We start from the raw sequence: 71,101 nt of genomic DNA, 5'->3' as shown, positions 1-71,101 counted from the left end.
CTCAGTACTGGGCTCAAAAGATGCAGCCCTGATGTCTCTCATGATAGCAGGTGGTTAAGTAGAAATTCGCTGCTCTGCTGATGCAGCAGGAGCAAACGTATGCCAAAAATGTATGCAGAAACAAGCTTTTCAGTGAAGAGCAGCCAGGCACATTTTAGCAAGTTTCACTTGTAAGTGGGGTTGGAAATGCTTTTCAGGCTCAAAAGATGCAGCCCTGATGTCTCTCATGATGCAGGTGGTTAAGTAGAAATTTGCTGCTCGGCTGACCCAGCAGGAGCAAACGTATGCCAAAAATATATGCAGAAACAAGCTTTTCAGTGAAGAGCAGCTAGGCACATTTTAGCAAGTTTCACTTGTAAGTGGGGTTGGAAATGCTTTTCAGGCTCAGTACTGGGCTCAAAAGATGCAGCCCTGATGTCTCTCATGATAGTAGGTGGTTAAAGAAATTCGCTGCTCGGCTGACCCAGCAGGAGCAAACTATGCTAAAAATGTATGCAGAACCAAGCTTTTCAGTGAAGAGCAGCCAGGCACATTTTAGCAAGTTTCACTTGTAAGTGGGGTTGGAAACGCTTTTCAGGCTCAGTACTGGGCTCAAAAGATGCAGCCCTGATGTCTCTCATGATAGCAGGTGGTTAAGTAGAAATTCGCTGCTCGGCTGGCCCAGCAGGAGCAAACATATGCTAAAAATGTATGCAGAACCAAGCTTTTCAGTGAAGAGCAGCCAGGCACATTTTAGCAAGTTTCACTGTAAGTGAGGTTGGAAAAGCTTTTCAGGTGCAGTACTGGGCTCAAAAGATGCAGCCCTGATGTCTCTCATGATAGCAGGTGGTTAAGAAGAAATGTGCTGCTCGGCAGACCCAGCAGGAGCAAACGTATGCTAAAAATGTATGCAGAACCAAACTTTTCAGTGAAGAGCAGCCAGGCACATTTTAGCAAGTTTCACTTGTAAGTGGGGTTGGAAACGCTTTTCAGGCTCAGTACTGGGCTCAAAAGATGCAGCCCTGATGTCTCTCATGATAGCAGGTGGTTAAGTAGAAATTTGCTGCTCGGCTGACCCAGCAGGAGCAAACGTATGCTAAAAATGTGTGCAGAACCAAGCTTTTCAGTGAAGAGCAGCCAGGCACATTTTAGCAAGTTTCACTTGTAAGTGGGGTTGGAAACGCTTTTCAGGCTCAGTACTGGGCTCAAAAGATGCAGCCCTGATGTCTCATGATAGCAGGTGGTTAAGTAGAAATTTGCTGCTCTGCTGATGCAGCAGGAGCAAACGTATGCCAAAAATGTATGCAGAAACAAGCTTTTCAGTGAAGAGCAGCCAGGCACATTTTAGCAAGTTTCACTTGTAAGTGGGGTTGGAAATGCTTTTCAGGCTCAAAAGATGCAGCCCTGATGTCTCTCATGATGCAAGTGGTTAAGTAGAAATTCGCTGCTCGGCTGACCCAGCAGGAGCAAACGTATGCCAAAAATGTATGCAGAAACAAGCTTTTCAGTGAAGAGCAGCTAGGCACATTTTAGCAAGTTTCACTTGTAAGTGGGGTTGGAAATGCTTTTCAGGCTCAGTACTGGGCTCAAAAGATGCAGCCCTGATGTCTCTCATGATAGTAGGTGGTTAAAGAAATTCGCTGCTCGGCTGACCCAGCAGGAGCAAACGTATGCCAAAAATGTATACAGAAACAAGCTTTTCAGTGAAGAGCAGCCAGGCACATTTTAGCAAGTTTCACTTGTAAGTGGGGTTGGAAATGCTTTTCAGGCTCAGTACTGGGCTCAAAAGATGCAGCCCTGATCTCTCTCATGATCGCAGGTGGTTAAGTAGAAATTTGCTGCTCGGCTGACCCAGCAGGAGCAAACGTATGCCAAAAATGTATGCGGAAACAAGCTTTTCAGTGAAGAGCAGCTAGGCACATTTTAGCAAGTTTCACTTGTAAGTGGGGTTGGAAATGCTTTTCAGGCTCAGTACTGGCATCAGAAGATGCAGCCCTGATGTCTCTCATGATAGCAGGTGGTTAAGTAGAAATGTGCTGCTCGGCTGACCCAGCAGGAGCAAACGTATGCTAAAAATGTGTGCAAAACCAAGCTTTTCAGTTAAGAGCAGCCAGGCACATTTTAGCAAGTTTCACTTGTAAGTGGGGTTGGAAACGCTTTTCAGGCTCAGTACTGGGCTCAAAAGATGCAGCCCTGATGTCTCTCATGATAGCAGGTGGTTAAGTAGAAATTCGCTGCTCGGCTGGCCCAGCAGGAGCAAACATATGCTAAAAATGTATGCAGAACCAAGCTTTTCAGTGAAGAGCAGCCAGGCACATTTTAGCAAGTTTCACTGTAAGTGGGGTTGGAAAAGCTTTTCAGGCGCAGTACTGGGCTCAAAAGATGCAGCCCTGATGTCTCTCATGATAGCAGGTGGTTAAGAAGAAATGTGCTGCTCGGCAGACCCAGCAGGAGCAAACGTATGCTAAAAATGTATGCAGAACCAAACTTTTCAGTGAAGAGCAGCCAGGCATATTTTATCAAGTTTCACTTGTAAGTGGGGTTGGAAATGCTTTTCAGGCTCAGTACTGGGCTCAAAAGATGCAGCCCTGATGTCTCTCATGATAGCAGGTGGTTAAGTAGAAATTCGCTGCTCTGCTGACGCAGCAGGAGCCAAACGTATGCCAATATTTTTTTGCAGAAACAAGCTTTTCAGTGAAGAGCAGCCAGGCACATTTTAGCAAGTTTCACTTGTAAGTGGGGTTGGAAATGCTTTTCAGGCTCAGTACTGGGCTCAAAAGATGCAGCCCTGATGTCTCTCATGATAGCAGGTGGTTAAGTAGAAATTCGCTGCTCGGCTGACCCAGCAGGAGCAAACGTATGCTAAAAATGTATGCAGAACCAAGCTTTTCAGTGAAGAGCAGCCAGGCACATTTTAGCAAGTTTCACTTGTAAATGGGGTTGGAAATGCTTTTCAGGCTCAGTACTGGGCTCAAAAGATGCAGCCATGATGTCTCTCATGATAGCAGGTGGTTAAGTACAAATTCGCTGCTCCGCTGACCCAGCAGGAGCAAACGTATGCTAAAAATGTATGCAGAACCAAGCTTTTCAGTGAAGAGCAGCCAGGCACATTTTAGCAAGTTTCACTTGTAAGTGGGGTTAGAAATGCTTTTCAGGCTCAGTACTGGGCTCAAAAGATGCAGCCCTGATGTCTCTCATGATAGCAGGTGGTTGTAGAAATGTGCTGCTCGGCTGACCCAGCAGGAGCAAACGTATGCTAAAAATGTGTGCAGAACCAAGCTTTTCAGTGAAGAGCAGCCAGGCACATTTTAGCAAGTTTCACTTGTAAGTGGGGTTGGAAATGCTTTTCAGGCTCAGTACTGGGCTCAAAAGATGCAGCCCTGATCTCTCTCATGATCGCAGGTGGTTAAGTAGAAATTTGCTGCTCGGCTGACCCAGCAGGAGCAAACGTATGCCAAAAATGTATGCGGAAACAAGCTTTTCAGTGAAGAGCAGCTAGGCACATTTTAGCAAGTTTCACTTGTAAGTGGGGTTGGAAATCCTTTTCAGGCTCAGTACTGGCATCAGAAGATGCAGCCCTGATGTCTCTCATGATAGCAGGTGGTTAAGTAGAAATGTGCTGCTCGGCTGACCCAGCAGGAGCAAACGTATGCTAAAAATGTGTGCAAAACCAAGCTTTTCAGTTAAGAGCAGCCAGGCACATTTTAGCAAGTTTCACTTGTAAGTGGGGTTGGAAACGCTTTTCAGGCTCAGTACTGGGCTCAAAAGATGCAGCCCTGATGTCTCTCATGATAGCAGGTGGTTAAGTAGAAATTCGCTGCTCGGCTGGCCCAGCAGGAGCAAACATATGCTAAAAATGTATGCAGAACCAAGCTTTTCAGTGAAGAGCAGCCAGGCACATTTTAGCAAGTTTCACTGTAAGTGGGGTTGGAAAAGCTTTTCAGGCGCAGTACTGGGCTCAAAAGATGCAGCCCTGATGTCTCTCATGATAGCAGGTGGTTAAGAAGAAATGTGCTGCTCGGCAGACCCAGCAGGAGCAAACGTATGCTAAAAATGTATGCAGAACCAAACTTTTCAGTGGAGAGCAGCCAGGCATATTTTATCAAGTTTCACTTGTAAGTGGGGTTGGAAATGCTTTTCAGGCTCAGTACTGGGCTCAAAAGATGCAGCCCTGATGTCTCTCATGATAGCAGGTGGTTAAGTAGAAATTCGCTGCTCTGCTGACGCAGCAGGAGCCAAACGTATGCCAATTTTTTTTTGCAGAAACAAGCTTTTCAGTGAAGAGCAGCCAGGCACATTTTAGCAAGTTTCACTTGTAAGTGGGGTTGGAAATGCTTTTCAGGCTCAGTACTGGGCTCAAAAGATGCAGCCCTGATGTCTCTCATGATAGCAGGTGGTTAAGTAGAAATTCGCTGCTCGGCTGACCCAGCAGGAGCAAACGTATGCTAAAAATGTATGCAGAACCAAGCTTTTCAGTGAAGAGCAGCCAGGCACATTTTAGCAAGTTTCACTTGTAAATGGGGTTGGAAATGCTTTTCAGGCTCAGTACTGGGCTCAAAAGATGCAGCCATGATGTCTCTCATGATAGCAGGTGGTTAAGTAGAAATTCGCTGCTCCGCTGACCCAGCAGGAGCAAACGTATGCTAAAAATGTATGCAGAACCAAGCTTTTCAGTGAAGAGCAGCCAGGCACATTTTAGCAAGTTTCACTTGTAAGTGGGGTTAGAAATGCTTTTCAGGCTCAGTACTGGGCTCAAAAGATGCAGCCCTGATGTCTCTCATGATAGCAGGTGGTTGTAGAAATGTGCTGCTCGGCTGACCCAGCAGGAGCAAACGTATGCTAAAAATGTGTGCAGAACCAAGCTTTTCAGTGAAGAGCAGCCAGGCATATTTTAGCAAGTTTCACTTGTAAGTGGGGTTGGAAATGCTTTTCAGGCTCAGTACTGGGCTCAAAAGATGCAGCCCTGATGTCTCTCATGATAGCAGGTGGTTAAGTAGAAATTTGCTGCTCGGCTGACCCAGCAGGAGCAAACGTATGCTAAAAATGTACGCAGAACCAAGCTTTTCAGTGAAGAGCAGAGAGGCACATTTTAGCAACTTTCACTTGTAAGTGGGGTTGGAAATGCTTTTCAGGCTCAGTACTGGGCTCAAAAGATGCAGCCCTGATGTCTCTCATGATAGCAGGTGGTTAAGTAGAAATTCGCTGCTCTGCTGATGCAGCAGGAGCAAACGTATGCCAAAAATGTATGCAGAAACAAGCTTTTCAGTGAAGAGCAGCCAGGCACATTTTAGCAAGTTTCACTTGTAAGTGGGGTTGGAAATGCTTTTCAGGCTCAAAAGATGCAGCCCTGATGTCTCTCATGATGCAGGTGGTTAAGTAGAAATTCGCTGCTCGGCTGACCCAGCAGGAGCAAACGTATGCCAAAAATGTATGCAGAAACAAGCTTTTCAGTGAAGAGCAGCTAGGCACATTTTAGCAAGTTTCACTTGTAAGTGGGGTTGGAAATGCTTTTCAGGCTCAGTACTGGGCTCAAAAGATGCAGCCCTGATGTCTCTCATGATAGTAGGTGGTTAAAGAAATTCGCTGCTCGGCTGACCCAGCAGGAGCAAACTATGCTAAAAATGTATGCAGAACCAAGCTTTTCAGTGAAGAGCAGCCAGGCACATTTTAGCAAGTTTCACTTGTAAGTGGGGTTGGAAACGCTTTTCAGGCTCAGTACTGGGCTCAAAAGATGCAGCCCTGATGTCTCTCATGATAGCAGGTGGTTAAGTAGAAATTCGCTGCTCGGCTGGCCCAGCAGGAGCAAACATATGCTAAAAATGTATGCAGAACCAAGCTTTTCAGTGAAGGGCAGCCAGGCACATTTTAGCAAGTTTCACTGTAAGTGGGGTTGGAAAAGCTTTTCAGGTGCAGTACTGGGCTCAAAAGATGCAGCCCTGATGTCTCTCATGATAGCAGGTGGTTAAGAAGAAATGTGCTGCTCGGCAGACCCAGCAGGAGCAAACGTATGCTAAAAATGTATGCAGAACCAAACTTTTCAGTGAAGAGCAGCCAGGCACATTTTAGCAAGTTTCACTTGTAAGTGGGGTTGGAAACGCTTTTCAGGCTCAGTACTGGGCTCAAAAGATGCAGCCCTGATGTCTCTCATGATAGCAGGTGGTTAAGTAGAAATTTGCTGCTCGGCTGACCCAGCAGGAGCAAACGTATGCTAAAAATGTGTGCAGAACCAAGCTTTTCAGTGAAGAGCAGCCAGGCACATTTTAGCAAGTTTCACTTGTAAGTGGGGTTGGAAACGCTTTTCAGGCTCAGTACTGGGCTCAAAAGATGCAGCCCTGATGTCTCATGATAGCAGGTGGTTAAGTAGAAATTTGCTGCTCTGCTGATGCAGCAGGAGCAAACGTATGCCAAAAATGTATGCAGAAACAAGCTTTTCAGTGAAGAGCAGCCAGGCACATTTTAGCAAGTTTCACTTGTAAGTGGGGTTGGAAATGCTTTTCAGGCTCAAAAGATGCAGCCCTGATGTCTCTCATGATGCAGGTGGTTAAGTAGAAATTCGCTGCTCGGCTGACCCAGCAGGAGCAAACGTATGCCAAAAATGTATGCAGAAACAAGCTTTTCAGTGAAGAGCAGCTAGGCACATTTTAGCAAGTTTCACTTGTAAGTGGGGTTGGAAATGCTTTTCAGACTCAGTACTGGGCTCAAAAGATGCAGCCCTGATGTCTCTCATGATAGTAGGTGGTTAAAGAAATTCGCTGCTCGGCTGACCCAGCAGGAGCAAACGTATGCCAAAAATGTATACAGAAACAAGCTTTTCAGTGAAGAGCAGCCAGGCACATTTTAGCAAGTTTCACTTGTAAGTGGGGTTGGAAATGCTTTTCAGGCTCAGTACTGGGCTCAAAAGATGCAGCCCTGATCTCTCTCATGATCGCAGGTGGTTAAGTAGAAATTTGTTGCTCGGCTGACCCAGCAGGAGCAAACGTATGCCAAAAATGTATGCGGAAACAAGCTTTTCAGTGAAGAGCAGCTAGGCACATTTTAGCAAGTTTCACTTGTAAGTCGGGTTGGAAATCCTTTTCAGGCTCAGTACTGGCATCAGAAGATGCAGCCCTGATGTCTCTCATGATAGCAGGTGGTTAAGTAGAAATGTGCTGCTCGGCTGACCCAGCAGGAGCAAACGTATGCTAAAAATGTGTGCAAAACCAAGCTTTTCAGTTAAGAGCAGCCAGGCACATTTTAGCAAGTTTTACTTGTAAGTGGGGTTGGAAAGGCTTTTCAGGCTCAGTACTGGGCTCAAACGATGCAGCCCTGATGATCTCTCTCATGATAGCAGGTGGTTAAGTAGAAATTTGCTGCTCGGCTGACCCAGCAGGAGCAAACGTATGCTAAAAATGTATGCAGAACCAAGCTTTTTAGTGAAGAGCAGCCAGGCACATTTGAGCAAGTTTCACTTGTAAGTGGGGTTGGAAACGCTTTTCAGGCTCAGTACTGGGCTCAAAAGATGCAGCCCTGATGTCTCTCATGATAGCAGGTGGTTAAGTAGAAATTCGCTGCTCGGCTGGCCCAGCAGGAGCAAACATATGCTAAAAATGTATGCAGAACCAAGCTTTTCAGTGAAGAGCAGCCAGGCACATTTTAGCAAGTTTCACTGTAAGTGGGGTTGGAAAAGCTTTTCAGGCGCAGTACTGGGCTCAAAAGATGCAGCCCTGATGTCTCTCATGATAGCAGGTGGTTAAGAAGAAATGTGCTGCTCGGCAGACCCAGCAGGAGCAAACGTATGCTAAAAATGTATGCAGAACCAAACTTTTCAGTGAAGAGCAGCCAGGCATATTTTATCAAGTTTCACTTGTAAGTGGGGTTGGAAATGCTTTTCAGGCTCAGTACTGGGCTCAAAAGATGCAGCCCTGATGTCTCTCATGATAGCAGGTGGTTAAGTAGAAATTCGCTGCTCTGCTGACGCAGCAGGAGCCAAACGTATGCCAATTTTTTTTTGCAGAAACAAGCTTTTCAGTGAAGAGCAGCCAGGCACATTTTAGCAAGTTTCACTTGTAAGTGGGGTTGGAAATGCTTTTCAGGCTCAGTACTGGGCTCAAAAGATGCAGCCCTGATGTCTCTCATGATAGCAGGTGGTTAAGTAGAAATTCGCTGCTCGGCTGACCCAGCAGGAGCAAACGTATGCTAAAAATGTATGCAGAACCAAGCTTTTCAGTGAAGAGCAGCCAGGCACATTTTAGCAAGTTTCACTTGTAAATGGGGTTGGAAATGCTTTTCAGGCTCAGTACTGGGCTCAAAAGATGCAGCCATGATGTCTCTCATGATAGCAGGTGGTTAAGTAGAAATTCGCTGCTCCGCTGACCCAGCAGGAGCAAACGTATGCTAAAAATGTATGCAGAACCAAGCTTTTCAGTGAAGAGCAGCCAGGCACATTTTAGCAAGTTTCACTTGTAAGTGGGGTTAGAAATGCTTTTCAGGCTCAGTACTGGGCTCAAAAGATGCAGCCCTGATGTCTCTCATGATAGCAGGTGGTTGTAGAAATTTGCTGCTCGGCTGACCCAGCAGGAGCAAACGTATGCTAAAAATGTGTGCAGAACCAAGCTTTTCAGTGAAGAGCAGCCAGGCATATTTTAGCAAGTTTCACTTGTAAGTGGGGTTGGAAATGCTTTTCAGGCTCAGTACTGGGCTCAAAAGATGCAGCCCTGATGTCTCTCATGATAGCAGGTGGTTAAGTAGAAATTTGCTGCTCGGCTGACCCAGCAGGAGCAAACGTATGCTAAAAATGTACGCAGAACCAAGCTTTTCAGTGAAGAGCAGAGAGGCACATTTTAGCAAGTTTCACTTGTAAGTGGGGTTGGAAATGCTTTTCAGGCTCAGTACTGTGCTCAAAAGATGCAGCCCTGATGTCTCTCATGATAGCAGGTGGTTAAGTAGAAATTCGCTGCTCTGCTGATGCAGCAGGAGCAAACGTATGCCAAAAATGTATGCAGAAACAAGCTTTTCAGTGAAGAGCAGCCAGGCACATTTTAGCAAGTTTCACTTGTAAGTGGGGTTGGAAATGCTTTTCAGGCTCAAAAGATGCAGCCCTGATGTCTCTCATGATGCAGGTGGTTAAGTAGAAATTCGCTGCTCGGCTGACCCAGCAGGAGCAAACGTATGCCAAAAATGTATGCAGAAACAAGCTTTTCAGTGAAGAGCAGCTAGGCACATTTTAGCAAGTTTCACTTGTAAGTGGGGTTGGAAATGCTTTTCAGGCTCAGTACTGGGCTCAAAAGATGCAGCCCTGATGTCTCTCATGATAGTAGGTGGTTAAAGAAATTCGCTGCTCGGCTGACCCAGCAGGAGCAAACTATGCTAAAAATGTATGCAGAACCAAGCTTTTCAGTGAAGAGCAGCCAGGCACATTTTAGCAAGTTTCACTTGTAAGTGGGGTTGGAAACGCTTTTCAGGCTCAGTACTGGGCTCAAAAGATGCAGCCCTGATGTCTCTCATGATAGCAGGTGGTTAAGTAGAAATTCGCTGCTCGGCTGGCCCAGCAGGAGCAAACATATGCTAAAAATGTATGCAGAACCAAGCTTTTCAGTGAAGAGCAGCCAGGCACATTTTAGCAAGTTTCACTGTAAGTGGGGTTGGAAAAGCTTTTCAGGCGCAGTACTGGGCTCAAAAGATGCAGCCCTGATGTCTCTCATGATAGCAGGTGGTTAAGAAGAAATGTGCTGCTCGGCAGACCCAGCAGGAGCAAACGTATGCTAAAAATGTATGCAGAACCAAACTTTTCAGTGAAGAGCAGCCAGGCATATTTTATCAAGTTTCACTTGTAAGTGGGGTTGGAAATGCTTTTCAGGCTCAGTACTGGGCTCAAAAGATGCAGACCTGATGTCTCTCATGATAGCAGGTGGTTAAGTAGAAATTCGCTGCTCTGCTGACGCAGCAGGAGCCAAACGTATGCCAAATTTTTTTTGCAGAAACAAGCTTTTCAGTGAAGAGCAGCCAGGCACATTTTAGCAAGTTTCACTTGTAAGTGGGGTTGGAAATGCTTTTCAGGCTCAGTACTGGGCTCAAAAGATGCAGCCCTGATGTCTCTCATGATAGCAGGTGGTTAAGTAGAAATTCGCTGCTCGGCTGACCCAGCAGGAGCAAACGTATGCTAAAAATGTATGCAGAACCAAGCTTTTCAGTGAAGAGCAGCCAGGCACATTTTAGCAAGTTTCACTTGTAAATGGGGTTGGAAATGCTTTTCAGGCTCAGTACTGGGCTCAAAAGATGCAGCCCTGATGTCTCTCATGATAGCAGGTGGTTAAGTAGAAATTCGCTGCTCCGCTGACCCAGCAGGAGCAAACGTATGCTAAAAATGTATGCAGAACCAAGCTTTTCAGTGAAGAGCAGCCAGGCACATTTTAGCAAGTTTCACTTGTAAGTGGGGTTAGAAATGCTTTTCAGGCTCAGTACTGGGCTCAAAAGATGCAGCCCTGATGTCTCTCATGATAGCAGGTGGTTGTAGAAATTTGCTGCTCGGCTGACCCAGCAGGAGCAAACGTATGCTAAAAATGTGTGCAGAACCAAGCTTTTCAGTGAAGAGCAGCCAGGCATATTTTAGCAAGTTTCACTTGTAAGTGGGGTTGGAAATGCTTTTCAGGCTCAGTACTGGGCTCAAAAGATGCAGCCCTGATGTCTCTCATGATAGCAGGTGATTAAGTAGAAATTTGCTGCTCGGCTGACCCAGCAGGAGCAAACGTATGCTAAAAATGTACGCAGAACCCAGCTTTTCAGTGAAGAGCAGAGAGGCACATTTTAGCAAGTTTCACTTGTAAGTGGGGTTGGAAATGCTTTTCAGGCTCAGTACTGGGCTCAAAAGATGCAGCCCTGATGTCTCTCATGATAGCAGGTGGTTAAGTAGAAATTCGCTGCTCGGCTCACCCAGCAGGAGCAAACGTATGCCAAAAATGTATGCAGAAACAAGCTTTTCAGTGAAGAGCAGCTAGGCACATTTTAGCAAGTTTCACTTGTAAGTGGGGTTGGAAATGCTTTTCAGGCTCAGTACTGGGCTCAAAAGATGCAGCCCTGATGTCTCTCATGATAGTAGGTGGTTAAAGAAATTCGCTGCTCGGCTGACCCAGCAGGAGCAAACGTATGCCAAAAATGTATGCAGAAACAAGCTTTTCAGTGAAGAGCAGCCAGGCACATTTTAGCAAGTTTCACTTGTAAGTGGGGTTGGAAATGCTTTTCAGGCTCAGTACTGGGCTCAAAAGATGCAGCCCTGATCTCTCTCATGATCGCAGGTGGTTAAGTAGAAATTTGCTGCTCGGCTGACCCAGCAGGAGCAAACGTATGCCAAAAATGTATGCAGAAACAAGCTTTTCAGTGAAGAGCAGCTAGGCACATTCTAGCAAGTTTCACTTGTAAGTGGGGTTGGAAATGCTTTTCAGGCTCAGTACTGGCATCAAAAGATGCAGCCCTGATGTCTCTTATGATAGCAGGTGGTTAAGTAGAAATTTGCTGCTCGGCTGACCCAGCAGGAGCAAACGTATGCCAAAAATGTATGCGGAAACAAGCTTTTCAGTGAAGAGCAGCTAGGCACATTTTAGCAAGTTTCACTTGTAAGTGGGGTTGGAAATCCTTTTCAGGCTCAGTACTGGCATCAGAAGATGCAGCCCTGTTGTCTCTCATGATAGCAGGTGGTTAAGTAGAAATGTGCTGCTCGGCTGACCCAGCAGGAGCAAACATATGCTAAAAATGTGTGCAGAACCAAGCTTTTCAGTGAAGAGCAGCCAGGCACATTTTAGCAAGTTTCACTTGTAAGTGGGGTTGGAAAGGCTTTTCAGGCTCAGTACTGGGCTCAAAAGATGCATGCCTGATGATCTCTCTCATGATAGCAGGTGGTTCAGTAGAAATTTGCTGCTCGGCTGACCCAGCAGGAGCAAACGTATGCTAAAAATGTATGCATAACCAAGCTTTTCAGTGAAGATCAGCCAGGCACATTTGAGCAAGTTTCACTTGTAAGTGGGGTTGGAAACGCTTTTCAGGCTCAGTACTGGGCTCAAAAGATGCAGCCCTGATGTCTCTCATGATAGCAGGTGGTTGAGTAGAAATGTGCTGCTCGGCTGACCCAGCAGGAGCAAACTATGCTAAAAATGTATGCAGAACCAAGCTTTTCAGTGAAGAGCAGCCAGGCACATTTTAGCAAGTTTCACTTGTAAGTGGGGTTGGAAACGCTTTTCAGGCTCAGTACTGGGCTCAAAAGATGCAGCCCTGATGTCTCTCATGATAGCAGGTGGTTAAGTAGAAATTCGCTGCTCGGCTGGCCCAGCAGGAGCAAACATATGCTAAAAATGTATGCAGAACCAAGCTTTTCAGTGAAGACCAGCCAGGCACATTTTAGCAAGTTTCACTTGTAAGTGGGGTTGGAAATGCTTTTCAGGCTCAGTACTGGGCTCAAAAGATGCAGCCCTGATGTCTCTCATGATAGCAGGTGGTTAAGTAGAAATTCGCTGCTCGGTTGACCCAGCAGGAGCAAACGTATGCTAAAAATGTATGCAGAACCAAGCTTTTCAGTGAAGAGCAGCCAGGCACATTTTAGCAAGTTTCACTTGTAAGTGGGGTTAGAAATGCTTTTCAGGCTCAGTACTGGGCTCAAAAGATGCAGCCCTGATGTCTCTCATGATAGCAGGTGGTTAAGTAGAAATTTGCTGCTCGGCTGACCCAACAGGAGCAAACGTATGCTAAAAATGTGTGCAGAACCAAGCTTTTCAGTGAAGAGCAGCCAGGCATATTTTAGCAAGTTTCACTTGTAAGTGGGGTTGGAAATGCTTTTCAGGCTCAGTACTGGGCTCAAAAGATGCAGCCCTGATGTCTCTCATGATAGCAGGTGGTTAAGTAGAAATTTGCTGCTCGGCTGACCCAGCAGGAGCAAACGTATGCTAAAAATGTACGCAGAACCAAGCTTTTCAGTGAAGAGCAGAGAGGCACATTTTAGCAAGTTTCACTTGTAAGTGGGGTTGGAAATGCTTTTCAGGCTCAGTACTGGGCTCAAAAGATGCAGCCCTGATGTCTCTCATGATAGCAGGTGGTTAAGTAGAAATTCGCTGCTTTGCTGATGCAGCAGGAGCAAACGTATGCCAAAAATGTAAGCAGAAACAAGCTTTTCAGTGAAGAGCAGCCAGGCACATTTTAGCAAGTTTCACTTGTAAGTGGGGTTGGAAATGCTTTTCAGGCTCAAAAGATGCAGCCCTGGTGTCTCTCATGATGCAGGTGGTTAAGTAGAAATTCGCTGCTCGGCTGACCCAGCAGGAGCAAACGTATGCCAAAAATTTATGCAGAAACAAGCTTTTCAGTGAAGAGCAGCTAGGCACATTTTAGCAAGTTTCACTTGTAAGTGGGGTTGGAAATGCTTTTCAGGCCCAGTACTGGGCTCAAAAGATGCAGCCCTGATGTCTCTCATGATAGCAGGTGGTTAAGTAGAAATTCGCTGCTCGGCTGACCCAGCAGGAGCAAACGTATGCCAAAAATGTATGCAGAAACAAGCTTTTCAGTGAAGAGCAGCCAGGCACATTTTAGCAAGTTTCACTTGTAAGTGGGGTTGGAAATGCTTTTCAGGCTCAGTACTGGGCTCAAAAGATGCAGCCCTGATCTCTCTCATGATCGCAGGTGGTTAAGTAGAAATTTGCTGCTCGGCTGACCCAGCAGGAGCAAACGTATGCCAAAAATGTATGCAGAAACAAGCTTTTCAGTGAAGAGCAGCTAGGCACATTTTAGCAAGTTTCACTTGTAAGTGGGGTTGGAAATGCTTTTCAGGCTCAGTACTGGCATCAAAAGATGCAGCCCTGATGTCTCTCATGATAGCAGGTGGTTAAGTAGAAATTCGCTGCTCGGTTGACCCAGCAGGAGCAAACGTATGCTAAAAATGTATGCAGAACCAAGCTTTTCAGTGAAGAGCAGCCAGGCACATTTTAGCAAGTTTCACTTGTAAGTGGGGTTAGAAATGCTTTTCAGGCTCAGTACTGGGCTCAAAAGATGCAGCCCTGATGTCTCTCATGATAGCAGGTGGTTAAGTAGAAATTTGCTGCTCGGCTGACCCAACAGGAGCAAACGTATGCTAAAAATGTGTGCAGAACCAAGCTTTTCAGTGAAGAGCAGCCAGGCATATTTTAGCAAGTTTCACTTGTAAGTGGGGTTGGAAATGCTTTTCAGGCTCAGTACTGGGCTCAAAAGATGCAGCCCTAATGTCTCTCATGATAGCAGGTGGTTAAGTAGAAATTTGCTGCTCGGCTGACCCAGCAGGAGCAAACGTATGCTAAAAATGTACGCAGAACCAAGCTTTTCACTGAAGAGCAGAGAGGCACATTTTAGCAAGTTTCACTTGTAAGTGGGGTTGGAAATGCTTTTCAGGCTCAGTACTGGGCTCAAAAGATGCAGCCCTGATGTCTCTCATGATAGCAGGTGGTTAAGTAGAAATTCGCTGCTCTGCTGATGCAGCAGGAGCAAACGTATGCCAAAAATGTATGCAGAAACAAGCTTTTCAGTGAAGAGCAGCCAGGCACATTTTAGCAAGTTTCACTTGTAAGTGGGGTTGGAAATGCTTTTCAGGCTCAAAAGATGCAGCCCTGGTGTCTCTCATGATGCAGGTGGTTAAGTAGAAATTCGCTGCTCGGCTGACCCAGCAGGAGCAAACGTATGCCAAAAATGTATGCAGAAACAAGCTTTTCAGTGAAGAGCAGCTAGGCACATTTTAGCAAGTTTCACTTGTAAGTGGGGTTGGAAATGCTTTTCAGGCCCAGTACTGGGCTCAAAAGATGCAGCCCTGATGTCTCTCATGATAGCAGGTGGTTAAGTAGAAATTCGCTGCTCGGCTGACCCAGCAGGAGCAAACGTATGCCAAAAATGTATGCAGAAACAAGCTTTTCAGTGAAGAGCGGCCAGGCACATTTTAGCAAGTTTCACTTGTAAGTGGGGTTGGAAATGCTTTTCAGGCTCAGTACTGGGCTCAAAAGATGCAGCCCTGATCTCTCTCATGATCGCAGGTGGTTAAGTAGAAATTTGCTGCTCGGCTGACCCAGCAGGAGCAAACGTATGCCAAAAATGTATGCAGAAACAAGCTTTTCAGTGAAGAGCAGCTAGGCACATTTTAGCAAGTTTCACTTGTAAGTGGGGTTGGAAATGCTTTTCAGGCTCAGTACTGGCATCAAAAGATGCAGCCCTGATGTCTCTCATGATAGCAGGTGGTTAAGTAGAAATTTGCTGCTCGGCTGACCCAGCAGGAGCAAACGTATGCCAAAAATGTATGCAGAAACAAGCTTTTCAGTGAAGAGCAGCTAGGCACATTTTAGCAAGTTTCACTTGTAAGTGGGGTTGGAAATGCTTTTCAGGCTCAGTACTGGCATCAGAAGATGCAGCCCTGATGTCTCTCATGATAGCAGGTGGTTAAGTAGAAATGTGCTGCTCGGCTGACCCAGCAGGAGCAAACGTATGCTAAAATTGTGTGCAGAACCAAGCTTTTCAGTGAAGAGCAGCCAGGCACATTTTAGCAAGTTTCACTTGTAAATGGGGTTGGAAAGGCTTTTCAGGCTCAGTACTGGGCTCAAAAGATGCAGCCCTGATGATCTCTCTCATGATAGCAGGTGGTTAAGTAGAAATTTGCTGCTCGGCTGACCCAGCAGGAGCAAACGTATGCTAAAAATGTATGCAGAACCAAGCTTTTCAGTGAAGAGCAGCCAGGCACATTTGAGCAAGTTTCACTCGTAAGTGGGGTTGGAAACGCTTTTCAGGCTCAGTACTGGGCTCAAAAGATGCAGCCCTGATGTCTCTCATGATAGCAGGTGGTTAAGTAGAAATGTGCTGCTCGGCTGACCCAGCAGGAGCAAACTATGCTAAAAATGAATGCAGAACCAAGCTTTTCAGTGAAGAGCAGCCAGGCACATTTTAGCACGTTTCACTTGTAAGTGGGGTTGGAAACGCTTTTCAGGCTCAGTACTGGGCTCAAAAGATGCAGCCCTGATGTCTCTCATGATAGCAGGTGATTAAGTAGAAATTCGCTGCTCGGCTGACCCAGCAGGAGCAAACGTATGCCAAAAATGTATGCAGAAACAGGCTTTTCAGTGAAGAGCAGGTAGGCACATTTTAGCAAGTTTCACTTGTAAGTGGGGTTGGAAATGCTTTTCAGGCTCAGTACTGGGCTCAAAAGATGCAGCCCTGATGTCTCTCATGATAGCAGGTAGTTAAGTAGAAATTTGCTGCTCGGCTGACCCAGCAGGAGCAAACCTATGCCAAAAATGTACGCAGAATCAGCTTTTCAGTGAAGAGCAGAGAGGCACATTTTAGCAAGTTTCCCTTGTAAGTGGGGTTGGAAACGCTTTTCAGGTTCAGTACTGGGCTCAAAACATGCAGCCCTGATGTCTCTCATGATAGCAGGTAGTTAGGTAGAAATTTGCTGCCCGGCTGATCCAGCAGGAGCAAACGTATGCAAAAAATGTGTGCAGAACCAAGCTTTTCAGTGAAGAGCAGCCAGGCATATTTTAGCAAGTTTCACTTGTAAGTGGGGTTGGAAATACTTTTCAGGCTCAGTACAGGGCTCAAAAGAAGCAGCCCTGATGTCTCTCATGATAGCAGGTGGTTAAGTAGAAATTTGCTGCTCGGCTGACCCAGCAGGAGCAAACGTATGCTAAAAATGTACGCAGAACCAAGCTTTTCAGTGAAGAGCAGAGAGGCACATTTTAGCAAGTTTCACTTGTAAGTGGGGTTGGAAATGCTTTTCAGGCTCAGTACTGGGCTCAAAAGATGCAGCCCTGATGTCTCTCATGATAGCAGGTGGTTAAGTAGAAATTCGCTGCTCTGCTGATGCAGCAGGAGCAAACGTATGCCAAAAATGTATGCAGAAACAAGCTTTTCAGTGAAGAGCAGCCAGGCACATTTTAGCAAGTTTCACTTGTAAGTGGGGTTGGAAATGCTTTTCAGGCTCAAAAGATGCAGCCCTGATGTCTCTCATGATGCAGGGGGTTAAGTAGAAATTCGCTGCTCGGCTGACCCAGCAGGAGCAAACGTATGCCAAAAATGTATGCAGAAACAAGCTTTTCAGTGAAGAGCAGCTAGGCACATTTTAGCAAGTTTCACTTGCAAGTGGGGTTGGAAATGCTTTTCAGGCACAGTACTGGGCTCAAAAGATGCAGCCCTGATGTCTCTCATGATAGCAGGTGGTTAAGAAGAAATGTGCTGCTCGGTAGACCCAGCAGGAGCAAACGTATGCTAAAAATGTATGCAGAACCAAGCTTTTCAGTGAAGAGCAGCCAGGCATATTTTAGCAAGTTTCACTTGTAAGTGGGGTTGGAAATGCTTTTCAGGCTCAGTACTGGGCTCAAAAGATGCAGCCCTGATGTCTCTCATGATAGCAGGTGGTTAAGTAGAAATTTGCTGCTCGGCTGACCCAGCAGGAGCAAACGTATGCTAAAAATGTACGCAGAACCAAGCTTTTCAGTAAAGAGCAGAGAGGCACATTTTAGCAAGTTTCACTTGTAAGTGGGGTTGGAAATGCTTTTCAGGCTCAGTACTGGGCTCAAAAGATGCAGCCCTGATGTCTCTCATGATAGCAGGTGGTTAAGTAGAAATTCGCTGCTCTGCTGATGCAGCAGGAGCAAACGTATGCCAAAAATGTATGCAGAAACAAGCTTTTCAGTGAAGAGCAGCCAGGCACATTTTAGCAAGTTTCACTTGTAAGTGGGGTTGGAAATGCTTTTCAGGCTCAAAAGATGCAGCCCTGATGTCTCTCATGATGCAGGTGGTTAAGTAGAAATTCGCTGCTCGGCTGACCCAGCAGGATCAAACGTATGCCAAAAATGTATGCAGAAACAAGCTTTTCAGTGAAGAGCAGCTAGGCACATTTTAGCAAGTTTCACTTGTAAGTGGGGTTGGAAATGCTTTTCAGGCTCAGTACTGGGCTCAAAAGATGCAGCCCTGATGTCTCTCATGATAGCAGGTGGTTAAGTAGAAATTCGCTGCTCGGCTGACCCAGCAGGAGCAAACGTATGCCAAAAATGTATGCAGAAACAAGCTTTTCAGTGAAGAGCAGCTAGGCACATTTTAGCAAGTTTCACTTGTAAGTGGGGTTGGAAATGCTTTTTAGGCTCAGTACTGGCATCAAAAGATGCAGCCCTGATGTCTCTCGTGATAGCAGGTGGTTAAGTAGAAATTTGCTGCTCGGCTGACCCAGCAGGAGCAAACGTATGCCAAAAATGTATGCAGAAACAAGCTTTTCAGTGAAGAGCAGCTAGGCACATTTTAGCAAGTTTCACTTGTAAGTGGGGTTGGAAATGCTTTTCAGGCTCAGTACTGGCATCAACAGATGCAGCCCTGGTGTCTCTCATGATAGCAGGTGGTTAAGTAGAAATGTGCTGCTCGGCTGACCCAGCAGGAGCAAACGTATGCTAAAAATGTGTGCAGAACCAAGCTTTTCAGTGAAGAGCAGCCAGGCACATTTTAGCAAGTTTCACTTGTAAGTGGGGTTGGAAAGGCTTTTCAGGCTCAGTACTGGGCTCAAAAGATGCAGCCCTGATGATCTCTCTCATGATAGCAGGTGGTTAAGTAGAAATTTGCTGCTCGGCTGACCCAGCAGGAGCAAACGTATGCTAAAAATGTATTCAGAACCAAGCTTTTCAGTGAAGAGCAGCCAGGCACATTTGAGCAAGTTTCACTTGTAAGTGGGGTTGGAAATGCTTTTCAGGCTCAGTACTGGGCTCAAAAGATGCAGCCCTGATGTCTCTCATGATAGCAGGTGGTTAAGTCGAAATGTGCTGCTCGGCTGACCCAGCAGGAGCAAACGTATGCTAAAAATGTATGCAGAACCAAGCTTTTCAGTGAAGAGCAGCCAGGCACATTTTAGCACGTTTCACTTGTAAGTGGGGTTGGAAATGCTTTTCAGGCTCAGTACTGGGCTCAATAGATGCAGCCCTGATGTCTCTCATGATAGCAGGTGATTAAGTAGAAATTCGCTGCTCGGCTGACCCAGCAGGAGCAAACGTATGCCAAAAATGTATGCAGAAACAAGCTTTTCAGTGAAGAGCAGGTAGGCACATTTTAGCAAGTTTCACTTGTAAGTGGGGTTGGAAATGCTTTTCAGGCTCAGTACTGGGCTCAAAAGATGCAGCCCTGATGTCTCTCATGATAGCAGGTGGTTAAGTAGAAATCTGCTGCTCGGCTGACCCAGCAGGAGCAAACGTATGCCAAAAATGTATGCAGAAACAAGCTTTTCAGTGAAGAGCAGGTAGGCACATTTTAGCAAGTTTCACTTGTAAGTGGGGTTGGAAATGCTTTTCAGGCTCAGTACTGGGCTCAAAAGATGCAGCCCTGATGTCTCTCATGATAGCAGGTGGTTAAGTAGAAATTTGCTGCTCGGCTGACCCAGCAGGAGCAAACGTATGCCAAAAATGTATGCAGAAACAAGCTTTTCAGTGAAGAGCAGCTAGGCACATTTTATCAAGTTTCACTTGTAAGTGGGGTTGGAAATGCTTTTCAGGCTTAGTACTGGCCTCAAAAGATGCAGCCCTGATGTCTCTCATGATAGCAGGTAGTTAAGTAGAAATTTGCTGCTCGGCTGACCCAGCAGGAGCAAACCTATGCCACAAATGTACGCAGAATCAGCTTTTCAGTGAAGAGCAGAGAGGCACATTTTAGCAAGTTTCACTTGTAAGTGGGGTTTGAAATGCTTTTCAGGTTCAGTACTGGGCTCAAAAGATGCAGCCCTGATGTCTCTCATGATAGCAGGTGGTTAAGTAGAAATTTGCTGCTCGGCTGACCCAGCAGGAGCAAACGTATGCTAAAAATGTGTGCAGAACCAAGCTTTTCAGTGAAGAGCAGCCAGGCATATTTTAGCAAGTTTCACTTGTAAGTGGGGTTGGAAATGCTTTTCAGGCTCAGTACTGGGCTCAAAAGATGCAGCCCTGATGTCTCTCATGATAGCAGGTGGTTAAGTAGAAATTTGCTGCTCGGCTGACCCAGCAGGAGCAAACGTATGCTAAAAATGTACGCAGAACCAAGCTTTTCAGTGAAGAGCAGAGAGGCACATTTTAGCAAGTTTCACTTGTAAGTGGGGTTGGAAATGCTTTTCAGGCTCAGTACTGGGCTCAAAAGATGCAGCCCTGATGTCTCTCATGATAGCAGGTGGTTAAGTAGAAATTCGCTGCTCTGCTGATGCAGCAGGAGCAAACGTATGCCAAAAATGTATGCAGAAACAAGCTTTTCAGTGAAGAGCAGCCAGGCACATTTTAGCAAGTTTCACTTGTAAGTGGGGTTGGAAATGCTTTTCAGGCTCAAAAGATGCAGCCCTGATGTCTCTCATGATGCAGGTGGTTAAGTAGAAATTCGCTGCTCGGCTGACCCAGCAGGAGCAAACGTATGCCAAAAATGTATGCAGAAACAAGCTTTTCAGTGAAGAGCAGCTAGGCACATTTTAGCAAGTTTCACTTATAAGTGGGGTTGGAAATGCTTTTCAGGCTCAGTACTGGACTCAAAAGATGCAGCCCTGATGTCTCTCATGATAGCAGGTGGTTACGTGGAAATTCGCTGCTCGGCTGACCCAGCAGGAGCAAACGTATGCCAAAAATGTATGCAGAAACAAGCTTTTCAGTGAAGGGCAGCTAGGCACATTTTAGCAAGTTTCACTTGTAAGTGGGGATGGAAATGCTTTTCAGGCTCAGTACTGGGCTCAAAAGATGCAGCCCTGATCTCTCTCATGATCCCAGGTGGTTAAGTAGAAATTTGCTGCTCTGCTGACCCAGCAGGAGCAAACGTATGCCAAAAATGTATGCAGAAACAAGCTTTTCAGTGAAGAGCAGCTAGGCACATTTTAGCAAGTTTCACTTGTAAGTGTGGTTGGAAATGCTTTTCAGGCTCAGTACTGGCATCAAAAGATGCAGCCCTGATGTCTCTCATGATAGCAGGTGGTTAAGTAGAAATTCGCTGCTCGGCTGACCCAGCAGGAGCAAACGTATGCCAAAAATGTATGCAGAAACAAGCTTTTCAGTGAAGAGCAGCCAGGCACATTTTAGCAAGTTTCACTTGTAAATGGGGTTGGAAATGCTTTTCAGGCTCAGTACTGGGCTCAAAAGATGCAGCCCTGATCTCTCTCATGATCGCAGGTGGTTAAGTAGAAATTTGCTGCTCGGCTGACCCAGCAGGAGCAAACGTATGCCAAAAATGTATGCAGAAACAAGCTTTTCAGTGAAGAGCAGCTAGGCACATTTTAGCAAGTTTCACTTGTAAGTGGGGTTGGAAATGCTTTTCAGGCTCAGTACTGGCATCAAAAGATGCAGCCCTGATGTCTCTCATGATAGCAGGTGGTTAAGTAGAAATTCGCTGCTCGGTTGACCCAGCAGGAGCAAACGTATGCTAAAAATGTATGCAGAACCAAGCTTTTCAGTGAAGAGCAGCCAGGCACATTTTAGCAAGTTTCACTTGTAAGTGGGGTTAGAAATGCTTTTCAGGCTCAGTACTGGGCTCAAAAGATGCAGCCCTGATGTCTCTCATGCAGTTGGTTAAGTAGAAATTTGCTGCTCGGCTGACCCAACAGGAGCAAACGTATGCTAAAAATGTGTGCAGAACCAAGCTTTTCAGTGAAGAGCAGAGAGGCACATTTTAGCAAGTTTCACTTGTAAGTGGGGTTGGAAATGCTTTTCAGGCTCAGTACTGGGCTCAAAAGATGCAGCCCTAATGTCTCTCATGATAGCAGGTGGTTAAGTAGAAATTTGCTGCTCGGCTGACCCAGCAGGAGCAAACGTATGCTAAAAATGTACGCAGAACCAAGCTTTTCACTGAAGAGCAGAGAGGCACATTTTAGCAAGTTTCACTTGTAAGTGGGGTTGGAAATGCTTTTCAGGCTCAGTACTGGGCTCAAAAGATGCAGCCCTAATGTCTCTCATGATAGCAGGTGGTTAAGTAGAAATTTGCTGCTCGGCTGACCCAGCAGGAGCAAACGTATGCTAAAAATGTACGCAGAACCAAGCTTTTCACTGAAGAGCAGAGAGGCACATTTTAGCAAGTTTCACTTGTAAGTGGGGTTGGAAATGCTTTTCAGGCTCAGTACTGGGCTCAAAAGATGCAGCCCTGATGTCTCTCATGATAGCAGGTGGTTAAGTAGAAATTCGCTGCTCTGCTGATGCAGCAGGAGCAAACGTATGCCAAAAATGTATGCAGAAACAAGCTTTTCAGTGAAGAGCAGCCAGGCACATTTTAGCAAGTTTCACTTGTAAGTGGGGTTGGAAATGCTTTTCAGGCTCAAAAGATGCAGCCCTGGTGTCTCTCATGATGCAGGTGGTTAAGTAGAAATTTGCTGCTCGGCTGACCCAGCAGGAGCAAACGTATGCCAAAAATGTATGCAGAAACAAGCTTTTCAGTGAAGAGCAGCTAGGCACATTTTAGCAAGTTTCACTTGTAAGTGGGGTTGGAAATGCTTTTCAGGCTCAGTACTGGCATCAGAAGATGCAGCCCTGATGTCTCTCATGATAGCAGGTGGTTAAGTAGAAATGTGCTGCTCGGCTGACCCAGCAGGAGCAAACGTATGCTAAAATTGTGTGCAGAACCAAGCTTTTCAGTGAAGAGCAGCCAGGCACATTTTAGCAAGTTTCACTTGTAAATGGGGTTGGAAAGGCTTTTCAGGCTCAGTACTGGGCTCAAAAGATGCAGCCCTGATGATCTCTCTCATGATAGCAGGTGGTTAAGTAGAAATTTGCTGCTCGGCTGACCCAGCAGGAGCAAACGTATGCTAAAAATGTATGCAGAACCAAGCTTTTCAGTGAAGAGCAGCCAGGCACATTTGAGCAAGTTTCACTCGTAAGTGGGGTTGGAAACGCTTTTCAGGCTCAGTACTGGGCTCAAAAGATGCAGCCCTGATGTCTCTCATGATAGCAGGTGGTTAAGTAGAAATGTGCTGCTCGGCTGACCCAGCAGGAGCAAACTATGCTAAAAATGAATGCAGAACCAAGCTTTTCAGTGAAGAGCAGCCAGGCACATTTTAGCACGTTTCACTTGTAAGTGGGGTTGGAAACGCTTTTCAGGCTCAGTACTGGGCTCAAAAGATGCAGCCCTGATGTCTCTCATGATAGCAGGTGATTAAGTAGAAATTCGCTGCTCGGCTGACCCAGCAGGAGCAAACGTATGCCAAAAATGTATGCAGAAACAGGCTTTTCAGTGAAGAGCAGGTAGGCACATTTTAGCAAGTTTCACTTGTAAGTGGGGTTGGAAATGCTTTTCAGGCTCAGTACTGGGCTCAAAAGATGCAGCCCTGATGTCTCTCATGATAGCAGGTAGTTAAGTAGAAATTTGCTGCTCGGCTGACCCAGCAGGAGCAAACCTATGCCAAAAATTTACGCAGAATCAGCTTTTCAGTGAAGAGCAGAGAGGCACATTTTAGCAATTTTCCCTTGTAAGTGGGGTTGGAAATGCTTTTCAGGTTCAGTACTGGGCTCAAAAGATGCAGCCCTGATGTCTCTCATGATAGCAGGTAGTTAGGTAGAAATTTGCTGCCCGGCTGATCCAGCAGGAGCAAACGTATGCTAAAAATGTGTGCAGAACCAAGCTTTTCAGTGAAGAGCAGCCAGGCATATTTTAGCAAGTTTCACTTGTAAGTGGGGTTGGAAATACTTTTCAGGCTCAGTACAGGGCTCAAAAGAAGCAGCCCTGATGTCTCTCATGATAGCAGGTGGTTAAGTAGAAATTTGCTGCTCGGCTGACCCAGCAGGAGCAAACGTATGCTAAAAATGTACGCAGAACCAAGCTTTTCAGTGAAGAGCAGAGAGGCACATTTTAGCAAGTTTCACTTGTAAGTGGGGTTGGAAATGCTTTTCAGGCTCAGTACTGGGCTCAAAAGATGCAGCCCTGATGTCTCTCATGATAGCAGGTGGTTAAGTAGAAATTCGCTGCTCTGCTGATGCAGCAGGAGCAAACGTATGCCAAAAATGTATGCAGAAACAAGCTTTTCAGTGAAGAGCAGCCAGGCACATTTTAGCAAGTTTCACTTGTAAGTGGGGTTGGAAATGCTTTTCAGGCTCAAAAGATGCAGCCCTGATGTCTCTCATGATGCAGGGGGTTAAGTAGAAATTCGCTGCTCGGCTGACCCAGCAGGAGCAAACGTATGCCAAAAATGTATGCAGAAACAAGCTTTTCAGTGAAGAGCAGCTAGGCACATTTTAGCAAGTTTCACTTGCAAGTGGGGTTGGAAATGCTTTTCAGGCACAGTACTGGGCTCAAAAGATGCAGCCCTGATGTCTCTCATGATAGCAGGTGGTTAAGAAGAAATGTGCTGCTCGGTAGACCCAGCAGGAGCAAACGTATGCTAAAAATGTATGCAGAACCAAGCTTTTCAGTGAAGAGCAGCCAGGCATATTTTAGCAAGTTTCACTTGTAAGTGGGGTTGGAAATGCTTTTCAGGCTCAGTACTGGGCTCAAAAGATGCAGCCCTGATGTCTCTCATGATAGCAGGTGGTTAAGTAGAAATTTGCTGCTCGGCTGACCCAGCAGTAGCAAACGTATGCTAAAAATGTACGCAGAACCAAGCTTTTCAGTGAAGAGCAGAGAGGCACATTTTAGCAAGTTTCACTTGTAAGTGGGGTTGGAAATGCTTTTCAGGCTCAGTACTGGGCTCAAAAGATGCAGCCCTGATGTCTCTCATGATAGCAGGTGGTTAAGTAGAAATTCGCTGCTCTGCTGATGCAGCAGGAGCAAACGTATGCCAAAAATGTATGCAGAAACAAGCTTTTCAGTGAAGAGCAGCCAGGCACATTTTAGCAAGTTTCACTTGTAAGTGGGATTGGAAATGCTTTTCAGGCTCAAAAGATGCAGCCCTGATGTCTCTCATGATGCAGGTGGTTAAGTAGAAATTCGCTGCTCGGCTGACCCAGCAGGAGCAAACGTATGCCAAAAATGTATGCAGAAACAAGCTTTTCAGTGAAGAGCAGCTAGGCACATTTTAGCAAGTTTCACTTGTAAGTGGGGTTGGAAATGCTTTTCAGGCTCAGTACTGGGCTCAAAAGATGCAGCCCTGATGTCTCTCATGATAGCAGGTGGTTAAGTAGAAATTCGCTGCTCGGCTGACCCAGCAGGAGCAAACGTATGCCAAAAATGTATGCAGAAACAAGCTTTTCAGTGAAGAGCAGCTAGGCACATTTTAGCAAGTTTCACTTGTAAGTGGGGTTGGAAATGCTTTTCAGGCTCAGTACTGGCATCAAAAGATGCAGCCCTGATGTCTCTCGTGATAGCAGGTGGTTAAGTAGAAATTTGCTGCTCGGCTGACCCAGCAGGAGCAAACGTATGCCAAAAATGTATGCAGAAACAAGCTTTTCAGTGAAGAGCAGCTAGGCACATTTTAGCAAGTTTCACTTGTAAGTGGGGTTGGAAATGCTTTTCAGGCTCAGTACTGGCATCAACAGATGCAGCCCTGATGTCTCTCATGATAGCAGGTGGTTAAGTAGAAATGTGCTGCTCGGCTGACCCAGCAGGAGCAAACGTATGCTAAAAATGTGTGCAGAACCAAGCTTTTCAGTGAAGAGCAGCCAGGCACATTTTAGCAAGTTTCACTTGTAAGTGGGGTTGGAAAGGCTTTTCAGGCTCAGTACTGGGCTCAAAAGATGCAGCCCTGATGATCTCTCTCATGATAGCAGGTGGTTAAGTAGAAATTTGCTGCTCGGCTGACCCAGCAGGAGCAAACGTATGCTAAAAATGTATGCAGAACCAAGCTTTTCAGTGAAGAGCAGCCAGGCACATTTGAGCAAGTTTCACTTGTAAGTGGGGTTGGAAATGCTTTTCAGGCTCAGTACTGGGCTCAAAAGATGCAGCCCTGATGTCTCTCATGATAGCAGGTGGTTAAGTCGAAATGTGCTGCTCGGCTGACCCAGCAGGAGCAAACTATGCTAAAAATGTATGCAGAACCAAGCTTTTCAGTGAAGAGCAGCCAGGCACATTTTAGCACGTTTCACTTGTAAGTGGGGTTGGAAATGCTTTTCAGGCTCAGTACTGGGCTCAATAGATGCAGCCCTGATGTCTCTCATGATAGCAGGTGATTAAGTAGAAATTCGCTGCTCGGCTGACCCAGCAGGAGCAAACGTATGCCAAAAATGTATGCAGAAACAAGCTTTTCAGTGAAGAGCAGGTAGGCACATTTTAGCAAGTTTCACTTGTAAGTGGGGTTGGAAATGCTTTTCAGGCTCAGTACTGGGCTCAAAAGATGCAGCCCTGATGTCTCTCATGATAGCAGGTGGTTAAGTAGAAATCTGCTGCTCGGCTGACCCAGCAGGAGCAAACGTATGCCAAAAATGTATGCAGAAACAAGCTTTTCAGTGAAGAGCAGGTAGGCACATTTTAGCAAGTTTCACTTGTAAGTGGGGTTGGAAATGCTTTTCAGGCTCAGTACTGGGCTCAAAAGATGCAGCCCTGATGTCTCTCATGATAGCAGGTGGTTAAGTAGAAATTTGCTGCTCGGCTGACCCAGCAGGAGCAAACGTATGCCAAAAATGTATGCAGAAACAAGCTTTTCAGTGAAGAGCAGCTAGGCACATTTTAGCAAGTTTCACTTGTAAGTGGGGTTGGAAATGCTTTTCAGGCTTAGTACTGGCCTCAAAAGATGCAGCCCTGATGTCTCTCATGATAGCAGGTAGTTAAGTAGAAATTTGCTGCTCGGCTGACCCAGCAGGAGCAAACCTATGCCACAAATGTACGCAGAATCAGCTTTTCAGTGAAGAGCAGAGAGGCACATTTTAGCAAGTTTCACTTGTAAGTGGGGTTTTAACGCTTTTCAGGTTCAGTACTGGGCTCAAAAGATGCAGCCCTGATGTCTCTCATGATAGCAGGTGGTTAAGTAGAAATTTGCTGCTCGGCTGACCCAGCAGGAGCAAACGTATGCTAAAAATGTGTGCAGAACCAAGCTTTTCAGTGAAGAGCAGCCAGGCATATTTTAGCAAGTTTCACTTGTAAGTGGGGTTGGAAATGCTTTTCAGGCTCAGTACTGGGCTCAAAAGATTCAGCCCTGATGTCTCTCATGATAGCAGGTGGTTAAGTAGAAATTTGCTGCTCGGCTGACCCAGCAGGAGCAAACGTATGCTAAAAATGTACGCAGAACCAAGCTTTTCAGTGAAGAGCAGAGAGGCACATTTTAGCAAGTTTCACTTGTAAGTGGGGTTGGAAATGCTTTTCAGGCTCAGTACTGGGCTCAAAAGATGCAGCCCTGATGTCTCTCATGATAGCAGGTGGTTAAGTAGAAATTCGCTGCTCTGCTGATGCAGCAGGAGCAAACGTATGCCAAAAATGTATGCAGAAACAAGCTTTTCAGTGAAGAGCAGCCAGGCACATTTTAGCAAGTTTCACTTGTAAGTGGGGTTGGAAATGCTTTTCAGGCTCAAAAGATGCAGCCCTGATGTCTCTCATGATGCAGGTGGTTAAGTAGAAATTCGCTGCTCGGCTGACCCAGCAGGAGCAAACGTATGCCAAAAATGTATGCAGAAACAAGCTTTTCAGTGAAGAGCAGCTAGGCACATTTTAGCAAGTTTCACTTGTAAGTGGGGTTGGAAATGCTTTTCAGGCTCAGTACTGGACTCAAAAGATGCAGCCCTGATGTCTCTCATGATAGCAGGTGGTTACGTGGAAATTCGCTGCTCGGCTGACCCAGCAGGAGCAAACGTATGCCAAAAATGTATGCAGAAACAAGCTTTTCAGTGAAGGGCAGCTAGGCACATTTGAGCAAGTTTCACTTGTAAGTGGGGATGGAAATGCTTTTCAGGCTCAGTACTGGGCTCAAAAGATGCAGCCCTGATCTCTCTCATGATCCCAGGTGGTTAAGTAGAAATTTGCTGCTCTGCTGACCCAGCAGGAGCAAACGTATGCCAAAAATGTATGCAGAAACAAGCTTTTCAGTGAAGAGCAGCTAGGCACATTTTAGCAAGTTTCACTTGTAAGTGTGGTTGGAAATGCTTTTCAGGCTCAGTACTGGCATCAAAAGATGCAGCCCTGATGTCTCTCATGATAGCAGGTGGTTAAGTAGAAATTTGCTGCTCGGCTGACCCAGCAGGAGCAAACGTATGCCAAAAATGTATGCAGAAACAAGCTTTTCAGTGAAGAGCAGCTAGGCACATTTTAGCAAGTTTCACTTGTAAGTGGGGTTGGAAATGCTTTTCAGGCTCAGTACTGGCATCAGAAGATGCAGCCCTGATGTCTCTCATGATAGCAGGTGGTTAAGTAGAAATGTGCTGCTCGGCTGACCCAGCAGGAGCAAACGTATGCCAAAAATGTATGCAGAAACAAGCTTTTCAGTGAAGAGCAGCTAGGCACATTTTAGCAAGTTTCACTTGTAAGTGGGGTTGGAAATGCTTTTCAGGCTCAGTACTGGACTCAAAAGATGCAGCCCTGATGTCTCTCATGATAGCAGGTGGTTAAGTAGAAATTCGCTGCTCGGCTGACCCAGCAGGAGCAAACGTATGCCAAAAATGTATGCAGAAACAAGCTTTTCAGTGAAGAGCAGCTAGGCACATTTTAGCAAGTTTCACTTGTAAGTGGGGATGGAAATGCTTTTCAGGCTCAGTACTGGGCTCAAAAGATGCAGCCCTGATCTCTCTCATGATCCCAGGTGGTTAAGTAGAAATTTGCTGCTCTGCTGACCCAGCAGGAGCAAACGTATGCCAAAAATGTATGCAGAAACAAGCTTTTCAGTGAAGAGCAGCTAGGCACATTTTAGCAAGTTTCACTTGTAAGTGTGGTTGGAAATGCTTTTCAGGCTCAGTACTGGCATCAAAAGATGCAGCCCTGATGTCTCTCATGATAGCAGGTGGTTAAGTAGAAATTTGCTGCTCGGCTGACCCAGCAGGAGCAAACGTATGCCAAAAATGTATGCAGAAACAAGCTTTTCAGTGAAGAGCAGCTAGGCACATTTTAGCAAGTTTCACTTGTAAGTGGGGTTGGAAATGCTTTTCAGGCTCAGTACTGGCATCAGAAGATGCAGCCCTGATGTCTCTCATGATAGCAGGTGGTTAAGTAGAAATGTGCTGCTCGGCTGACCCAGCAGGAGCAAACGTATGCTAAAAATGTGTGCAGAACCAAGCTTTTCCGTGAAGAGCAGCCAGGCACATTTTAGCAAGTTTCACTTGTAAGTGGGGTTGGAAAGGCTTTTCAGGCTCAGTACTGGGCTCAAAAGATGCAGCCCTGATGATCTCTCTCATGATAGCAGGTGGTTAAGTAGAAATTTGCTGCACGGCTGACCCAGCAGGAGCAAACGTATGCTAAAAATGTATGCAGAACCAAGCTTTTCAGTGAAGAGCAGCCAGGCACATTTGAGCAAGTTTCACTTGTAAGTGGGGTTGGAAACGCTTTTCAGGCTCAGTACTGGGCTCAAAAGATGCAGCCCTGATGTCTCTCATGATAGCAGGTGGTTAAGTAGAAATGTACTGCTCGGCTGACCCAGCAGGAGCAAACTATGCTAAAAATGTATGCAGAACCAAGCTTTTCAGTGAAGAGCAGCCAGGCACATTTTAGCACGTTTCACTTGTAAGTGGGGTTGGAAATGCTTTTCAGGCTCAGTACTGGGCTCAAAAGATGCAGCCCTGATGTCTCTCATGATAGCAGGTGATTAAGTAGAAATTCGCTGCTCGGCTGACCCAGCAGGAGCAAACGTATGCCAAAAATGTATGCAGAAACAAGCTTTTCAGTGAAGAGCAGGTAGGCACATTTTAGCAAGTTTCACTTGTAAGTGGGGTTGGAAATGCTTTTCAGGCTCAGTACTGGGCTCAAAAGATGCAGCCCTGATGTCTCTCATGATAGCAGGTGGTTAAGTAGAAATTTGCTGCTCGGCTGACCCAGCAGGAGCAAACGTATGCCAAAAATGTATGCAGAAACAAGCTTTTCAGTGAAGAGCAGGTAGGCACATTTTAGCAAGTTTCACTTGTAAGTGGGGTTGGAAATGCTTTTCAGGCTCAGTACTGGGCTCAAAAGATGCAGCCCTGATGTCTCTCATGATAGCAGGTGGTTAAGTAGAAATTTGCTGCTCGGCTGACCCAGCAGGAGCAAACGTATGCCAAAAATGTATGCAGAAACAAGCTTTTCAGTGAAGAGCAGCTAGGCACATTTTAGCAAGTTTCACTTGTAATTGGGGTTGGAAATGCTTTTCAGGCTTAGTACTGGCCTCAAAAGATGCAGCCCTGATGTCTTTCATGATAGCAGGTAGTTAAGTAGAAATTTGCTGCTCGGCTGACCCAGCAGGAGCAAACCTATGCCACAAATGTACGCAGAATCAGCTTTTCAGTGAAGAGCAGAGAGGCACATTTTAGCAAGTTTCACTTGTAAGTGGGGTTTGAAACGCTTTTCAGGTTCAGTACTGGGCTCAAAAGATGCAGCCCTGATGTCTCTCATGATAGCAGGTGGTTAAGTAGAAATTTGCTGCTCGGCTGACCCAGCAGGAGCAAACGTATGCTAAAAATGTGTGCAGAACCAAGCTTTTCAGTGAAGAGCAGCCAGGCATATTTTAGCAAGTTTCACTTGTAAGTGGGGTTGGAAATGCTTTTCAGGCTCAGTACTGGGCTCAAAAGATGCAGCCCTGATGTCTCTCATGATAGCAGGTGGTTAAGTAGAAATTTGCTGCTCGGCTGACCCAGCAGGAGCAAACGTATGCTAAAAATGTACGCAGAACCAAGCTTTTCAGTGAAGAGCAGAGAGGCACATTTTAGCAAGTTTCACTTGTAAGTGGGGTTGGAAATGCTTTTCAGGCTCAGTACTGGGCTCAAAAGATGCAGCCCTGATGTCTCTCATGATAGCAGGTGGTTAAGTAGAAATTCGCTGCTCTGCTGATGCAGCAGGAGCAAACGTATGCCAAAAATGTATGCAAAAACAAGCTTTTCAGTGAAGAGCAGCCAGGCACATTTTAGCAAGTTTCACTTGTAAGTGGGGTTGGAAATGCTTTTCAGGCTCAAAAGATGCAGCCCTGATGTCTCTCATGATGCAGGTGGTTAAGTAGAAATTCGCTGCTCGGCTGACCCAGCAGGAGCAAACGTATGCCAAAAATGTATGCAGAAACAAGCTTTTCAGTGAAGAGCAGCTAGGCACATTTTAGCAAGTTTCACTTGTAAGTGGGGTTGGAAATGCTTTTCAGACTCAGTACTGGACTCAAAAGATGCAGCCCTGATGTCTCTCATGATAGCAGGTGGTTAAGTGGAAATTCGCTGCTCGGCTGACCCAGCAGGAGCAAACGTATGCCAAAAATGTATGCAGAAACAAGCTTTTCAGTGAAGGGCAGCTAGGCACATTTTAGCAAGTTTCACTTGTAAGTGGGGATGGAAATGCTTTTCAGGCTCAGTACTGGGCTCAAAAGATGCAGCCCTGATCTCTCTCATGATCCCAGGTGGTTAAGTAGAAATTTGCTGCTCGGCTGACCCAGCAGGAGCAAACGTATGCCAAAAATGTATGCAGAAACAAGCTTTTCAGTGAAGAGCAGCTAGGCACATTTTAGCAAGTTTCACTTGTAAGTGGGGTTGGAAATGCTTTTCAGGCTCAGTACTGGCATCAGAAGATGCAGCCCTGATGTCTCTCATGATAGCAGGTGGTTAAGTAGAAATGTGCTGCTCGGCTGACCCAGCAGGAGCAAACGTATGCCAAAAATGTATGCAGAAACAAGCTTTTCAGTGAAGAGCAGCTAGGCACATTTTAGCAAGTTTCACTTGTAAGTGGGGTTGGAAATGCTTTTCAGGCTCAGTACTGGACTCAAAAGATGCAGCCCTGATGTCTCTCATGATAGCAGGTGGTTAAGTAGAAATTTGCTGCTCGGCTGACCCAGCAGGAGCAAACGTATGCCAAAAATGTATGCAGAAACAAGCTTTTCAGTGAAGAGCAGCTAGGCACATTTTAGCAAGTTTCACTTGTAAGTGGGGTTGGAAATGCTTTTCAGGCTCAGTACTGGCATCAGAAGATACAGCCCTGATGTCTCTCATGATGGCAGGTGGTTAAGTAGAAATGTGCTGCTCGGCTGACCCAGCAGGAGCAAACGTATGCTAAAAATGTGTGCAGAACCAAGCTTTTCAGTGAAGAGCAGCCAGGCACATTTTAGCAAGTTTCACTTGTAAGTGGGGTTGGAAAGGCTTTTCAGGCTCAGTACTGGGCTCAAAAGATGCAGCCCTGATGATCTCTCTCATGATAGCAGGTGGTTAAGTTGAAATTTGCTGCTCGGCTGACCCAGCAGGAGCAAACGTATGCCAAAAATGTATGCAGAAACAAGCTTTTCAGTGAAGAGCAGCTAGGCACATTTTAGCAAGTTTCACTTGTAAGTGGGGTTGGAAATGCTTTTCAGGCTCAGTACTGGCATCAGAAGATGCAGCCCTGATGTCTCTCATGATAGCAGGTGGTTAAGTAGAAATGTGCTGCTCGGCTGACCCAGCAGGAGCAAACGTATGCTAAAAATGTGTGCAGAACCAAGCTTTTCCGTGAAGAGCAGCCAGGCACATTTTAGCAAGTTTCACTTGTAAGTGGGGTTGGAAAGGCTTTTCAGGCTCAGTACTGGGCTCAAAAGATGCAGCCCTGATCTCTCTCATGATAGCAGGTGGTTAAGTAGAAATTTGCTGCACGGCTGACCCAGCAGGAGCAAACGTATGCTAAAAATGTATGCAGAACCAAGCTTTTCAGTGAAGAGCAGCCAGGCACATTTGAGCAAGTTTCACTTGTAAGTGGGGTTGGAAACGCTTTTCAGGCTCAGTACTGGGCTCAAAAGATGCAGCCCTGATGTCTCTCATGATAGCAGGTGGTTAAGTAGAAATGTGCTGCTCGGCTGACCCAGCAGGAGCAAACTATGCTAAAAATGTATGCAGAACCAAGCTTTTCAGTGAAGAGCAGCCAGGCACATTTTAGCACGTTTCACTTGTAAGTGGGGTTGGAAACGCTTTTCAGGCTCAGTACTGGGCTCAAAAGATGCAGCCCTGATCTCTATCATGATCCCAGGTGGTTAAGCAGAAATTTGCTGCTCGGCTGACCCAGCAGGAGAAAACGTATGCCAAAAATGTATGCAGAAACAAGCTTTTCAGTGAAGAGCAGCTAGGCACATTTTAGCAAGTTTCACTTGTAAGTGGGGTTGGAAATGCTTTTCAGGCTCAGTACTGGCATCAAAAGATGCAGCCCTGATGTCTCTCATGATAGCAGGTGGTTAAGTAGAAATTTGCTGCTCGGCTGACCCAGCAGGAGCAAACGTATGCCAAAAATGTATGCAGAAACAAGCTTTTCAGTGAAGAGCAGCTAGGCACATTTTAGCAAGTTTCACTTGTAAGTGGGGTTGGAAATGCTTTTCAGGCTCAGTACTGGCATCAGAAGATACAGCCCTGATGTCTCTCATGATGGCAGGTGGTTAAGTAGAAATGTGCTGCTCGGCTGACCCAGCAGGAGCAAACGTATGCTAAAAATGTGTGCAGAACCAAGCTTTTCAGTGAAGAGCAGCCAGGCACATTTTAGCAAGTTTCACTTGTAAGTGGGGTTGGAAAGGCTTTTCAGGCTCAGTACTGGGCTCAAAAGATGCAGCCCTGATGATCTCTCTCATGATAGCAGGTGGTTAAGTTGAAATTTGCTGCTCGGCTGACCCAGCAGGAGCAAACGTATGCTAAAAATGTATGCAGAACCAAGCTTTTCAGTGAAGAGCAGCCAGGCACATTTGAGCAAGTTTCACTTGTAAGTGGGGTTGGAAACGCTTTTCAGGCTCAGTACTGGGCTCAAAAGATGCAGCCCTGATGTCTCTCATGATAGCAGGTGGTTAAGTAGAAATGTGCTGCTCGGCTGACCCAGCAGGAGCAAACTATGCTAAATATGTATGCAGAACCAAGCTTTTCAGTGAAGAGCAGCCAGGCACATTTTAGCAAGTTTCACTTGTAAGTGGGGTAGGAAATGCTTTTCAGGCTCAGTACTGGGCTCAAAAGATGCAGCCCTGATGTCTCTCATGATAGCAGGTGGTTAAGTAGAAATTTGCTGCTCGGCTGACCCAGCAGGAGCAAACGTATGCCAAAAATGTATGCAGAAACAAGCTTTTCAGTGAAGAGCAGCTAGGCACATTTTAGCAAGTTTCACTTGTAAGTGGGGTTGGAAATGCTTTTCAGGCTTATTACTGGCCTCAAAAGATGCAGCCCTGATATCTCTCATGATAGCAGGTAGTTAAGTAGAAATTTGCTGCTCGGCTGACCCAGCAGGAGCAAACCTATGCCAAAAATGTACGCAGAAACAGCTTTTCAGTGAAGAGCAGAGAGGCACATTTTATCAAGTTTCACTTGTAAGTGGGGTTGGAAACGCTTTTCAGGCTCAGTACTGGGCTCAAAAGATGCAGCCCTTATGTCTCTCATGATAGCAGGAGGTTAAGTAGAAATTCGCTGCTTGGCTGACCCAGCAGGAGCAAACATATGCTAAAAATGTATGCAGAACCAAGCTTTTCAGTGAAGAGCAGCCAGGCACATTTTAGCAAGTTTCACTTGTAAGTGGGGTTGGAAATGCTTTTCAGGCTCAGTACTGGGCTCAAAAGATGCAGCCCTGATGCAGCCCTGATGTCTCTCAGGTGGTTAAGTAGAAATTCGCTGCTTGGCTGACCCAGCAGGAGCAAACGTATGCTAAAAATGTATGCAGAACCAAGCTTTTCAGTGAAGAGCAGAGAGGTACATTTTAGCAAGTTTCACTTGTAAGTGGGGTTGGAAACGCTTTTCAGGCTCAGTACTGGGCTCAAAAGATGCAGCCCTGATGTCTCTCATGATAGCAGGTGGTTAAGTAGAAATGTGCTGCTCGGCTGACCCAGCAGGAGCAAACGTATGCTAAAAATGTATGCAGAACCAAGCTTTTCAGTGAAGAGCAGAGAGGCACATTTTAGCAAGTTTCACTTGTAAGTGGGGTTGGAAACGCTTTTCAGGCTCAGTACTGGGCTCAAAAGATGCAGCCCTGATGTCTCATGATAGCAGGTGGTTAAGTAGAAATGTGCTGCTCTGCTGACGCAGCAGGAGCAAACGTATGCCAAAAATGTATGCAGAAACAAGCTTTTCAGTGAAGAGCAGCCAGGCACATTTTAGCAAGTTTCACTTGTAAGTGGGGTTGGAAATGCTTTTCAGGCTCACTACTGGGCTCAAAAGATGCAGCCCTGATCTCTCTCATGATAGCAGGTGGTTAAGTAGAAATTTGCTGCTCGGATGACCTAGCAGGAGCAAACGTATGCTAAAAATGTGTGCAGAACCAAGCTTTTCAGTGAAGAGCAGCCAGGCACATTTTAGCAAGTTTCACTTGTAAGTGGGGTTGGAAATGCTTTTCAGGCTCACTACTGGGCTCAAAAGATGCAGCCCTGATCTCTCTCATGATAGCAGGTGGTTAAGTAGAAATTTGCTGCTCGGATGACCTAGCAGGAGCAAACGTATGCTAAAAATGTATGCAGAACCAAGCTTTTCAGTGAAGAGCAGCCAGGCACATTTGAGCAAGTTTTACTTGTAAGTGGGGTTGGAAACGCTTTTCAGGCTCAGTACTGGGCTCAAAAGATGCAGCCCTGATGTCTCTCATGATAGCAGGTGGTTAAGTAGAAATTTGCTGCTCGGCTGACCCAGCAGGAGCAAACGTATGCTAAAAATGTATGCAGAAACAAGCTTTTCAGTGAAGAGCAGCTAGGCACATTTGAGCAAGTTTCACTTGTAAGTGGGGTTGGAAACGCTTTTCAGGCTCAGTACTGGGCTCAAAAGATGCAGCCCTGATGTCTCTCATGATAGCAGGTGGTTAAGTCGAAATGTGCTGCTCGGCTGACGCAGCAGGAGCAAACTATGCTGTCGTGTATTTCTATAGGTTCTGAATCGATCCCCCTATTCCTGACCCTATTCTGGTTAAACTACCTAGCTAGTTAACTAACAGTCAGCCCATGAGGCAAGAAATCCCCCATGATGCAGATACCGTTATCTGACGCAGTCACACTACGGCACAGGAACGTGTTATCTGATTAGGTCATAACGCTTGAGATCTAATTAGACAAGCGACATTCCTCCAGCCCCTGATAAGGCATACGACGTTCTCATAACAAATCAAACCTATGACAACCTGGATAATCCGTGCGGCCATTGTTTTGATTTCACAGAGAACTTTAGTAAAGAATGTGCTAACGAGCAAGTCGTATGACATCTTTATTGACGTACCTATGTCCATCCTTACGTCAATCCCGGCACCTTTAAGGTATAAATATTGCCGACCTTGCCCTATGCAAACACACGCGTGGTGACAAGACGGAGCAGCCATACTTGCCGAAGCCGAGAGCAGAAGCAGACCCCGCAGGCAGCAGCCCCGCCTTCCTGACGCGCTGAGAGACGCGCTGCTATCTCAAGCCGAGAGACCCAGCACCGGCGCTTCTGGGCAGCCCTCGCAGGCAGCCTGGAATATCGAGAGCAGAGAAAGAGATACCATTCCTCATTCATCCTAAATTCCAGGTACAGAACTGAATAACCCCTCCTAGAGAATTCTTTAGTTATTCACTTGGCAAAAACAAACTTAACTTAAACTGTAACTTTCTATTCCCGCCCACGTATTAGACTTAGGTCAGGTACACGGGGTAGGCGTATTTAGAAACACCAGTTGAGCACGTTTAGTCAAATGTATATGTGTATGTAAATATATTTTAATCATTTTAAAACATCATATGGCTCAGAAACCATATCAATGTTTTTACAGTATTATTTTATACTATTGCTTTTAATGTATGCACTTTACTTAACTATAAGTATTGCAATAATATCGATCCATTTCTCTTGTACGAGAAAAGAGACTGATCAATAAATAACACCTTTTATTGAACACGCCCGTCTCTTCCTTTTCTCTACATTCTGATGAGACTAAGAATGCACGTACTGACTGAGTAAAATAATTGCCTTGTGCTCACACGACTCTTGAGATTGACTCTTGATTAGGGGAGAGCAAAGTTGTCATGTTCTATGGTTGTCAGAAACTAAATCCCTTCTTGTCTAATCAGGGGAGTTAATCCTTCCTTGAACATTCGAGAAAGTTTCTAGCGAACTCTGAGCTTAGGTGGCAAACCCAAAAATTAAGTCTAGCATCGACAGTAGTAGACCTAGTTAACGTCTGGCCTAGGCCTTTACTGCTGTAGGTACTATTCCAATGCGCAGAGCCTATTGGGAAAATAGGAGCTACACTACATGGCGCCCAACGCGTTTGGAAAGGGCGATAAAACTAACGTAAGACATTTAGAGTAACTCAGTCGTGCTTTCTCACTCAGACCCCTTTTCCCAAATACTCCAAAGACGTCTGGAGTGGGTGAAAGGTTATAATATCCTCCAAAACCTCGCAGGAGGGAACTCCTATGTATGGTTCTTGGTCTAGTCAACGTTGAAGGATAAACAGTGTTCCAAAATATTGTGCATCTAATCTCTGTTTCCATAAGAAACCTGATCTGCAAATAAACATAATACCATCCTGTCAGCAAAATGGACAGCGATGAAGAACGAGAGGTTACTAGATTAGCTACTGAAATAGCAGATGCTGATGCTACCATGCAAGCAGCAGACGCGGATATAATACTCATTCCGGTCGCCAAAAGGAGATCTATAACCTTAAAACTTATAGAAAATGGACTGACACCTAGAGGTGGCACAGTCATATTCGTAATCGAGGCACACGAATATCGGCAGACAGAGGTATACTATACATGGATACATTTTCCAGCAGCTAATACTATAACAAAGTACTTCCACTATTACAAAGTAGAGGAACCTCCTAATGAGTACACTCCTTTCGAGGAGGTGGAAGTACCACTCAAATTCCAAGAGCATTTGCTCTTATTTGATGGCGCCCTAAAACATAATAATCACATTACAAGGCTCGGTCCTTTAGGAAGACCAGGAGCAACGTGGCCGGTCCTAGCCGGATACACACCATATCCAGACATCGAAAGAATGCCTGCAGCAGAGCTGTTAATACAGCTAAAACAACTACTAAAAATTCACAGACAATTAGTTCAGTATGTAATGCGGACTTCAACAATTCAGCCAGCGATTAAACTTCCACAGCTGACCCCTCACCAGGGGAACACAAATAAAATTACACCACAGAACATCCAATCCTGCCTAGGTAAAGTCCCAGCAAAACGGGAACAAATACCATTCTGGTTGGCACAGAAAATTACCCAAATAGAGGCGGTGTTTCCTGACACCACCCCATTAGAAAAACACAGGATTCTGACTATATGTCTCCCAATGGGAATCGCACCACACATTGAGGACTGTGACACTTGGGGTACAGTCTTTGCTTCCATCTACACAAAAACGCACGGTGTTCCATCCATTTCGGTAATACCAGATGTGCTAAAACAAATTCAAGATGAATACGGTCCAGAAACTGCTTTAACTCTTGGTATGAAATTACTGAAAGACTTCAAGCAGGTCTCGGCTATATTACTAGCCAACATAAAGGGTGAAGCAGCAAACGTGGCGATCCGCCAGAGGTTAAAAGAGACAGATATAGCAGACCAACCAGCTGAAATTGCCAGAATCATAGAAAAATCCTATGAAGAACTAGGCAGAGATAGTCTAGGTGGAATACCAGTAAAACCGCAACTGACTACAAGTCCAGAAAAAATGTTTTTTAATAATAATAATAATTCACCAAAAAAGAACTGGGATGGGAACAAACAATCCAATCCCAAAGAAAAGAAATTCCAGTCCAGAGGAAGGTCTCCTAGGCGAAGAGAGAAATCTCCAAACCCGAGACAAAGGTCACCCCAGAGTGAACCCTCTGGGAATAGATATAACCTTAGAAATAGGGATAATATTAAAAAACCTGATAGATATCAAGACATTGATACACGTCCCTCTCAATCTTTTCAGAATTCCTCGCAGAAATCGGAAAGAAGAGGACGATCAGAAGAGCACGCCAAGTCCAAAGACAAGGAACCTGCTCAACTGAAAAAGAAATCACAATTTCCAAAAAAGAAGGTAGCCAGTATCAAGGTAGTTAACAATGCCGAGAATACTGAGGACACAACTGAAAAACGGAGAGTGGGCTCAGACAATGCTAGACAGCGCAGCAGAGGTGAGCATAGCTCGCAAAGTCCTTATGAATCATCTGGAGACAGTGGACACGAATGAATACCTTCAAGTGGAAACTGCAGATACCAGAGTTAGCAAGCCCCACAAAATATACGAGATAACATTACGTATAGAGGGAGATAAGACTAGGAAAATAAGGGGACTATTTTGGGATAACCTCTCAAAGGGTTATGACATACTTTTAGCTGAAAAAGACTGGCCACCAGAGTTTGTCAGGGAGTGCCCTCATGGCGAAGAAGTAATTATGCCTGCCTTCTCGAATCAAATCCCGATTCATAAAAAATACACACTTGCTAGAAAGTGGGCAGTGGCCTTAGCACCTGCTTTATATAAAAATCATGTAGGATGGGATGAGGATTCTCCTCCTCACAAAGTCCAGTTAAAATCACAACCAACTGCACAAAGGCAGTACCCAATTAAGCAAGAGGCTAAAAAACAAGTAAATGAAATACTAGATCAGCTAGAATACCAGGGGGTGATTGAAACTTGCACCTCACAAATGAACAATCCTTTGTTTCCGGTCTCCAAACCAGACAATTCATACCGTCTAGTTTTGGATTACCGACACCTTAACACATGTTGCAAAACTTTTGCAGTGCAAAACTCACACAGTGCTGCACTAATGAATAACATAGTGCGCAAAAAATACAAAACTACCTTGGACATCTCCAACGGATTCTTTTGTCAAAACATAGCACCAGAGAGCAGATATTTAACTGCATTCTCAGTAAATGGCACTCAAAAACAATTCTGTCGGTTAGCCCAGGGGTACAAGAACAGCCCGGGGGTATTCTCAGCGAGAGTAACAGAATTACTACAATTATATGATGATGAAGCATTATCTTATGTCGATGACATTTACTTAACAGATGATGACTTGGAAACTCACTTGAAAAGAGTGAACACCATAATACTTGGTTTCGCTGCAGAGGGTTACAAATTCAACTTCAAAAAATCCAGAATTGCCCATCTGAAAATCCAGTACGGAGGATATGAATTATCAAGTATTGCCTGGTTGACAGTCTTTTAAGAACTAGAAGAATTGGAAAATCTAAAATATGAAAAAACGTATCCTCTGCCAATCGACATTCTGCCTCTACGACATTACGCCTGTGTAATCTATACAGACGGACATGCTCAACCCTCCGTTTGGGGAGAACATGCATACAATCCCACATGTGAGATCACAAAAGAAGTGTGGCGCGGAGGTAAACTAAGACCTCTATTAACAAAATCACACTCAGTAGAAACAAATTCAGAACTGCAAACTGAAATAATAGCTTTGAAAATGGCGCTAGATAATGCGGATCGCGAATTCCCGACACTTATAGTGTCAGATTCATATTTCTGCGTCAAAGCATATAACAAGGATTTGCAGACATGGATTCAGAACGGTTACAAAGATGACACAGATGCACCAATAAAGCAGAGACTTCTCTGGGAACAAGTAGCTCTTTTGAAGAAAGAACTACCAAAGACTCACGTGACTCACTCACTGAGTCATCAACGTGATGGCGTTCACGTTGTGGGGAATTCATTGGCTGAGACAGCCGCAGCGGCAGCCACTAAATCGGCTCCCGTAGATCGAAAAAAGCGTACATTAAAATACATTGACGGTGAAACATTGCTGGCGGTGAAAACGTCATCAAAAGGCGACTGCTCAGCGTTACCGATCAACTATCCACTCAATTATACATACATAATCGATGCAAACTCCGTCCCTTTTGCTCGAATCCCTGGAGTGGGGGATAGAGTGATTCCAAACATGGACAGGAGAAACTTGTTAATCGCAGACGCACACATGGGCGAGGGTCACAGACACCTTAAATTAAAAGATTCTCTGGAAGATTTACAATCACGGTACTGGTGGCCAGGCATGAGCCTCCATCTTACCATCTTTGTAAAAAACTGCCCAAACTGCAACAGAGATCGCAGTGGGGAGAGAAGCAGTTTAATACCTCGTCGTATCAAGGCAGATAATATTACCAGCAAAAAGAATGGCTTGCGATTAACATATACAGGCTAGTTCCCACTTATAACGTAGATCCACAGCACTCGGCTGACGTCCGGACTGTTATACAAGATTTGCGAGTCTAAATGGCATATACGCTAAGAGCATGCTACGTTCGACCATTTTTTTCTTTTTCTCAGGCAATCCAGCCTGGGGGGGGAAAGAATGGCCAAATGAGCACAGCCCAGCGGGAATCTTCTCACTTCCTTCCTGAGGGTATGGGATGGTGTAAAGAAAAAACCAAGACAGAAAGCAATCTATAATAGAAAGGATATTAGGTTCGGGAGCTGGGTGGGTCAAACATCTAATAAGTGTCCAACGTAGTATAAATAACTTGCCAAGAAATTCTCTGAAGGGATTCAGTCCGTACGAATTATTATTCGGAACTAGGATGTTGATCTCTGACCTTGATAGTCAGACTTCAGTGGTAACAGAAAAAAGCTTTGATGTCAAAGACCGTTTGGCTATTTTGCAGGACTTAAACAAAACAAGAAAAGACCTGAGCAACATACAGTTGAAACAACAGCCAACAACCACTGAAGAATCACCACCTGTCCCAGCAAGACCTGTCTGGATTCCAAAAGTCGGGGATCTAGTCAGGGAGAAGATCGCGGTAAAGAAGGAATTTGGGCCTTCTTACAGAAAAGCAGTTCCTGTCTTGTCTGTCAACGGGACAAGATCAGTTGTACTACCGCCACTTGCTGGAAAAAAGGAGAACCGAGTTGTATCCATCGACCTGGTAAAACCACAACATGTGGCCGATAACAAACAGTAGGCCAAGTGGACTCCCAATAAGTAGCAGAACACCAAGGTTTGCTACCAGTACAGAGGTCCTAACAAAGAGGCTCATCACATTCGAAACGCCTACAGAAGAACAACAAGGACTATGCAACAATGCAATAGAACTTAGACCTCTGAAAACCCAAATAAAGACATTTAGCAGAGACACACCAATCTATACTGAAGTACCAAGTGAAAATGCAAAAAACAAAAATCCTGAACCAATTGGAACAATTGACAGAACTGCATCCGGTTACTTCATCAACTTCGATGATTCCTCTGAAGGCTTCAGCGAACAAAAGACACAGCCATCATCAAAATCCTTTAAAGACAAAGCGAAGGAACTTTTGAAACAACTAAAAGAAACATATCTGATTTCTCCATGGATTGAATTTTGGGTGGGTTTTGGTGCATTTATCCTCATACTTTGGCTCATCATGGTATTTACTTTGGGACGCTTCATTGAGGGAAAATATGCTAAAATGGACACAGCAAGTCAGAACATCAACTTGGTCCTCAAACCACACACATCTTCACACGTCGAGAAACGAGAACTTTCTTCAGAACTTTCTTCAGCCAACTTCACAGCAATTCCAATACCTGGTGGGGTAGCCTGGGACAACACTGACTATGAAATTTATGGTCCGGTCGAGATCCTGAAATATCCACACCAAATTAAGATCTCTTTGAGTGACTTTGCAAAACCAAACTCATTTGCTGATGATTGGGACTTTGAAAGTATAAACAATATGATGTCTGACTTAGTAATGTCTGCTAAATTTACAAAACATGATTATTTGCAAGGTTCTACAAATTATGATAGTATGTATTGCTATAACCACTATGGTAACCATTTCTTGCATAAATCTGCACAACCTAGAAATGTTTTAAATTTTAATCAATGAGAACATTGTGCTACACCTCCAAAAGGGAGCTCTAGAACCGTTTATGACAAATATTCATACTTTCAAGGTTTTAACACTAGTAATGCTGAAACATTTTATTATAAATTGTCAAACAAGACAGGGACCAAAACCATGATAACCAACACAAAATTGATTTATTCTGATTCATTCTTTGAAAAAATGAATACTTTTGGATTCGATTATTGGGACAAAAATGTTGATTTGAAAAGTGTTTGGGGTACAAAGGAATGGCAAGTACAGGGTATAGAAGCTTTGTTTAGAGCCTGCATGATCCCAGAACAAATGATATTTTTAAATGACACTGTTCAACAAACCACCTGTCTTGGCTTAGCCAAAATCAAAGATTTAAATAACCCGTCTATTCCAAAGCCAACAATGTTTAGCAATAACTCTGATACAGATGAAGAAATAGACATAAACCATATACTTAACCAAAACAGAACACATCCTGATTGGAAAAAATGGTTGATCTGGCCCACAGATACAAATAACTGTCAAGATAGATTCCTGAATAAAACACAGGGTTTCAAAATGACCAGGCCAGACCCTAGATATCCCCAAAGACATCACCCAGGGATAATAACAACCTACAGTGTGGGCAAATTATGCCTTCAATGGCTACAGTCTTCCACACTGCCTGAAATTAAGCAACACCTAACTTTACTTACTGATGGTGCTGACTTGCGTGATTTCATAATGGGACCACGCAAACAGCGTCAAAAGCGTTTCATAGCAGCCTCTGTATATGCAGCATACAATGAGGCCTGGAAGGTTACTCAAATTGAAACAGCAGAGAGAATACGTGAAATTGATCGTATTAATTTGGAAAAATCACTTTCTGTAGTGGACAATGGGTTAATGACTCTGTCCTCCAGAATTTTTTCATTGGACAGCATTGTGTCTTCAGCAATCGATATATTATCGCAAGACTTACTGTTATTACAACATGGTCAGTCACAATTGCGTTCTATTGTACAGCTTGGCTGGACGTTACAAAATCTGCGTTCAGGCTATGTGCCTTGGCGTTTAATCAACACTACGTCACTATTCCAAATCTTTAACCTTACTGATAGACAAATCGGTATGGCGCAGAAGGGTGCTGATTATACAATCTTGAGCATTGAAAAACTAGAAAGATTACCGTTGACAATGTCAGAACGACCTGTCAGTGAATGGATAATCCACGGAATCATAAATATTCCAATCTCAACCTTCAGGTTTCAATACTGCCAAAAATATATACAGGCTGGCATGTACGAGAAATTGGGGAAGGGGTACCTTAAAACAACTTGGAACCTGCCCTATTCACATGCATGTGTCAGTAATAAAGGACAGAAAGTGTTTCTTAGTGGCAACAATTGTGCTATGTCACTAAGCGGCACGCTTCTGTGTAACGGTATTAGTTTGCACGGAGCCTGTGAAGGGAATTCATACAACCTTTCATGTCACCAGCAAGGCGCACCTGCAACTGAAATAGAACCATTCTTTCAAAGACTCTATAATGGGAGTTACATTCTTATTGTAGACCGCAGATGTTGTAGTCTTATGCCCGGGACTCCTTATCTCGTCACTACGACGGCGAAGGTCAAGTGCTGTGGACGTTCTTTGTTCCCCAGCTCCTTTCCAGACAGGGAGGCAAGGGCATGGCCCGGTTTGAAAATTACTTCTATTCGAATAGACACTTTAAGCAGAATGAAAACAGTGCTTCTTCAGACGCCTACAAGGCTCACGTCATCAAAAGAAACGTATGATCTACAAGTCGCAAGGACGACTGCAGAGATACATACATTATTATCAACCAATTCCCCCGTACATTTCGCGGAAATCCTGAGCGAAATCTTAAATATTTCTGATACCACAGGGGTCTCAAAGGTATTTAAGACAGTATTTTCGATGGCATTAACACCATTCAAAGCCATACTGGGTATTTTTCCAGATTTCGTCCATTCGATTTTTGGCGGACTTCCCCTGATCCTAGGACTAATTGCAGGAATCCTATTCCTAGTCCTTATTTTTCGATATGGCAACCCATGTCACAGATCAAACTCTCGCGACAATGGAAGATACGATCCTAGCCATTGGATACCGGGACCGGATATCAAAAATCCTGGGACTCTCCCGGCTTAGAGACCTGAACATGACTTGGTTTCTATCATTTCGACCAATGTGGCAAAGGTGTGTTTTACCTGTACTAAGGTGTCTGCTATGCAGAGAAGAATGCGTGTTAGACACCTGTCTGACACTACAATCGGATGCGCCGGTGGATGCAGATACACTGCTGGTTCCTACCAAGGTTCACGCTTTGTGCTGCCCTCAAAGGCTGCCAATTCTGATGACGGCATTCCTGGAATCTTCACCATTACGATTGAAGAGTAGTGAAGTTCAAGATGAAAGCAGCATCGAACAGGTACGACCTTCTGTCAGCAATGCAAATCAGAATGTCAATGCAGACAATCATGCGCATGAATGCATGGTTACCCCTATTTCCGACTTAGTGGAACTTTCCCATGAAGCTGTTGACAGTTTTTTCGAAAGCCTGAATGATATGATGTTCTCTCCGGAACAGAAATAGAGACTTTTGAGTAAACTCGCACACGGCGTTCCCTGAATCCGGCCTTCAACTTAAAAAATAAAGTCACATGAACAATTACAATCCAGTTCACGGACAGCAACTTTTTTCAGCAAGCCCTTAAAATATTTTTCTATATATTTTTTCCCCGGGACACTGACCTTCTGCTTAAAGTAAGAAACTATTCCTAGAGAACTAAGATTTCTATTTTTTTAGATACTTTATAGACTTTATATAGACTTTAGCTGCCCGCTGGTATGTTCACAATATATTTTATGTGATGAAATGGTTTCGACTTTTTTTCTGTATAGCCATATTAAGAGCCATTTCATGTGTATTTCTCATATACCAACAAGCAATAATGCATAACAATGCGTGTTTACTTTTGCATTTAATTCATAACTTAAGTGCATACAATATATATGACTGCAATTTTTCAGTATATTTGAAAATTTCAAAATGCATTTATGTATTTTGGGGTGGTAAGGTATACACTATACTCTATAGTATGTTGTACTATGTTATACTATGCATAGATTAGTAGATATGACCATAGTTAGCGTGGAGTGGGTGTCGTGTATTTCTATAGGTTCTGAATCGATCCCCCTATTCCTGACCCTATTCTGGTTAAACTACCTAGCTAGTTAACTAACAGTCAGCCCATGAGGCAAGAAATCCCCCATGATGCAGATACCGTTATCTGACGCAGTCACACTACGGCACAGGAACGTGTTATCTGATTAGGTCATAACGCTTGAGATCTAATTAGACAAGCGACATTCCTCCAGCCCCTGATAAGGCATACGACGTTCTCATAACAAATCAAACCTATGACAACCTGGATAATCCGTGCGGCCATTGTTTTGATTTCACAGAGAACTTTAGTAAAGAATGTGCTAACGAGCAAGTCGTATGACATCTTTATTGACGTACCTATGTCCATCCTTACGTCAATCCCGGCACCTTTAAGGTATAAATATTGCCGACCTTGCCCTATGCAAACACACGCGTGGTGACAAGACGGAGCAGCCATACTTGCCGAAGCCGAGAGCAGAAGCAGACCCCGCAGGCAGCAGCCCCGCCTTCCTGACGCGCTGAGAGACGCGCTGCTATCTCAAGCCGAGAGACCCAGCACCGGCGCTTCTGGGCAGCCCTCGCAGGCAGCCTGGAATATCGAGAGCAGAGAAAGAGGTACCATTCCTCATTCATCCTAAATTCCAGGTACAGAACTGAATAACCCCTCCTAGAGAATTCTTTAGTTATTCACTTGGCAAAAACAAACTTAACTTAAACTGTAACTTTCTATTCCCGCCCACGTATTAGACTTAGGTCAGGTACACGGGGTAGGCGTATTTAGAAACACCAGTTGAGCACGTTTAGTCAAATGTATATGTGTATGTAAATATATTTTAATCATTTTAAAACATCATATGGCTCAGAAACAATATCAATGTTTTTACAGTATTATTTTATACTATTGCTTTTAATGTATGCACTTTACTTAACTATAAGTATTGCAATAATATTGATCCATTTCTCTTGTACGAGAAAATAGACTGATCAATAAATAACACCTTTTATTGAACACGCCCGTCTCTTCCTTTTCTCTACATTCTGATGAGACTAAGAATGCACGTACTGACTGAGTAAAATAATTGCCTTGTGCTCACACAACTCTTGAGATTGACTCTTGATTAGGGGAGAGCAAAGTTGTCATGTTCTATGGTTGTCAGAAACTAAATCCCTTCTTGTCTAATCAGGGGAGTTAATCCTTCCTTGAACATTCGAGAAAGTTTCTAGCGAACTCTGAGCTTAGCTGGCAAATCCAAAAATTAAGTCTAGCATCGACAGTAGTAGACCTAGTTAACGTCTGGCCTAGGCCTTTACTGCTGTAGGTACTATTCCAATGCGCAGAGCCTATTGGGAAAATAGGAGCTACACTACAATGCTAAAAATGTATGCAGAACCAAGCTTTTCAGTGAAGAGCAGCCAGGCACATTTTAGCACGTTTCACTTGTAAGTGGGGTTGGAAACGCTTTTCAGGCTCAGTACTGGGCTCAAAAGATGCAGCCCTGTCTCTCATGATAGCAGGTGGTTAAGTAGAAATTTGCTGCTCGGCTGACCCAGCAGGAGCAAACGTATGCTAAAAATGTATGCAGAAACAAGCTTTTCAGTGAAGAGCAGCTAGGCACATTTGAGCAAGTTTCACTTGTAAGTGGGGTTGGAAACGCTTTTCAGGCTCAGTACTGGGCTCAAAAGATGCAGCCCTGATGTCTCTCATGATAGCAGGTGGTTAAGTCGAAATGTGCTGCTCGGCTGACACAGCAGGAGCAAACTATGCTAAAAATGTATGCAGAACCAAGCTTTTCAGTGAAGAGCAACCAGGCACATTTTAGCACGTTTCACTTGTAAGTGGGGTTGGAAACGCTTTTCAGGCTCAGTACTGGGCTCAAAAGATGCAGCCCTGATGTCTCTCATGATAGCAGGTGATTAAGTAGAAATTCGCTGCTCGGCTGACCCAGCAGGAGCAAACGTATGCCAAAAATGTATGCAGAAACAAGGTTTTCAGTGAAGAGCAGGTAGGCACATTTTAGCAAGTTTCACTTGTAAGTGGGGTTGGAAATGCTTTTCAGGCTCAGTACTGGGCTCAAAAGATGCAGCCCTGATGTCTCTCATGATAGCAGGTGGTTAAGTAGAAATTTGCTGCTCGGCTGACCCAGCAGGAGCAAACGTATGCCAAAAATTTATGCAGAAACAAGCTTTTCAGTGAAGAGCAGGTAGGCACATTTTAGCAAGTTTCACTTGTAAGTGGGGTTGGAAATGCTTTTCAGGCTCAGTACTGGGCTCAAAAGATGCAGCCCTGATGTCTCTCATGATAGCAGGTGGTTAAGTAGAAATTTGCTGCTCGGCTGACCCAGCAGGAGCAAACGTATGCCAAAAATGTATGCAGAAACTAGCTTTTCAGTGAAGAGCAGCTAGGCACATTTTAGCAAGTTTCACTTGTAAGTGGGGTTGGAAATGCTTTTCAGGCTTAGTACTGGCCTCAAAAGATGCAGCCCTGATGTCTCTCATGATAGCAGGTAGTTAAGTAGAAATTTGCTGCTCGGCTGACCCAGCAGGAGCAAACCTATGCCACAAATGTACGCAGAATCAGCTTTTCAGTGAAGAGCAGAGAGGCACATTTGAGCAAGTTTCACTTGTAAGTGGGGTTGGAAACGCTTTTCAGGTTCAGTACTGGGCTCAAAAGATGCAGCCCTGATGTCTCTCATGATAGCAGGTGGTTAAGTAGAAATTTGCTGCTCGGCTGACCCAGCAGGAGCAAACATATGCTAAAAATGTGTGCAGAACCAAGCTTTTCAGTGAAGAGCAGCCAGGCATATTTTAGCAAGTTTCACTTGTAAGTGGGGTTGGAAATGCTTTTCAGGCTCAGTACTGGGCTCAAAAGATGCAGCCCTGATGTCTCTCATGATAGCAGGTGGTTAAGTAGAAATTTGCTGCTCGGCTGACCCAGCAGGAGCAAACGTATGCTAAAAATGTATGCAGAACCAAGCTTTTCAGTGAAGAGCAGCCAGGCACATTTTAGCAAGTTTCACTTGTAAGTGGGGTTGGAAACGCTTTTCAGGCTCAGTACTGGGCTCAAAAGATGCAGCCCTGATGTCTCTCATGATAGCAGGTGGTTAAGTAGAAATTCGCTGCTCTGCTGATGCAGCAGGAGCAAACGTATGCCAAAAATGTATGCAGAAACAAGCTTTTCAGTGAAGAGCAGCCAGGCACATTTTAGCAAGTTTCACTTGTAAGTGGGGTTGGAAATGCTTTTCAGGCTCAAAAGATGCAGCCCTGATGTCTCTCATGATGCAGGTGGTTAAGTAGAAATTCGCTGCTCGGCTGACCCAGCAGGAGCAAACTTATGCCAAAAATGTATGCAGAAACAAGCTTTTCAGTGAAGAGCAGCTAGGCACATTTTAGCAAGTTTCACTTGTAAGTGGGGTTGGAAATGCTTTTCAGGCTCAGTACTGGACTCAAAAGATGCAGCCCTGATGTCTCTCATGATAGCAGGTGGTTAAGTAGAAATTCGCTGCTCGGCTGACCCAGCAGGAGCAAACGTATGCCAAAAATGTATGCAGAAACAAGCTTTTCAGTGAAGAGCAGCCAGGCACATTTTAGCAAGTTTCACTTGTAAGTGGGGATGGAAATGCTTTTCAGGCTCAGTACTGGGCTCAAAAGATGCAGCCCTGATCTCTCTCATGATCCCAGGTGGTTAAGTAGAAATTTGCTGCTCGGCTGACCCAGCAGGAGCAAACGTATGCCAAAAATGTATGCAGAAACAAGCTTTTCAGTGAAGAGCAGCTAGGCACATTTTAGCAAGTTTCAGTTGTAAGTGGGGTTGGAAATGCTTTTCAGGCTCAGTACTGGCATCATAAGATGCAGCCCTGATGTCTCTCATGATAGCAGGTGGTTAAGTAGAAATGTGCTGCTCGGCTGACCCAGCAGGAGCAAACGTATGCTAAAAATGTGTGCAGAACCAAGCTTTTCAGTGAAGAGCAGCCAGGCACATTTTAGCAAGTTTCACTTGTAAGTGGGGTTGGAAAGGCTTTTCAGGCTCAGTACTGGGCTCAAAAGATGCAGCCCTGATGATCTCTCTCATGATAGCAGGTGGTTAAGTAGAAATTTGCTGCTCGGCTGACCCAGCAGGAGCAAACGTATGCTAAAAATGTATGCAGAACCAAGCTTTTCAGTGAAGAGCAGCCAGGCACATTTGAGCAAGTTTCACTTGTAAGTGGGGTTGGAAACGCTTTTCAGGCTCAGTACTGGCCTCAAAAGATGCAGCCCTGATGTCTCTCATGATAGCAGGTGGTTAAGTAGAAATGTGCTGCTCGGCTTACCCAGCAGGAGCAAACTATGCTAAAAATGTATGCAGAACCAAGCTTTTCAGTGAAGAGCAGCCAGGCACATTTTAGCAAGTTTCACTTGTAAGTGGGGTAGGAAATGCTTTTCAGGCTCAGTACTGGGCTCAAAAGATGCAGCCCTGATGTCTCTCATGATAGCAGGTGGTTAAGTAGAAATTTGCTGCTCGGCTGACCCAGCAGGAGCAAACGTATGCCAAAAATGTATGCAGAAACAAGCTTTTCAGTGAAGAGCAGCTAGGCACATTTTAGCAAGTTTCACTTGTAAGTGGGGTTGGAAATGCTTTTCAGGCTTAGTACTGGCCTCAAAAGATGCAGCCCTGATGTCTCTCATGATAGCAGGTAGTTAAGTAGAAATTTGCTGCTCGGCTGACCCAGCAGGAGCAAACCTATGCCAAAAATGTACGCAGAAACAGCTTTTCAGTGAAGAGCAGAGAGGCACATTTTATCAAGTTTCACTTGTAAGTGGGGTTGGAAATGCTTTTCAGGCTCAGTACTGGGCTCAAAAGATGCAGCCCTGATGTCTCTCATGATAGCAGGAGGTTAAGTAGAAATTCGCTGCTCGGCTGACCCAGCAGGAGCAAACATATGCTAAAAATGTATGCAGAACCAAGCTTTTCAGTGAAGAGCAGCCAGGCACATTTTAGCAAGTTTCACTTGTAAGTGGGGTTGGAAACGCTTTTCAGGCTCAGTACTGGGCTCAAAAGATGCAGCCCTGATGCAGCCCTGATGTCTCTCAGGTGGTTAAGTAGAAATTCGCTGCTTGGCTGACCCAGCAGGAGCAAGCGTATGCTAAAAATGTATGCAGAACCAAGCTTTTCAGTGAAGAGCAGAGAGGCACATTTTAGCAAGTTTCACTTGTAAGTGGGGTTGGAAACGCTTTTCAGGCTCAGTACTGGGCTCAAAAGATGCAGCCCTGATGTCTCTCATGATAGCAGGTGGTTAAGTAGAAATGTGCTGCTCGGCTGACCCAGCAGGAGCAAACGTATGCTAAAAATGTATGCAGAACCAAGCTTTTCACTGAAGAGCAGAGAGGCACATTTTAGCAAGTTTCACTTGTAAGTGGGGTTGGAAACGCTTTTCAGGCTCAGTACTGGGCTCAAAAGATGCAGCCCTGATGTCTCATGATAGCAGGTGGTTAAGTAGAAATTCGCTGCTCTGCTGACGCAGCAGGAGCAAACGTATGCCAAAAATGTATGCAGAAACATGCTTTTCAGTGAAGAGCAGCCAGGCACATTTTAGCAAGTTTCACTTGTAAGTGGGGTTGGAAATGCTTTTCAGGCTCACTACTGGTCTCAAAAGATGCAGCCCTGATCTCTCTCATGATAGCAGGTGGTTAAGTAGAAATTTGCTGCTCGGATGACCTAGCAGGAGCAAACGTATGCTAAAAATGTGTGCAGAACCAAGCTTTTCAGTGAAGAGCAGCCAGGCACATTTTAGCAAGTTTCACTTGTAAGTGGGGTTGGAAATGCTTTTCAGGCTCACTACTGGGCTCAAAAGATGCAGCCCTGATCTCTCTCATGATAGCAGGTGGTTAAGTAGAAATTTGCTGCTCGGATGACCTAGCAGGAGCAAACGTATGCTAAAAATGTATGCAGAACCAAGCTTTTCAGTGAAGAGCAGCCAGGCACATTTGAGCAAGTTTCACTTGTAAGTGGGGTTGGAAACGCTTTTCAGGCTCAGTACTGGGCTCAAAAGATGCAGCCCTGATGTCTCTCATGATAGCAGGTGGTTAAGTAGAAATTTGCTGCTCGGCTGACCCAGCAGGAGCAAACGTATGCTAAAAATGTATGCAGAAACAAGCTTTTCAGTGAAGAGCAGCTAGGCACATTTGAGCAAGTTTCACTTGTAAGTGGGGTTGGAAACGCTTTTCAGGCTCAGTACTGGGCTCAAAAGATGCAGCCCTGATGTCTCTCATGATAGCAGGTGGTTAAGTAGAAATTTGCTGCTCGGCTGACCCAGCAGGAGCAAACGTATGCCAAAAATGTATGCAGAAACAAGCTTTTCAGTGAAGAGCAGCTAGGCACATTTTAGCAGGTTTCACTTGTAAGTGGGGTTGGAAATGCTTTTCAGGCTCAGTAATGGCCTCAAAAGATGCAGCCCTGATGTCTCTCATGATAGCAGGTGGTTAAGTAGAAATGTGCTGCTCGGCTGACCCAGCAGGAGCAAACATATGCTAAAAATGTATGCAGAACCAAGCTTTTCAGTGAAGAGCAGCCAGGCATATTTTAGCAAGTTTCACTTGTAAGGGGTTGGAAACGCTTTTCAGGCTCAGTACTGGGCTCACAAGATGCAGCCCTGATGTCTCTCATGATAGCAGGTGGTTAAGTAGAAATTCGCTGCTCGGCTGACCCAGCAGGAGCAAACATATGCTAAAAATGTATGCAGAACCAAGCTTTTCAGTGAAGAGCAGCCAGGCACATTTTAGTAAGTTTCACTTGTAAGTGGGGTTGGAAACGCTTTTCAGGCTCAGTACTGGCTCAAAAGATGCAGCCCTGATGTCTCTCATGATAGCAGGTGGTTAAGTAGAAATTTGCTGCTCGGTTGACCCAGCAGGAGCAAACCCATGCCAAAAATGTACGCAGAATGAGCTTTTCAGTGAAGAGCAGAGAGGCACATTTTAGCAAGTTTCACTTGTAAGTGGGGTTGGAAACGCTTTTCAGGCTCAGTACTGGGCTCAAAAGATGCAGCCCTGATGTCTCTCATGATAGCAGGTGGTTAAGTAGAAATGTGCTGCTCGGCTGACCCAGCAGGAGCAAACGTATGCTAAAAATGTATGCAGAACCAAGCTTTTCAGTGAAGAGCAGCCAGGCATATTTTAGCAAGTTTCACTTGTAAGTGAGGTTGGAAATGCTTTTCAGGCTCAGTACTGGGCTCAAGAGATGCAGCCCTGATGTCTCTCATGATAGCAGGTGGTTAAGTAGAAATTTGCTGCTCGGCTGACCCAGCAGGAGCAAACGTATGCTAAAAATGTATGCAGAACCAAGCTTTTCAGTGAAGAGCAGAGAGGCACATTTTAGCAAGTTTCACTTGTAAGTGGGGTTGGAAACGCTTTTCAGGCTCAGTACTGGGCTCAAAAGATGCAGCCCTGATGTCTCTCATGATAGCAGGTGGTTAAGTAGAAATGTGCTGCTCGGCTGACCCAGCAGGAGCAAACGTATGCTAAAAACTGAATGCAGAAACAAGCTATTCAGTGAAGAGCAGCCAGGCACATTTTAGCAAGTTTCACTTGTAAGTGGGGTTGGAAATGCTTTTCAGGCTCAGTTCTGGGCTCAAAAGATGCAGCCCTGATGTCTCTCATGATAGCAGGTGGTTAAGTAGAAATGTGCTGCTCGGCTGACCCAGCAGGAGCAAACGTATGCTAAAAATGTGTGCAGAACCAAGCTTTTCAGTGAAGAGCAGCCAGGCATATTTTAGCAAGTTTCACTTGTTGGTGGGGTTGGAAATGCTTTTCAGGCTCAGTACTGGGCTCAAAAGATGCAGCCCTGATGTCTCTTTAATGATAGCAGGTGGTTAAGTAGAAATTTGCTGCTCGGCTGACCCAGCAGGAGCAAACGTATGCTAAAAATGTATGCAGAACCAAGCTTTTCAGTGAAGAGCAGCCAGGCACATTTTAGCACGTTTCACTTGTAAGTGGGGTTGGAAACGCTTTTCAGGCTCAGTACTGGGCTCAAAAGATGCAGCCCTGATGTCTCTCATGATAGCAGGTGGTTAAGTAGAAATGTGCTCCTCTGCTGACCCAGCAGGAGCAAACGTATGCTAAAAATGTATGCAGAACCAAGCTTTTCAGTGAAGAGCAGCCAGGCATATTTTAGCAAGTTTCACTTGTAAGTGGGGTTGGAAATGCTTTTCAGGCTCAGTACTGGGCTCAAAAGATGCAGCCCTGATGTCTCTCATGATAGCAGGTGGTTAAGTAGAAATGTGCTGCTCGGCTGACCCAGCAGGAGCAAACGTATGCTAAAAATGTATGCAGAACCAAGCTTTTCAGTGAAGAGCAGCCAAGCACATTTTAGCACTTTTCACTTGTAAGTGGGGTTGGAAACGCTTTTCAGGCTCAGTACTGGGCTCAAAAGATGCAGCCCTGTTGTCTCTCATGATAGCAGGTGGGTAAGTAGAAATTTGCTGCTCGGCTGACCCAGCAGGAGCAAACGTATGCCAAAAATGTATGCAGAAACAAGCTTTTCAGTGAAGAGCAGCTAGGCACATTTTAGCAAGTTTCACTTGTAAGTGGGGTTGGAAATGATTTTCAGGCTCAGTACTGGGCTCAAAAGATGCAGCCCTGATGTCTCTCATGATAGCAGGTGGTTAAGTAGAAATTTGCTGCTCGGCTGACCCAGCAGGAGCAAACGTATGCTAAAAATGTGTGCAGAACCAAGCTTTTCAGTGAAGAGCAGTCAGGCACATTTTAGCAAGTTTCACTTGTAAGTGGGGTTGGAAATGCTTTTCAGGCTCAGTACTGGGCTCAAAAGATGCAGCCCTGATGTCTCTCATGATAGCAGGTGGTTAAGTAGAAATTTGCTGCTCGGCTGACCCAGCAGGAGCAAACGTATGCTAAAAATGTACGCAGAATGAGCTTTTCAGTGAAGAGCAGAGAGGCACATTTTAGCAAGTTTCACTTGTAAGTGGGGTTGGAACTGCTTTTCAGGCTCAGTACTGGGCTCAAAAGATGCAGCCTGATGTCTCTCATGATAGCAGGTGGTTAAGTAGAAATGTGCTGCTCGGCTGACCCAACAGGAGCAAACGTATGCTAAAAATGTGTGCAGAACCAAGCTTTTCAGTGAAGAGCAGCTAGGCACATTTTAGCAAGTTTCACTTGTAAGTGGGGTTGGAAATGATTTTCAGGCTCAGTACTGGGCTCAATGATGTCTCTCATGATAGCAGGTGGTTAAGTAGAAATTTGCTGCTCGGCTGACCCAGCAGGAGCAAACGTATGCTAAAAATGTGTGCAGAACCAAGCTTTTCAGTGAAGAGCAGCCAGGCACATTTTAGCAAGTTTCACTTGTAAGTGGGGTTGGAAATGCTTTTCAGGCTCAGTACTGGGCTCAAAACATGCAGCCCTGATGTCTCTCATGATAGCAGGTGGTTAAGTAGAAATTTGCTGCTCGGCTGACCCAGCAGGAGCAAACCCATGCCAAAAATGTACGCAGAATGAGCTTCTCAGTGAAGAGCAGAGAGGCACATTTTAGCATGTTTCACTTGTAAGTGGGGTTTGAAATGCTTTTCAGGCTCAGTACTGGGCTCAAAAGATGCAGCCCTGATCTCTCTCATGATAGCAGGTGGTTAAGTAGAAATTTGCTGCTCGGCTGACCCAGCAGGAGCAAACGTATGCTAAAAATGTGTGCAGAACCAAGCTTTTCAGTGAAGAGCAGCCAGGCACATTTTAGCAAGTTTCACTTGTAAGTGGGGTTGGAAACGCTTTTCAGGCTCAGTACTGGGCTCAAAAGATGCAGCCCTGATGTCTCTCATGATAGCAGGTGGTTAAGTAGAAATTTGCTGCTCGGCTGACCCAGCAGGAGCAAACGTATGCTAAAAATGTGTGCAGAACCAAGCTTTTCAGTGAAGAGCAGCCAGGCACATTTTAGCAAGTTTCACTTGTAAGTGGGGTTGGAAATGCTTTTCAGGCTCAGTACTGGGCTCAAAACATGCAGCCCTGATGTCTCTCATGATAGCAGGTGGTTAAGTAGAAATTTGCTGCTCGGCTGACTCAGCAGGAGCAAACCCATGCCAAAAATGTACGCAGAATGAGCTTTTCAGTGAAGAGCAGAGAGGCACATTTTAGCAAGTTTCACTTGTAAGTCGGGTTGGAAACGCTTTTCAGGCTCAGTACTGGGCTCAAAAGATGCAGCCCTGATCTCTCTCATGATAGCAGGTGGTTAAGTAGAAATTTGCTGCTCGGCTGACCCAGCAGGAGCAAACGTATGCTAAAAATGTGTGCAGAACCAAGCTTTTCATTGAAGAGCAGCCAGGCACATTTTAGCAAGTTTCACTTGTAAGTGGGGTTGGAAACGCTTTTGAGGCTCAGTACTGGGCTCAAAAGATGCAGCCCTGATGTCTCTCATGATAGCAGGTGGTTAGTAGAAATTCGCTGCTCGGCTGACCCAGCAGGAGCAAACGCATGCCAAAAATGTATGCAGAAACAAGCTTTTCAGTGAAGAGCAGCTAGGTACATTTTAGCAAGTTTCACTTGTAAGTGGGGTTGGAAATGCTTTTCAGGCTCAGTACTGGGCTCAAAAGATGCAGCCCTGATGTCTCTCATGATAGCAGGTGGTTAAGTAGAAATTTGCTGCTCGGCTGACCCAGCAGGAGCAAACCTATGCCAAAAAAGTACGCAAAATCAGCTTTTCAGTGAAGAGCAGAGAGGCACATTTTAGCAAGTTTCACTTGTAAGAAACGCTTTTCAGGTTCAGTACTGGGCTCAAAAGATGCAGCCCTGATGTCTCTCATGATAGCAGGTGGTTAAATAGAAATTCGCTGCTCGGCTGACCCAGCAGAAGCAAACATATGCTAAAAATGTATGCAGAACCAAGCTTTTCAGTGAAGAGCAGCCAGGCACATTTTAGCAAGTTTCACTTGTAAGTGGGGTTGGAAACGCTTTTCAGGCTCAGTACTGGGCTCAAAAGATGCAGCCCTGATGTCTCTCATGATAGCAGGTGGTTAAGTAGAAATTCGCTGCTTGGCAGACCCAGCAGGAGCAAACGTATGCTAAAAATGTGTGCAGAACCAAGCTTTTCAGTGAAGAGCAGAGAGGCACATTTTAGCAAGTTTCACTTGTAAGTGGGGTTGGAAACGCTTTTCAGGCTCAGTACTGGGCTCAAAAGATGCAGCCCTGATGTCTCTCATGATAGCAGGTGGTTAAGTAGAAATGTGCTGCTCGGCTGACCCAGCAGGAGCAAACGTATGCTAAAAATGTATGCAGAACCAAGCTTTTCAGTGAAGAGCAGAGAGGCACATTTTAGCAAGTTTCACTTGTAAGTGGGGTTGGAAACGCTTTTCAGGCTCAGTACTGGGCTCAAAAGATGCAGCCCTGATGTCTCATGATAGCAGGTGGTTAAGTAGAAATTCGCTGCTCTGCTGACGCAGCAGGAGCAAACGTATGCCAAAAATGTGTGCAGAACCAAGCTTTTCAGTGAAGAGCAGCCAGGCACATTTTAGCAAGTTTCACTTGTAAGTGGGGTTGGAAATGCTTTTCAGGCTCAGTACTGGGCTCAAAAGATGCAGCCCTGATCTCTCTCATGATAGCAGGTGGTTAAGTAGAAATTTGCTGCTCGGATGACCTAGCAGGAGCAAACGTATGCTAAAAATGTATGCAGAACCAAGCTTTTCAGTGAAGAGCAGCCAGGCACATTTGAGCAAGTTTCACTTGTAAGTGGGGTTGGAAATGCTTTTCAGGCTCAGTACTGGGCTCAAAAGATGCAGCCCTGATCTCTCTCATGATAGCAGGTGGTTAAGTAGAAATTTGCTGCTCGGATGACCTAGCAGGAGCAAACGTATGCTAAAAATTTATGCAGAACCAAGCTTTTCAGTGAAGAGCAGCCAGGCACATTTGAGCAAGTTTCACTTGTAAGTGGGGTTGGAAATGCTTTTCAGGCTCAGTAATGGGCTCAAAAGATGCAGCCCTGATGTCTCTCATGATAGCAGGTGGTTAAGTAGAAATGTGCTGCTCGGCTGACCCAGCAGGAGCAAACGTATGCTAAAAATGTATGCAGAACCAAGCTTTTCAGTGAAGAGCAGCCAGGTACATTTTAGCAAGTTTCACTTGTAAGTGGGGTTGGAAACGCTTTTCAGGCTCAGTACTGGGCTCAAAAGATGCAGCCCTGATGTCTCTCATGATAGTAGGTGGTTAAGTAGAAATTCGCTGCTCGGCTGACCCAGCAGGAGCAAACATATGCTAAAAATGTATGCAGAACCAAGCTTTTCAGTGAAGAGCAGCCAGGCACATTTTAGCAAGTTTCACTTGTAAGTGGGGTTGGAAACGCTTTTCAGGCTCAGTACTGGCTCAAAAGATGAAGCCCTGATGTCTCTCATGATAGCAGGTGGTTAAGTAGAAATTCGCTGCTCGGCTGACCCAGCACGAGCAAACGTATGCCAAAAATGTATGCAGAACCAAGCATTTCAGTGAAGAGCAGCCAGGCATATTTTAGCAAGTTTCACTTGTTGGTGGGGTTGGAAATGCTTTTCAGGCTCAGTACTGGGCTCAAAAGATGCAGCCCTGATCTCTCTCATGATAGCAGGTGGTTAAGTAGAAATTTGCTGCTCGGCTGACCCAGCAGGAGCAAACGTATGCTAAAAATGTAGGCAGAACCAAGCTTTTCAGTGAAGAGCAGCCAGGCACATTTTAGCAAGTTTCACTTGTAAGTGGGGTTGGAAATGCTTTTCAGGCTCAGTACTGGGCTCAAAAGATGCAGCCCTGATGTCTCTCATGATAGCAGGTGGTTAAGTAGAAATGTGCTGCTCGGCTGACCCAGCAGGAGCAAACGTATGCTAAAAATGTATGCAGAACCAAGCTTTTCAGTGAAGAGCAGCCAGGCACATTTTAGCACGTTTCACTTGTAAGTGGGGTTGGAAACGCTTTTCAGGCTCAGTACTGGGCTCAAAAGATGCAGCCCTGATGTCTCTCATGATAGCAGGTGGTTAAGTAGAAATGTGCTCCTCGGCTGACCCAGCAGGAGCAAACGTATGCTAAAAATGTATGCAGAACCAAGCTTTTCAGTGAAGAGCAGCCAGGCACATTTTAGCACTTTTCACTTGTAAGTGGGGTTGGAAACACTTTTCAGGCTCAGTACTGGGCTCAAAAGATGCAGCCCTGATGTCTCTCATGATAGCAGGTGGTTAAGTAGAAATTCGCTGCTCGGCTGACCCAGCAGGGGCAAACGTATGCCAAAAATGTATGCAGAACCAAGCTTTTCAGTGAAGAGCAGCTAGGCACATTTTAGCAAGTTTCACTTGTAAGTGGGGTTGGAAACGCTTTTCAGGCTCAGTACTGGGCTCAAAAGATGCAGCCCTGATGTCTCGCATGATAGCAGGTGGTTAAGTAGAAATTCGCTGCTCGGATGAACCAGCAGGAGCAAACGTATGCCAAAAATGTATGCAGAAACAAGCTTTTCAGTGAAGAGCAGCTAGGCACATTTTAGCAAGTTTCACTTGTAAGTGGGTTTGGAAATGATTTTCAGGCTCAGTACTAGGCTCAAAAGATGCAGCCCTGATGTCTCTCATGATAGCAGGTGGTTAAGTAGAAATTTGCTGCTCGGCTGACCCAGCAGGAGCAAACGTATGCTAAAAATGTGTGCAGAACCAAGCTTTTCAGTGAAGAGCAGCCAGGCACATTTTAGCAAGTTTCACTTGTAAGTGGGGTTGGAAATGCTTTTCAGGCTCAGTACTGGGCTCAAAACATGCAGCCCTGATGTCTCTCATGATAGCAGGTGGTTAAGTAGAAATTTGCTGCTCGGCTGACTCAGCAGGAGCAAACCCATGGCAAAAATGTACGTAGAATGAGCTTTTCAGTGAAGAGCAGAGAGGCACATTTTAGCAAGTTTCACTTGTAAGTCGGGTTGGAAACGCTTTTCAGGCTCAGTACTGGGCTCAAAAGATGCAGCCCTGATGTCTCTCATGATAGCAGGTGGTTAGTAGAAATTCGCTGCTCGGCTGACCCAGCAGGAGCAAACGCATGCCAAAAATGTATGCAGAAACAAGCTTTTCAGTGAAGAGCAGCTAGGCACATTTTAGCAAGTTTGACTTGTAAGTGGGGTTGGAAATGCTTTTCAGGCTCAGTACTGGGCTCAAAAGATGCAGCCCTGATGTCTCTCATGATAGCAGGTGGTTAAGTAGAAATTTGCTGCTCGGCTGACCCAGCAGGAGCAAACCTATGCCAAAAAAGTACGCAAAATCAGCTTTTCAGTGAAGAGCAGAGAGGCACATTTTAGCAAGTTTCACTTGTAAGAAACGCTTTTCAGGTTCAGTACTGGGCTCAAAATATGCAGCCCTGATGTCTCTCATGATAGCAGGTGGTTAAGTAGAAATTCGCTGCTCGGCTGACCCAGCAGGAGCAAACATATGCTAAAAATGTATGCAGAACCAAGCTTTTCAGTGAAGAGCAGCCAGGCACATTTTAGAAAGTTTCACTTGTAAGTGGGGTTGGAAACGCTTTTCAGGCTCAGTACTGGGCTCAAAAGATGCAGCCCTGATGTCTCTCATGATAGCAGGTGGTTAAGTAGAAATTCGCTGCTTGGCAGACCCAGCAGGAGCAAACGTATGCTAAAAATGTGTGCAGAACCAAGCTTTTCAGTGAAGAGCAGAGAGGCACATTTTAGCAAGTTTCACTTGTAAGTGGGGTTGGAAACGCTTTTCAGGCTCAGTACTGGGCTCAAAAGATGCAGCCCTGATGTCTCTCATGATAGCAGGTGGTTAAGTAGAAATGTGCTGCTCGGCTGACCCAGCAGGAGCAAACGTATGCTAAAAATGTATGCAGAACCAAGCTTTTCAGTGAAGAGCAGAGAGGCACATTTTAGCAAGTTTCACTTGTAAGTGGGGTTGGAAACGCTTTTCAGGCTCAGTACTGGGCTCAAAAGATGCAGCCCTGATGTCTCATGATAGCAGGTGGTTAAGTAGAAATGTGCTGCTCTGCTGACGCAGCAGGAGCAAACGTATGCCAAAAATGTGTGCAGAACCAAGCTTTTCAGTGAAGAGCAGCCAGGCACATTTTAGCAAGTTTCACTTGTAAGTGGGGTTGGAAATGCTTTTCAGGCTCAGTACTGGGCTCAAAAGATGCAGCCCTGATCTCTCTCATGATAGCAGGTGGTTAAGTAGAAATTTGCTGCTCGGATGACCTAGCAGGAGCAAACGTATGCTAAAAATGTATGCAGAACCAAGCTTTTCAGTGAAGAGCAGCCAGGCACATTTGAGCAAGTTTCACTTGTAAGTGGGGTTGGAAATGCTTTTCAGGCTCAGTACTGGGCTCAAAAGATGCAGCCCTGATCTCTCTCATGATAGCAGGTGGTTAAGTAGAAATTTGCTGCTCGGATGACCTAGCAGGAGCAAACGTATGCTAAAAATGTATGCAGAACCAAGCTTTTCAGTGAAGAGCAGCCAGGCACATTTGAGCAAGTTTCACTTGTAAGTGGGGTTGGAAATGCTTTTCAGGCTCAGTAATGGGCTCAAAAGATGCAGCCCTGATGTCTCTCATGATAGCAGGTGGTTAAGTAGAAATGTGCTGCTCGGCTGACCCAGCAGGAGCAAACGTATGCTAAAAATGTATGCAGAACCAAGCTTTTCAGTGAAGAGCAGCCAGGTACATTTTAGCAAGTTTCACTTGTAAGTGGGGTTGGAAACGCTTTTCAGGCTCAGTACTGGGCTCAAAAGATGCAGCCCTGATGTCTCTCATGATAGTAGGTAGTTAAGTAGAAATTCGCTGCTCGGCTGACCCAGCAGGAGCAAACATATGCTAAAAATGTATGCAGAACCAAGCTTTTCAGTGAAGAGCAGCCAGGCACATTTTAGCAAGTTTCACTTGTAAGTGGGGTTGGAAACGCTTTTCAGGCTCAGTACTGGCTCAAAAGATGCAGCCCTGATGTCTCTCATGATAGCAGGTGGTTAAGTAGAAATTCGCTGCTCGGCTGACCCAGCACGAGCAAACGTATGCCAAAAATGTATGCAGAACCAAGCATTTCAGTGAAGAGCAGCCAGGCATATTTTAGCAAGTTTCACTTGTTGGTGGGGTTGGAAATGCTTTTCAGGCTCAGTACTGGGCTCAAAAGATGCAGCCCTGATGTCTCTCATGATAGCAGGTGGTTAAGTAGAAATGTGCTGCTCGGCTGACCCAGCAGGAGCAAACTATGCTAAAAATGTATGCAGAACCAAGCTTTTCAGTGAAGAGCAGCCAGGCATATTTTAGCAAGTTTCACTTGTAAGTGGGGTTGGAAACGCTTTTCAGGCTCAGTACTGGGCTCAAAAGATGCAGCCCTGATGTCTCTCATGATAGCAGGTGGTTAAGTAGAAATGTGCTGCTCGGCTGACCCAGCAGGAGCAAACGTATGCTAAAAATGTATGCAGAACCAAGCTTTTCAGTGAAGAGCAGAGAGGCACATTTTAGCAAGTTTCACTTGTAAGTGGGGTTGGAAACGCTTTTCAGGCTCAGTACTGGGCTCAAAAGATGCAGCCCTGATGTCTCATGATAGCAGGTGGTTAAGTAGAAATGTGCTGCTCTGCTGACGCAGCAGGAGCAAACGTATGCCAAAAATGTGTGCAGAACCAAGCTTTTCAGTGAAGAGCAGCCAGGCACATTTTAGCAAGTTTCACTTGTAAGTGGGGTTGGAAATGCTTTTCAGGCTCAGTACTGGGCTCAAAAGATGCAGCCCTGATCTCTCTCATGATAGCAGGTGGTTAAGTAGAAATTTGCTGCTCGGATGACCTAGCAGGAGCAAACGTATGCTAAAAATGTATGCAGAACCAAGCTTTTCAGTGAAGAGCAGCCAGGCACATTTGAGCAAGTTTCACTTGTAAGTGGGGTTGGAAATGCTTTTCAGGCTCAGTACTGGGCTCAAAAGATGCAGCCCTGATCTCTCTCATGATAGCAGGTGGTTAAGTAGAAATTTGCTGCTCGGATGACCTAGCAGGAGCAAACGTATGCTAAAAATGTATGCAGAACCAAGCTTTTCAGTGAAGAGCAGCCAGGCACATTTGAGCAAGTTTCACTTGTAAGTGGGGTTGGAAATGCTTTTCAGGCTCAGTAATGGGCTCAAAAGATGCAGCCCTGATGTCTCTCATGATAGCAGGTGGTTAAGTAGAAATGTGCTGCTCGGCTGACCCAGCAGGAGCAAACGTATGCTAAAAATGTATGCAGAACCAAGCTTTTCAGTGAAGAGCAGCCAGGTACATTTTAGCAAGTTTCACTTGTAAGTGGGGTTGGAAACGCTTTTCAGGCTCAGTACTGGGCTCAAAAGATGCAGCCCTGATGTCTCTCATGATAGTAGGTAGTTAAGTAGAAATTCGCTGCTCGGCTGACCCAGCAGGAGCAAACATATGCTAAAAATGTATGCAGAACCAAGCTTTTCAGTGAAGAGCAGCCAGGCACATTTTAGCAAGTTTCACTTGTAAGTGGGGTTGGAAACGCTTTTCAGGCTCAGTACTGGCTCAAAAGATGCAGCCCTGATGTCTCTCATGATAGCAGGTGGTTAAGTAGAAATTCGCTGCTCGGCTGACCCAGCACGAGCAAACGTATGCCAAAAATGTATGCAGAACCAAGCATTTCAGTGAAGAGCAGCCAGGCATATTTTAGCAAGTTTCACTTGTTGGTGGGGTTGGAAATGCTTTTCAGGCTCAGTACTGGGCTCAAAAGATGCAGCCCTGATGTCTTTCATGATAGCAGGTGGTTAAGTAGAAATGTGCTGCTCGGCTGACCCAGCAGGAGCAAACTATGCTAAAAATGTATGCAGAACCAAGCTTTTCAGTGAAGAGCAGCCAGGCATATTTTAGCAAGTTTCACTTGTTGGTGGGGTTGGAAATGCTTTTCAGGCTCAGTACTGGGCTCAAAAGGTGCAGCCCTGATCTCTCTCATGATAGCAGGTGGTTAAGTAGAAATTTGCTGCTCGGCTGACCCAGCAGGAGCAAACGTATGCTAAAAATGTAGGCAGAACCAAGCTTTTCAGTGAAGAGCAGCCAGGCACATTTTAGCAAGTTTCACTTGTAAGTGGGGTTGGAAATGCTTTTCAGGCTCAGTACTGGGCTCAAAAGATGCAGCCCTGATGTCTCTCATGATAGCAGGTGGTTAAGTAGAAATGTGCTGCTCGGCTGACCCAGCAGGAGCAAACGTATGCTAAAAATGTATGCAGAACCAAGCTTTTCAGTGAAGAGCAGCCAGGCACATTTTAGCACGTTTCACTTGTAAGTGGGGTTGGAAACGCTTTTCAGGCTCAGTACTGGGCTCAAAAGATGCAGCCCTGATGTCTCTCATGATAGCAGGTGGTTAAGTAGAAATGTGCTCCTCGGCTGACCCAGCAGGAGCAAACGTATGCTAAAAATGTATGCAGAACCAAGCTTTTCAGTGAAGAGCAGCCAGGCACATTTTAGCACTTTTCACTTGTAAGTGGGGTTGGAAACACTTTTCAGGCTCAGTACTGGGCTCAAAAGATACAGCCCTGATGTCTCTCATGATAGCAGGTGGTTAAGTAGAAATTTGCTGCTCGGCTGACCCAGCAGGAGCACACCTATGCCAAAAATGTACGCAGAATCAGCTTTTCAGTGAAGAGCAGAGAGGCACATTTTAGCAAGTTTTACTTGTAAGTGGGGTTGGAAACGCTTTTCAGGTTCAGTACTGGGCTCAAAAGATGCAGCCCTGATGTCTCTCATGATAGCAGGTGGTTAAGTAGAAATTCGCTGCTCGGCTGACCCAGCAGGAGCAAACCCATGCCAAAAATGTACGCAGAATGAGCTTTTCAGTGAAGAGCAGCCAGGCACATTTGAGCAAGTTTCACTTGTAAGTGGGGTTGGAAATGCTTTTCAGGCTCAGTACTGGGCTCAAAAGATGCAGCCCTGATCTCTCTCATGATAGCAGGTGGTTAAGTAGAAATTTGCTGCCCGGATGACCTAGCAGGAGCAAACGTATGCTAAAAATGTATGCAGAACCAAGCTTTTCAGTGAAGAGCAGCCAGGCACATTTGAGCAAGTTTCACTTGTAAGTGGGGTTGGAAACGCTTTTCAGGCTCAGTACTGGGCTCAAAAGATGCAGCCCTGATGTCTCTCATGATAGCAGGTGGTTAAGTAGAAATTCGCTGCTCGGTTGACCCAGCAGGAGCAAACATATGCTAAAAATGTATGCAGAACCAAGCTTTTCAGTGAAGAGCAGCCAGGCACATTTTAGCAAGTTTCACTTGTAAGTGGGGTTGGAAACGGTTTTCAGGCTCAGTACTGGCTCAAAAGATGCAGCCCTGATGTCTCTCATGATAGCAGGTGGTTAAGTAGAAATTTGCTGCTCGGCTGACCCAGCAGGAGCAAATGTATGCCAAACATTTATGCAGAACCAAGCATTTCAGTAAAGAGCAGCCAGGCATATTTTAGCAAGTTTCACTTGTTGGTGGGGTTGGAAATGCTTTTCAGGCTCAGTACTGGGCTCAAAAGATGCAGCCCTGATGTCTCTCATGATAGCAGGTGGTTAAGTAGAAATGTGCTGCTCGGCTGACCCAGCAGGAGCAAACATATGCTAAAAATGTATGCAGAACCAAGCTTTTCAGTGAAGAGCAGCCAGGCACATTTTAGCACGTTTCGCTTGTAAGTGGGGTTGGAAACGCTTTTCAGGCTCAGTACTGGGCTCAAAAGATGCAGCCCTGATGTCCCTCATGATAGCAGGTGGTTAAGTAGAAATGTGCTCCTCAGCTGACCCAGCAGGAGCAAACGTATGCTAAAAATGTATGCAGAACCAAGCTTTTCAGTGAAGAGCAGCCAGGCACATTTTAGCACTTTTCACTTGTAAGTGGGGTTGGAAACCCTTTTCAGGCTCAGTACTGGGCTCAAAAGATGCAGCCCTGATGTCTCTCATGATAGCAGGTGGTTAAGTAGAAATTTGCTGCTCGGCTGACCCAGCAGGAGCAAACCTATGCCAAAAAAGTACGCAAAATCAGCTTTTCAGTGAAGAGCAGAGAGGCACATTTTAGCAAGTTTCACTTGTAAGAAACACTTTTCAGGTTCAGTACTGGGCTCAAAAGATGCAGCCCTGATGTCTCTCATGATAGCAGGTGGTTAAGTAGAAATTCGCTGCTCGGCTGACCCAGCAGGAGCAAACATATGCTAAAAATGTATGCAGAACCAAGCTTTTCAGTGAAGAGCAGCCAGGCACATTTTAGCAAGTTTCACTTGTAAGTGGGGTTGGAAACGCTTTTCAGGCTCAGTACTGGGCTCAAAAGATGCAGCCCTGATGTCTCTCATGATAGCAGGTGGTTAAGTAGAAATTCGCTGCTTGGCAGACCCAGCAGGAGCAAACGTATGCTAAAAATGTGTGCAGAACCAAGCTTTTCAGTGAAGAGCTGAGAGGCACATTTTAGCAAGTTTCACTTGTAAGTGGGGTTGGAAACGCTTTTCAGGCTCAGTACTGGGCTCAAAAGATGTAGCCCTGATGTCTCTCATGATAGCAGGTGGTTAAGTAGAAATGTGCTGCTCGGCTGACCCAGCAGGAGCAAACGTATGCTAAAAATGTATGCAGAACCAAGCTTTTCAGTGAAGAGCAGAGAGGCACATTTTAGCAAGTTTCACTTGTAAGTGGGGTTGGAAACGCTTTTCAGGCTCAGTACTGGGCTCAAAAGATGCAGCCCTGATGTCTCATGATAGCAGGTGGTTAAGTAGAAATTCGCTGCTCTGCTGACGCAGCAGGAGCAAACGTATGCCAAAAATGTGTGCAGAACCAAGCTTTTCAGTGAAGAGCAGCCAGGCACATTTTAGCAAGTTTCACTTGTAAGTGGGGTTGGAAATGCTTTTCAGGCTCAGTACTGGGCTCAAAAGATGCAGCCCTGATCTCTCTCATGATAGCAGGTGGTTAAGTAGAAATTTGCTGCTCGGATGACCTAGCAGGAGCAAACGTATGCTAAAAATGTATGCAGAACCAAGCTTTTCAGTGAAGAGCAGCCAGGCACATTTGAGCAAGTTTCACTTGTAAGTGGGGTTGGAAACGCTTTTCAGGCTCAGTACTGGGCTCAAAAGATGCAGCCCTGATGTCTCTCATGATAGCAGGTGGTTAGTAGAAATTCGCTGCTCGGCTGACCCAGCAGGAGCAAACGCATGCCAAAAATGTATGCAGAAACAAGCTTTTCAGTGAAGAGCAGCTAGGCACATTTTAGCAAGTTTGACTTGTAAGTGGGGTTGGAAATGCTTTTCAGGCTCAGTACTGGGCTCAAAAGATGCAGCCCTGATGTCTCTCATGATAGCAGGTGGTTAAGTAGAAATTTGCTGCTCGGCTGACCCAGCAGGAGCAAACCTATGCCAAAAAAGTACGCAAAATCAGCTTTTCAGTGAAGAGCAGAGAGGCACATTTTAGCAAGTTTCACTTGTAAGAAACGCTTTTCAGGTTCAGTACTGGGCTCAAAATATGCAGCCCTGATGTCTCTCATGATAGCAGGTGGTTAAGTAGAAATTCGCTGCTCGGCTGACCCAGCAGGAGCAAACATATGCTAAAAATGTATGCAGAACCAAGCTTTTCAGTGAAGAGCAGCCAGGCACATTTTAGAAAGTTTCACTTGTAAGTGGGGTTGGAAACGCTTTTCAGGCTCAGTACTGGGCTCAAAAGATGCAGCCCTGATGTCTCTCATGATAGCAGGTGGTTAAGTAGAAATGTGCTGCTCGGCTGACCCAGCAGGAGCAAACATATGCTAAAAATGTATGCAGAACCAAGCTTTTCAGTGAAGAGCAGCCAGGCACATTTTAGCACGTTTCGCTTGTAAGTGGGGTTGGAAACGCTTTTCAGGCTCAGTACTGGGCTCAAAAGATGCAGCCCTGATGTCCCTCATGATAGCAGGTGGTTAAGTAGAAATGTGCTCCTCGGCTGACCCAGCAGGAGCAAACGTATGCTAAAAATGTATGCAGAACCAAGCTTTTCAGTGAAGAGCAGCCAGGCACATTTTAGCACTTTTCACTTGTAAGTGGGGTTGGAAACCCTTTTCAGGCTCAGTACTGGGCTCAAAAGATGCAGCCCTGATGTCTCTCATGATAGCAGGTGGTTAAGTAGAAATTTGCTGCTCGGCTGACCCAGCAGGAGCAAACCTATGCCAAAAAAGTACGCAAAATCAGCTTTTCAGTGAAGAGCAGAGAGGCACATTTTAGCAAGTTTCACTTGTAAGAAACACTTTTCAGGTTCAGTACTGGGCTCAAAAGATGCAGCCCTGATGTCTCTCATGATAGCAGGTGGTTAAGTAGAAATTCGCTGCTCGGCTGACCCAGCAGGAGCAAACATATGCTAAAAATGTATGCAGAACCAAGCTTTTCAGTGAAGAGCAGCCAGGCACATTTTAGCAAGTTTCACTTGTAAGTGGGGTTGGAAACGCTTTTCAGGCTCAGTACTGGGCTCAAAAGATGCAGCCCTGATGTCTCTCATGATAGCAGGTGGTTAAGTAGAAATTCGCTGCTTGGCAGACCCAGCAGGAGCAAACGTATGCTAAAAATGTGTGCAGAACCAAGCTTTTCAGTGAAGAGCTGAGAGGCACATTTTAGCAAGTTTCACTTGTAAGTGGGGTTGGAAACGCTTTTCAGGCTCAGTACTGGGCTCAAAAGATGTAGCCCTGATGTCTCTCATGATAGCAGGTGGTTAAGTAGAAATGTGCTGCTCGGCTGACCCAGCAGGAGCAAACGTATGCTAAAAATGTATGCAGAACCAAGCTTTTCAGTGAAGAGCAGAGAGGCACATTTTAGCAAGTTTCACTTGTAAGTGGGGTTGGAAACGCTTTTCAGGCTCAGTACTGGGCTCAAAAGATGCAGCCCTGATGTCTCATGATAGCAGGTGGTTAAGTAGAAATTCGCTGCTCTGCTGACGCAGCAGGAGCAAACGTATGCCAAAAATGTGTGCAGAACCAAGCTTTTCAGTGAAGAGCAGCCAGGCACATTTTAGCAAGTTTCACTTGTAAGTGGGGTTGGAAATGCTTTTCAGGCTCAGTACTGGGCTCAAAAGATGCAGCCCTGATCTCTCTCATGATAGCAGGTGGTTAAGTAGAAATTTGCTGCTCGGATGACCTAGCAGGAGCAAACGTATGCTAAAAATGTATGCAGAACCAAGCTTTTCAGTGAAGAGCAGCCAGGCACATTTGAGCAAGTTTCACTTGTAAGTGGGGTTGGAAACGCTTTTCAGGCTCAGTACTGGGCTCAAAAGATGCAGCCCTGATGTCTCTCATGATAGCAGGTGGTTAGTAGAAATTCGCTGCTCGGCTGACCCAGCAGGAGCAAACGCATGCCAAAAATGTATGCAGAAACAAGCTTTTCAGTGAAGAGCAGCTAGGCACATTTTAGCAAGTTTGACTTGTAAGTGGGGTTGGAAATGCTTTTCAGGCTCAGTACTGGGCTCAAAAGATGCAGCCCTGATGTCTCTCATGATAGCAGGTGGTTAAGTAGAAATTTGCTGCTCGGCTGACCCAGCAGGAGCAAACCTATGCCAAAAAAGTACGCAAAATCAGCTTTTCAGTGAAGAGCAGAGAGGCACATTTTAGCAAGTTTCACTTGTAAGAAACGCTTTTCAGGTTCAGTACTGGGCTCAAAATATGCAGCCCTGATGTCTCTCATGATAGCAGGTGGTTAAGTAGAAATTCGCTGCTCGGCTGACCCAGCAGGAGCAAACATATGCTAAAAATGTATGCAGAACCAAGCTTTTCAGTGAAGAGCAGCCAGGCACATTTTAGAAAGTTTCACTTGTAAGTGGGGTTGGAAACGCTTTTCAGGCTCAGTACTGGGCTCAAAAGATGCAGCCCTGATGTCTCTCATGATAGCAGGTGGTTAAGTAGAAATTCGCTGCTTGGCAGACCCAGCAGGAGCAAACGTATGCTAAAAATGTGTGCAGAACCAAGCTTTTCAGTGAAGAGCAGAGAGGCACATTTTAGCAAGTTTCACTTGTAAGTGGGGTTGGAAACGCTTTTCAGGCTCAGTACTGGGCTCAAAAGATGCAGCCCTGATGTCTCTCATGATAGCAGGTGGTTAAGTAGAAATGTGCTGCTCGGCTGACCCAGCAGGAGCAAACGTATGCTAAAAATGTATGCAGAACCAAGCTTTTCAGTGAAGAGCAGAGAGGCACATTTTAGCAAGTTTCACTTGTAAGTGGGGTTGGAAACGCTTTTCAGGCTCAGTACTGGGCTCAAAAGATGCAGCCCTGATGTCTCATGATAGCAGGTGGTTAAGTAGAAATTTGCTGCTCTGCTGACGCAGCAGGAGCAAACGTATGCCAAAAATGTGTGCAGAACCAAGCTTTTCAGTGAAGAGCAGCCAGGCACATTTTAGCAAGTTTCACTTGTAAGTGGGGTTGGAAATGCTTTTCAGGCTCAGTACTGGGCTCAAAAGATGCAGCCCTGATCTCTCTCATGATAGCAGGTGGTTAAGTAGAAATTTGCTGCTCGGATGACCTAGCAGGAGCAAACGTATGCTAAAAATGTATGCAGAACCAAGCTTTTCAGTGAAGAGCAGCCAGGCACATTTGAGCAAGTTTCACTTGTAAGTGGGGTTGGAAATGCTTTTCAGGCTCAGTACTGGGCTCAAAAGATGCAGCCCTGATCTCTCTCATGATAGCAGGTGGTTAAGTAGAAATTTGCTGCTCGGATGACCTAGCAGGAGCAAACGTATGCTAAAAATTTATGCAGAACCAAGCTTTTCAGTGAAGAGCAGCCAGGCACATTTGAGCAAGTTTCACTTGTAAGTGGGGTTGGAAATGCTTTTCAGGCTCAGTAATGGGCTCAAAAGATGCAGCCCTGATGTCTCTCATGATAGCAGGTGGTTAAGTAGAAATGTGCTGCTCGGCTGACCCAGCAGGAGCAAACGTATGCTAAAAATGTATGCAGAACCAAGCTTTTCAGTGAAGAGCAGCCAGGTACATTTTAGCAAGTTTCACTTGTAAGTGGGGTTGGAAACGCTTTTCAGGCTCAGTACTGGGCTCAAAAGATGCAGCCCTGATGTCTCTCATGATAGTAGGTAGTTAAGTAGAAATTCGCTGCTCGGCTGACCCAGCAGGAGCAAACATATGCTAAAAATGTATGCAGAACCAAGCTTTTCAGTGAAGAGCAGCCAGGCACATTTTAGCAAGTTTCACTTGTAAGTGGGGTTGGAAACGCTTTTCAGGCTCAGTACTGGCTCAAAAGATGCAGCCCTGATGTCTCTCATGATAGCAGGTGGTTAAGTAGAAATTTGCTGCTCGGCTGACCCAGCACGAGCAAACGTATGCCAAAAATGTATGCAGA

This window comes from Lissotriton helveticus, chromosome 5_1, assembly GCF_964261635.1.
Source record: "Lissotriton helveticus chromosome 5_1, aLisHel1.1, whole genome shotgun sequence".
Lineage (NCBI taxonomy): Eukaryota > Metazoa > Chordata > Amphibia > Caudata > Salamandridae > Lissotriton > Lissotriton helveticus.
This window is presented reverse-complemented; position numbering follows the sequence as displayed.